The following is a 72,089-nucleotide window of genomic DNA, read 5'->3' on the forward strand; positions in this document are numbered from 1 at the left end:
TATCAACAGGAATTTAGGATTTACATAGAGGCATATGTATGAACCCCATTCAGAGCAGGATTTGGAGAGCAATAGTTGGCTCAGGTAAAGGCATGGTACACAGCTGAAAGTCATGGTGAAAAAGTGAATCAGCTTCCTCGAACTCCATATCATGGAACACTAAGACATCCTCATCAAGGTTACTCATAGCATCATTTGAGACATGGACTACCAGCTCATTCTAAATCTAGATGACAGTGGTAAACTGATTGAACAAAAGTACTCTACTCATGTAAGCACGGAAGGCCATCTGACCCAAAATGCACCCAATATTTCCTTGCATTTTAGGTCATTTTCATAGGATATCTTCTGAAAGGGGGATTACTGAATGAACAGTGTCATCATTTTAAAAATAAGCATTTTGTAAATAAAGATTAAAATTTTTAAAAACCTGCTTATAACGAATGTGTGTGGGGATGACAGGAGATGAAATGAATGAAATGCACAGCTCAGTTTTTTTATTTGGGTCATTGTTAAACATGTTTTTAGTTATATTATACCTGGTTATATTGCTACATACAATATAAATAAGCAGCTTCCATGCTGTCCAGATTTTCTTCTCGAGAACATGTGGGTGTGTGCAACTCATGGGAGGAATACTGTGGTTTTCTAACTCTTCTTTTTCTTTTTTTTTTTTTTTTTGTTTGTTTGTTTTGAGATGGAGTTTCGCTCTTGTCACCCAGGCTGGAGTACAGTGGCAAGATCTCGGCTCACTGCAACCTCCGCCTCTTGTGTTCAAGCAATTCTCCTGCCTCAGCCTCCCGAGTAGCTGTGATTACAGGCACCTGCCACCAGGCTCAGCTTATTTTTTGTGTGTGTATTTTTGGTAGAGATGCGGTTTCACCATGTTGGCCAGGCTGGTCTTGAACTCCTGACCTCATGTGTTCCACCAGACCCAGCCTCCCAAAGTGCTGGGATTACAGGTGTGAGCCTCTAACTCTTCTTTCTTTGCAGAAAATGCCTGGTCTCTTTTCCTCACTTCCTTTGCCATTCAATTTCCTCATCTTTCCTCCATGCCCCTATCCTCCCACATCAGTGATTAGACACAAAGTGCCACCCTCAATCCATCAGCACATTGCACAGAGCTCCTTGGGGGGCAGCTCCCTTACATCTCTCTCCCCACATGCAGTTGGTCTCAGCTGAAGAAGAAAAGATATTACTTCAGGTGACCAGGTACAGATACAACTCATATTTCTTCAGGGTTCCAGAGGACCCTCCCAGAAAAAGCAGGAAACTTTACCCTAGTAAATGGATAAAGGGAATATTTGGGAAGAATGAGAGATTGACCAAAACAGGAAGGAGCTATAAACCTTGGCTCTAGGACAATCTTGAAGATGAGAATCTGTGCCATTATCAATATCATTATAGCCAGAATATTAATTAAGCTTCTTCTCTGTGTTAGGGAGTCTATAAACCTTACTTCATTTAATGTCTGCAATAACTTTTTGATGTAGATACTACTATTTAGGATATGCACACAATAAAATTGAGACCCAGAAAATTAAGCAAGTTTTGCCAAGGTCAGGCAACTGTACTTATGTTTAGATTGGTGCAAAAGTAATTGCGGTTTTTGCCATTACTTTTAACGGCATTATGGAACAATGACACAGAGTCCCCCCCTCTCCCTGGTTCCCACATCGTGACTAGTCTTCTCTCTGGATCTGCTCTATATGGCACTGGGGTCTGTGTTGCACCCTAGGTCAAAAACTCAGAAACTAGATCCTGGAAACCCTCATTCACTTTCCCACCTTCATGAGCTAGCTTGATGATATCTCTGAGAATCTTTTCTGCCAGAGGAAAGTCGTAACTTCTGATGTTTTCAATAGAATTTGTGAAGGAAGATTTTAATTCCAGGTCAAGAAAAACAGTTAGTGTAAAAAGCCCCAAGCAAAGCTAAACTGTAATGATCATCTCTGTACTGATTGCTTTAAATCTTTTCTAAAACGAGGCAAGCTATAAATAAACACATGAATTGACAGCAGCCGTGAAGATAATACAAAACACTAAGAATAGTGCATAGCAATATTTTCTAAACCAGTGTCTCATGGGATACTAGCTCAATGAAATTATCCATCAGAAAAGAGAAAGGATTATATGGTCATGTTGTTTGTAAATGGTCAGTGCTTAGAAAATTGATATTAGCATTATAAAGATTCTCAGAAGTCTGGTAAGACTAGTTAACTTGGCTTAATCCAGCATTTTCTAAAATCTCTTAGTCACAGAACCAACTTTTCTGTAGAATGAATGCTCTTAATAACATATACTGTGCTATGTCTGTCCTGTAGAAACTTGTAGATAATGCCAGTCGGGAGCCATCTCTATTTCTCTTCCCAGCCCATGGTTCAAATCCCTTTATTTAAGACCTCTAAGACCAGCCACATCTGGCCTACTGGTAGGAGATGGGAGCAGAGAAGTGCTGGGTAGAGAAGGAGGGTGGGGACGGATCCCAGGCGAGGGCTCCACCCTCAAGCCTGTGCCAACGGATTTAAGTGAGAACAGGCAGTCCTGTTTTTGCGTCCAAATGTCACATTTTCCAAGACCACTCTGGCTCACCATATCCCCATCCTGTGCCCATAAAAACCCAAGACCCTAGCAGGCACAGACACAAGTGGCTGGACTTCGAGAGGAGCAGAAGAGCACATCGACAAACACCAGGAGACACTGGCAGGCCACTGATAGCAGGACAACGAAGAATTCAGCCCAGGAGGTGGGAGGAGAGTCCAGCCGACTCCGGGGGAAGATCACCTTCCCACTCCAACCCCCGTATGGTTCCCTATCCACCTCACTGAGAACAACCTTCACAACCCAGTGAAACCATGCACCCATCCTCCAAGCCCACATGTGATCTGATTTTTCTGGTACACTAGGGCAAGAAGCCAGGATACAGAAAGCCCTCTGTCCTTGCGATAAGGCAGAGGGTCTAACTGAGCTGCAGACTGCTAAACTGAAAGGGTGCACTGTAACACACTCCCACTGGGGCTTTGGGTGCTGTAAACACTCAACCCTAGATGCTGTCGTGGGATTGGAGCCCAAAAACGCTCCCCAGGATCTGCCCATCTGCATGCTCCCCCTACGGGTTTGAGCAGCAGGGCACTGAAGGAGTGAGCCACATCCCTGTCACACACCCTGTGAGGGGGATAAGGGAACATTCCATTTCACTGCCATCACAGCTAATCAAAGACTGCGATGAGGACAGCATCAATCCAAATCTAGTCTATGCCTCTTCTCTTGGCCACTGCATTGCTTTTTCCTTCACTCTGACTACTCTGACATCTTGGGTTCTGGTTGGGCTGTTTTTATTGACCTCACCCTGTGGATTATCTGGATGGAGGCTTGTCCTTTGAGCTCTAAGCCAAGTGGCCTTGACATTTGATCTTGACACTTCTCTGACCTATGAGCTTCCCATTCTAGTATATCTTCCTTCTAACAATTCAACAAATTGTCACTGAAAATCTGCACTGAATGAACCTAAAAGTGAATAGAACAGACAGGTAAGTTCACAGGGTTTAAGTCTGTAAATTATAGCTGGACAAGCCAGAGCTCATAGGGCAGTGGAGTAAGCAACATGGGAGGGGAACCGCATGCTGATTACACAGAGCATCTCACCTAGACTTAGAGGTTAAGAGAAGACTCTGAGGAGGACATAGCCTGTCCTCTCAATTATGAGAGTGAATAGCAATGTCTAAGTGAAACAAGCAGAAGCTGAATCCAAGTGTTGCAGACAGAGGGAACCACGGGGGCTAAAGTCAGTTGCTAAGAGAGAGACGAACTTAGAGGAAGGAAAATAAATTTCTTCAACTGAAAAATGTGGTTTGAGGAGTTAAGTAGTAAGGCATAAGGTTTGATAGTAAAGGATAGAGAATGTGTGCCCTGGATACACCTACCCAGTCCTAGGACTGGATGCTTGGCCAGGCCTGTCTTCTGAGGCAATCATCACCTGAGAATATAGTAGAATTATCCAACTCCTGAGCTCCACCAGATATAGGCAATAATGGTCTTTTTCTTCTGGTCAGAATCCTGCCCCTCTGTCCAGCTCTTCAGCCAACTGAAGTAAACAACAGATGCATTTCAGAGGCCTCATCCCTACCACTCCAAAGAGAAATAGGAGGAAAAGTGTGGAGGCTGAGGCCAGGGTTCCCATATACATTGGGTCCCTACAGCGAGCATGGCTCTGAGCTGCCTCTCATCCACCATTTCATCTGATTCTGTGTTAAAGTTACATATATAAACATACATATATGAGAACATGGAGCATGAGAGAGATTCAGTAACTCACCTAAGGATATACAGATTCTAAATCATAGTTGGAATCCAAACACTGATCTATTAAAACCTATCATCTTTCTATCAAGCTCAAGCTATCTCGCTTCAATGGCATGTGGGTTTTCTTGTTGGTTTATTAATAGCAGCGATAGTAACGTAATAGCATGTAACACTGATTAAATGCCTTTTTTTGGACCAGGACCTTTATTAGGTGTTTTGTATTCATCATCTTATTTAAATTTAACAACACCCTATGAAATAAATATTATTGGCTGGATGTGGTGGCTCATGGCTGTAATCCCAGCAGGCTGAGGCAGGCAGACCACTTGAGGTCAGGAGTTCAAGACCAGCCTGGCCCACACGGTGAAACCTTGTCTCTAGTAAAAATACAAAAAAAAATTTAGCCAGGCACGGTGGCATGCACCTGTAGTCCCAGCTACTTGGGAGGCTGAGTCAGGGGAATTGCTTGAACCCGAGAGGTGGAGGTTGCAGTGAACCGAGATCATGCCACTGCACTCCAGCCTGGGTGACAGAGTGAGACCTCATCTCAAAAAATACAAAAAAAAAAAAAAAGAAATAAATAAATATTCTAATCATTAATTTACGGAGGATAAGCCTGTAGTTTAGAAAAGGTTGAAAAGGTAATTTTCCAAGGAAAGTGGTTATTACATACAGGAAACGAGGTTAGAATTCAGGTTCTTCTAGCTCCAAATCACAAGTTCTTCCCATACCCAAACTGCCTCTAGATCAAATAAACCAATGAACAAATGCATGAACAATAATAGTAGTCCTTATACTTATTTGAAATGAAATGCATTTAATGTTCTAACGGAATCAAAGTACCTTTTTATAATTTTTTTAAAATAAAAAATCTACCCAGGAAAAGATCTTTGGGGGTATTGTGTACTTGTCTACAAGTATCTGTTACAGTACTAGAGACACACATGTCAAAGACTCCTACATCCATCATGGGTTTATTTTACTTTATTTCCAGGTGGATAATAAGCATCCCATTTATTCTAGGCACTTTTGTTGATGACATACTAGTTACCATAAAATCTGAAAAGTAAGATCAATTTTATGAGCAATTAAATGGGGTCTATCCAGAAGTAATTAATTTTATGATAGAGGTTGAACAAGGTGATAGGAGAGCCTGTTTTAGATGCATTGATGATAGCAGGGAATAATGGCTCATCAGCTATGAAATAGTTCCAAATTACCTTGCTTTCAGGTCATTATTTATATTTTAAGTCTGCTGCCCTCTTTGCATCATGAGGGGAGAGCATATTGTTATTCATAGCCTTTTAGGGGAGAGACCTACCTTTGCTCTTGTGAGGGTAATGGAAACTTAGGCTGTTAGAGAACTGGACTTTCCTTTCCTGGAAGACAGGTGTTATGTGATCCACAATGGAAAGAACGATGAGTTCATTTATCAATGAGAAGACTTGGCACTATTTGAACTCTGGGGAAATTGATAGCAGACAGATAAGAATCAGGTGTTTGGATGTTATGCCACTGGTAGAATTAATTAATCCACTCAATCATTTAACAAACACTTATTGGGAATATTTTGTATGTCAGACACTATGCTAAATATTGTAGATATAAAATAAAATGAGATACAATCATTGGGGAACTAGTGGGTCTGTGATGAAAGATGTTGCTCCTGTCTTGCAATAATTCAAAAATTAAAACAAATTGCTTTTGAATGGGCTTTACTGTTTCAAAATCCAGTGGTTACAAAAAGCATGAGTGATGTGAATCGCCTCCAGGGTTTGGATAATTCTGTATTTGTCCCTAGAATGGTGTTCCTGCCACAACGAAAGACAAATTTAGTTGCGATTATCAAGGACGGGATATCACAATGAAAAATACCGAAGGACATTCTACTGAACATAGTTTATGAAATCTTTATTAATCACTCGTATCTTCTTCATGAAGACTTCTTCTCCCCTGAGTTTTCAGAGCACTTATTCTAACTCTCCTTTACCATGTCTCCTGGCAGAGAATGGGTCTCTGACTCAAAATGACTCAGTGAAACCCTAGTTGTCCTAATTCTAACTTTATTTTTAGGCAAGAAATTCTGTCTGGATGAGCCTCTCCCTTTCCACCTGCCCAAGAGAAAAATGCAACCCAAATTGCTAAGGGAAAAACAAATAAATATTTTCCTAGATTGCATAACTGAGAAGTTAAGTGAAAACAGGCCTTAAGCAGAGCTGTATTCATATTCACGTATTTCACACTTTCACTATCATGCTCTCATCATGGTTTTGTTTTTCTGTTTTCTTTGTTTATCTCCAGCAAGACTTCTCAGATGATGGTCTCTGGTATCTCTATACTTGCATTGTCCCTATTGCCTAGAAATCCACAAGGAAAAGGCCTCTTTCCTATTTGTTCCAAAAACATTTATTGGACTCGTGCTAATTAGACAAACTTGGGTTTGATGTGCCACATCAAACTAACCCCTCTGATTGACCAGATTTGGGGCAAATTCCCAACCCAGCAAGTAAAGAGTGGAGATTAACTCCATAAGGATCCTATGGACATGGGGAAGGAAGGTTTCTCAAAGGGTATTATGAGTGTTTCCCAATAAAGAAAGCATAATTTACTGATCAGACACAAAGGGCAGAGACCACTTTACCTACTTTTCATAGCATATTGAGCATTTGAACCTCACCTCATAAAGTAGTTTGGAGAATAAAAATAGATGAGTGCAAAATATTTTAGTGGGCAGCACAGAGTAGGTGTTCCGAGCTTGTTCTCTTTTTTCCCTTAAAAATAAAATACATTGCTTTCTGCTTTTGTGTCTCCAAACAGGTGGCAGAAGGTTTTCAGTTAGGTAGCAATTTATATTTCCTATCTTTGTACAGATGTACCTGTCCAGTAGCCTGTACTCAGTGATAAGTGTAATTTATAAAGGAAAAGTGTTTATGAGAGCACAGAGTGAAATTTCTGGAACTCTGAATAGATTTCTTGAATAAGATCATTCATGTTGATACAGCAGATATAAATGGTTCTCTTAGTAGCCACATCATTGTCCAAGAAGGGTTCAGCTTGTGTTCCAGTTCTCCTGGTAGGCATAATGCTATTAGAAAAAAAAGGATTCAAAACTAATGTATGACCCTAGCAAAATTCACATGACACAACAACTTTCCCGAAGACCTGACAACCAAAAGTTTGTGACGGATAATTACATAGCCTTTAATGTTCTTTCAGCTAGACAAGGAGTTTTACTAGAAGCACATCTTTCCATGCCTATATATATATAAAAGCAAGTTGAATAGAACAGACTGGGGCTAGGATAAAACAAAAATCCACCTGACTTTCCAGAACAGACACAGCTGGACTTTGAGATTTGTTTTTGTTTGTTTGTTTGTTTGTTTGTTTGTTTTTTGGTCTGGGGTTGAACATCTAGCCTCCTAGCCTCAGGAACTACTACAAAGATGAAGAACCATTTTGTTTCTGGTAATTGCTTGTGTTACAGTTGGTCAATGTCTACTGATCAGAGTCTTAAATGCAGTTGCACAGCCATTTTTTTTAATGCCAGATGTTTCAATAATTTATCCTGCAACCAAGAAGCAGGAGGAATTAATCATGAAGCAGGAAGATAGCAAAATTATTGCTATCCAGTCACAGTATCACCCCAATTCCTGACAACAACCCACGACAGAGCAAACTCCCACTTCCATGAACTGTCCCAAAAATCAACTAACATAAGCCCAAATTCTATAGCAAGCTCCTCTCAACATCCTCCTAGTGGGAGTCCCCATAGTTTTCCATGGTGTATTAGACCACTCTCATGCTGCTAATAAAGACATACCTGAAACTGGGTAATTATAAATGAAAGAGGTTTAATGGACTCATAGTTCCACATGACTGGGGAGGCCTCACAGTGATGGCAGAAGGCAAGGAGGAGCAAGTCACATCTTACTTGGTGGCAGGGAAGAGAGAAATGAGAGAACCAAGTGAAAGGTGTTTCCCCTTGTAAAACCATGAGATCTCGTGAGACTTATTCACTACCACGAGAACAGTATGGGGTGAATCTGCCCCCATGATTCAATTACCTCCCACTGGGTCCCTCTCAGGATATGTGGGAATTGTGGGAGCTACAATTCAAGATGAAATTTGGGTGGGGACATAGCCAAACCATATTGCATGGTGTGTGGTATCCTTTGCTTCAGCAACTCATAAATATTGTTGGACTGTGTGTACTTTGTAGTTTTCAGCTAGTGGACACTGACACCCTTATTAGAAGACAGTCAATGTTAGTTAGAAGACAGCAATGTAGGGAGTTGTTATGAATAAGTTGGATTACATTAATGGGAGCTATTCTTAGAGTTCTGGGCTCCACTCTAACAGGCATGCATATTTGCCAGTCTCCATCCTAGCAGCATCTGTGGTATCTCTAGGATAAATCTGGAATTTAAACTGTGTGTTTCTGGATACATTCATATTGATAGAACCTAATTTGGGTGAATAGTATGTGTTGTTTTCTCAAATAAGGACAGAATTGTAGGAAGCAACCCTGGTCTCACAAGGAAATCCTTCAGCAGATGGTGAAGAGAGATCCTGCCTCCCTCTTTGTAGGTGGAGACTATCAGGACTTTAAATATTTATATTCTGGGGAGAAGGTGTTAAGATGTCACCTAACACATAAGTGAGAGTCTATTAATGTGAAGAAAATTCTAGCCCCTAAGCCTTAGAAAGCAAGCCATACCTTGAAAACACATTGTGGAATTGTGTATGACTTGATGCATTGGTATTTTGGTTAACACAAAGGCTTCACTATCTCTAATTTAATGTTTCAGCCTGGTTTCCACTGTATAAATGATTATATAGAATATATTAATGACCATCCTTGGTCCAGAGAATCAAAGAAGCAACACCCCCCCACCCCATCTCCCACCACCCGCCAAAGGCAGTGCAGAGATGGAGATAGTAAGAAGATAGATCCCTCAAATCATGACGTCTTTCAGGGACAACATTGAGGATGCTGGTTTTACTTGTAAGAGAGATGGCAGTTCCTTTAGAGTGTGCCTTTGCTGGTCTTAAAAGAGCTATGCCCTGAGCCCAATAACAACACCTCCCTAGGTAACTTCATAATACTTGGAAACAAAGATTCGGATAAAACAGTGTGTGGTCTGAGGAATTCACAGAAAGCCATCCCCAAAAGGAGCCAGTAGTCACGCAAAAACCCAAGAAAAACACCTAGTTGATATGGTTATGCTTTGTATCCCCACCCAAAGTCATCCTGAGTTGTAATCCCCATAATCCTCATAATCCCTACATGTCAAAGGAGAGACCATGTGGGGGTAAATGAATTATGGGGGCAGTTACTGTCATGCTGTTCTGGTGACTGTGAGTGAGTTCCCATGAGATCTGATGGTTTTGTAAGGTACTCCTCCCCCTTCACTCGGCACTTCTCCTTCCTGCTGTCTTGTGAAGAAGGTGCCTTGCATGCCCTTCGCATTCCACCATAAGCGTAAGTTTCCTGAGGCCTTCCCAGCCATGCTGAACTGTGAGTCAATTAAACCTCTTTTCTTTATAAATTATCCAGTCTCAGGCAGTTCTTCATAGTAGGGTGAAAACAGACTAACATGCTTGTAGTTGGGAGAATATAAGGGCTTAATTTAAAGCAGCTCAATAATAGCAGATCCTGCCCACCCAATCCAGTTTTCACCTGCCTCTCTCATCTTTGGACACTGAAAATCACTGCCTGAATACCCTCTGTCTTGCTGAGAATGAATTTCTTTCTCTGAAAGCATTTTTGTCTGTTCCTTTCTGTGCTAATCTCCCTACCTGTCATGCATAGGTAACAAGTGATTGCAGAGTTATGATCTGTGAGTCCAGAAATGTATAATGCAGTTTGAGCAAAGAAAATACTGAGACCTATTTGCTACTTACTGGGCAGGATTATAGTGTGCACCAGGGGCTTGAAATATTTAGATGTCCCAGAACTATAAGTGAGGATTCATCAAGGTCAGCAAAGCTTTTCTTCTAACAGAATTAAGTAAAACAAGCCATAGAGTTTTACTTGGAGGCAGTTTCCTTGACAGGATATTAAAATCAGGACCTTCATTGTGTCTGCTGCCCCTGAAATAATTTTGCATCTTTTATTTACAGCAATTTACTGGTAAATGTGACCAGCCAAAGAGAGCTCAGGGGCTATTAGGACAGACTTTGAAAGACATTTCAAATTAGGCTTAATTTGTGCTATCCAGTAAGCATTTGTTGTACACCTACCACCTGTATGTGCCAACTCTTGCGTTTAATCCTGTACAAGACATGAGATGCGCAACCTGCCCTGAAAAGGCAGAGCCAGCTGGTGAAGTCTGTGGTTATCCTTCCTCAATCTTTCCATCCTCCTCACTCTGCACATCTATTTTATCCCAAAGCATGGCAGATTTCATTTATAGTGTCCTCTGATTTCTGCCTCACACTCACCCAAGTCTGAAATTAGTCACAAATTTGAATACTTTCCTGTATACTTCTAACACCTTAGTGTTAGCCACCATTCTCTTTCTTCTGGAGAATAGTAAAGTCTTCCCCATGGCCTGCCTGCTGCCACCCTGTGACTCCGCAATCCTTAATCCACTCTCCACACAGTGGCCTGACTCAGTTCAATTACAGAAGAGTTTAACTCAAATCACCTTAGCAGCAGTCTGATGAAACTAAGGAAATTCCCTTTTTGACGAGGTAAATATTATCTACTTTACTCTCAGCTATATCTTACACAGGATATCTGGCACTTGATTTAAAATTAAGAACATATGAAAAAGGTAGGAAACAGCAACTCATGGGCAAGAGATAAATTAGTCAATAGAAGTAGGCCCAATGTTGGCAGAGAAGTTGGAATTACCACATTGTGACTTTAAAATAAGTATAAAAAATGTATTTAAAAATCTAATGAGAAAAGTTGGCATGTGTGAGCAGAGAAATTTCCAAAGAGAGTATCAAAAGAGAGATTAAACTAATAAAAAGAGAAAACAAACTGTTAGAAATTTTTTAAAATGTCATTTCTTAGATTTCAAAGCATTTTGGACACAGCAGAGGAAAGGGTCACTGAACTTGAAGTCAGGCTAGTAGGCATTACCCAACCTAAAGTACAAAGAGAGATAAAAGATAGAATAAAAACAGCTCCAGCACCCAAGACTTTGGAACAATTCTAATAATATAAGTCATGTAATTGGAGTACCAGAAGAAGAGAAGAGAGAGAACCAAGAAGTTTCCAATACTTTTCCAAACTTTTTGGAACACATAAAATTTCAGAATCAAGAAGAGAAGCAAATCACAAGCAAAATTAATACAAACTGAATCATATATAAAGTAGTCAAACCACAACATCTTTAAAGTGTTTAAAGAAAAAAAATCAACCTAGAATGATGTATATACAAAAATCATTCCTCAAAAAGGAATGCAAAATAAAGACATTTTCAGTTACATAGAATGTGAGAAAATGTGGCTACAGTTGATCTGAAATATAATGATGATAAGAGGAAATTATTTGTTATAGAGAAAAATAATGCCATATGAAGGCCAGATCAATAGGAAGAAGTAAAAAAATACCAAAAGGGTCAATATACCTTTTTATTACACACACACACACACACACATGTGCGCACACACATGCACACACACACTTATAAAATTACTTTGGAGGTTGACTATTAAATCTTGCAAGAAAAACAATTATTGTGAGTCCATAGTATATGTAGAAATAAAATATTTGACAATAATGGCAAAACATGGCAGGAAGAGAGAGGAGAGTACAATCTAGGATGAGGTGGGCTAGGTGCCTAGAGTATATGATTTTAGGAAACTCTCATCCTCAGGATCATGTTTATAAACGAGGTCTCTCATATGCCTCGACTTTGTTCTGACTGAGTAGAAGAAGTAACATAGAAGTGTACTAGCATATTAACTTTCATTTTTCATTAGGTAGCATAATTTTACTTGAAGAAAGATTATAAGTTAAACACACATGTTGTAACATCTGGAGTAAATATTACAAAACACAAAAGAAATAACTAATAAGTCAATGAAATAAAATGGAATATTAACAAACAATTCAAAAACAGAAGAAAATAATGGAGAAGCAAAGAAACAAATGCAAATGGAAAAAATGTAAAACAAGTAGCAATCATTGTGGAATTAAGCTTAAACACATCAATATTTATGTTAAAAATTAAAGAAACTAAAATATTCCAATTAAAAAGCAGAAGTTGTAAAATTAGATACAAAGCAAGATTCAGTAACAGGTTGTTAACAAAAACTAATTGTTAAATATAAAGATAGGTTGATAATTTTTAAAATGGAAAAATATATAGCAAAAATATTAAGAGTGAAATAGATGGTATGACTATATTAATTAATAACCCTCTTTTAATAAATAATAGACCACTTAAGATAAAAATAGTAACAATGTCAGAACTTGTAGGATTTTGCTAAATGAGTATTTTTAAGAAATATTTATAACTTTGAATGCCTACAATACAAAAGAAGAAAAGTTAAAGGTAGTGAAGTGATCTAAGATAATAATCTAAGGTATATACAAAAAAAGCAAATTAAAAACAAAATAGATCATAAGAATAGAAATAAATGAAAGTTAATAAAATAAAAATTAGATCAAAACAGAAAAAAAGTCAATGGTTCTAACTTGGTTATTTGAAAGGATTAATAAAATTGATACAAACCTGCTGGGAAGATTTTACAAAATGGAGGGAACAAGGAATCAGAATGTACCTAAATGACCTATGAATGGAGAAAGGAAAAACTTGAGCTTGGTTAACAGATGTACAGCTCAGTACATGGCTATAAGCCAAAAATGGAACCTGGCTGCATTACAGCCTCACTCAGAGGTGGTCTTGTAAAACAGTGATAATGAAAAGTCTTCCCAATGGGTAGATCTTTAGGCATTACACCATGTCATTCACTTTCATTGTAATAAGAAGTGTTCCAAGATTGGAATATGTGTGGATTTATTGGCATTGGTGAATGACTTGGGAACCTGGTCAAGGACTTGGATGGAAACAATTGCAAGGTGAGAGACAAAAAGTTATGGCAAATACATATAAGAGATATATAGCGTGTTCATAAATTATGGAAATCATTGCATTGTATCTTAGTATCTACCTTCAGAAAACATCCACCATAGTTAGGGTACTAAGTTGGTAGACAAAATAATTTGGACAGTTGGCAACAGCCAGTCTCAGTCAGTAACCATGCCAGTGAATTAACCACTGGTCTTTCTAGGATGGCCCAATACAATAAATATCCACAGTGGCACAAATAGAAGCTATGCATTGCCCCAATAGCATAGGTTTTCCATTCCCAAGGCTGATGTAGCTACCTCCACTGCCAAATGTCCAACCTACAACAGAGAGCAAGGGTGAGCCCCCTATGTGGCACCATTCCTCGTAAAACCTAAACAATTACTTGATGTTAAGTTCAGTTTATTGGTCTATCCTAGAAAGACCCAGTGGTTCATTCACAAAGAAATAGAATGTATTCTGTTTATAGATTTGTCATTCCTGCCCATAGGGCTCAGATGGTATCATAATCCAAGGTTGTTTTGAGTGTTCCATCCACTAGCACAGGATTTCTTATAAAGTCAGAGCAAGAGAATCAACATTTCAACAGAGGTTTAGGAATGAAGTGATGATCAATAGATCCAGTTTGATATTACATAACACATTACCAGGAAGTTGCTGGCCTGATGCATTTCTGGAACAGCTTGCTGAAGACACAGTTGAGACATCAGCTCAGAGGTTATACCCTGTGAAGATGGAATGCAATCATCCAGGATGTATCTGAGGCCTTTATATTGTGCTGTGTACTCCGTAGGAAGGATACACGGGTTCAGGAACCAAGTGATGGAAGCAGGTGTGGCCTCACTTACCATGACCTCTAGTGACCCCTGGGGAAATCTGTGCTTCTCCTTCCTGCAATTCCAGACTATTGAGTTGGAGGTCCTGGATCTGAAAGAGAGCATACACCAGGGCCCCCTCTTGAGTCACACTGAATTAAAAGCTGTGGCTGCCACCTGGGTACTTCACTCCTTTTCCCAAGGATGTGCAGGCAAGTAGAGGAGTCCCCATTTACCAGCAATAATTGACTCTTGTTATCAGAAGGAGTTAGGGCTACCATTACCTGAGATGGGGTAAAAAAGAGTATGTGTAGAATGCAGGCAATCTACTTCGGTGCTTCTTTGTAATATCCTGATCAGTTGACTGTACAGTGACTGTAAACAGGTAGGGACAGAAACCTCACTCTACAAAGGACATGAGGACCAGGAGCTTAGACTCCTCAGTTATGACAATACGGATCATGCTACTAGCTATGTAAGTCAGCAAAGGTGGTCGCTGAGAGAGGAGGCTAGAATTGATGGGAGGGAATGACAATACCTACTGAGGCCTGAGACTTAATGGAGGAGTGTGGTTGTAGTTTATCCCATTAATCCTCCTCTTCAAAGTTTCTTCTCTGACAGGAGGATTAGGGGTTGAGACCCTAGGAGAGTGGTTTCTAAATCATTATGGAAGATGGATTCCAACAACACAGAAGGAAAATTACTGTAGCCGTAAAAACACACTCCCCAGGATAATCTCCCATCTCAAGGTTCTTAATTCAATCACATTTGCAATATCCCTTTTGCCAGACAAGGTAACACACTCACAGGTCCCAAGAACACTAGAACATAGACACTGTTGTAGAAACCACTATTCCACTGACCACAGATCCCAAACTGAGACATGTCCCAATAGTCTTAGCTTTTACATTGCTCATCTTTAGAATTGTATGGGAGATGAGTTGGCAGCTAAAATATCTTTCCAATCTAATAAATCAGACTCAGGAAGCTGTGAACCTCTCAAAATTATATAAAGGACTTTATTTGCTGGCTCATATGTACTTTTTCTAAGTGGGAGGACAATAATAAACCTTCTTTCCAGATTCTCCAACTAGCTTAACAATAGCTACTCCAAATTCTTACTTTTTACCATTGGTGAACAAGTCACGTAACATGTCCCAGTAACTAAAGGACAGTGAGTCATCTTCACGTGAGAAATGTAACTTCAAAGACACTCCATAAATGTGGATGAAAGCTGCATTAGAAGACAGACATTTATACAGCTAACATTATATTTTTATAGCCAACATTTACTGGCTGTTCACAGGGATCCAGTAGTGACTGTGCTTAGAATTTTACATAGATTGGTTAACCTTGATCTTTTGAACCCTATAAGATAGTCACTTTAATTACTCCAAATTCACGAATAAATAAAATGAGAACTAACAAGGTTAAATGATTTTCCTTAGGTTACCTGAGTAGAATTTAAACAGGCAATCTAATTCCAGAACCCACACTGAATCAATGCTACTGTTTCCAAAATTTGCTTGATCCTAGAAATGTACTAAGATTGTGATAAAATACACATGGAGACATATTTATTATCTGTTTTTACTCTTGAGATTTTTGTATTTTTAATAATTGACTTAGAAAGAGATAAGACAGTTCTCTCTGGTATGGTTACATAATTTGTTAAGCTATTAAAATAATTTAGTTATGTTAGTAAATAGCCACTTTCTCAAGCCCCATGAATGTCCCTTCTCACCCAGCCACCCAACTTCCCGGGACCTTCTGGCTCTTCTAGGGTCTAGTAGGTACAAGATCAATGTCCAGGATAGCATAGGACACCCCAGACCCAATTCCAACTTCACTATCAACTTAACCTCCTTATGCAAGATTCTTCGTGATTCTGAGATCACTTCCTCATATGTAAAAGTAGGATAACAAAATTTCAGGATCACCATGAACATCAGATAAACTTATTATGTGAAAGCACTAGATTAAAGCACTCTACAACTATGAAGAGTTGCTATTTTTACTCTTAGTAGAAGAAACTTAAAGGAATATGTATTTGATGAGATACAAATATGAACCCAACTGTATTTCAAAGGCTGCCCAAAACTACCAAATATCCTTTTTATTGCAAGTAAAAGTCTGTCACTAGAATCTCTGGGTCTTTCAGTTGAATTTACTCTTGATCTGGAGATTAACCAAAATTAACTCCATGCCCAACAGAAGAAATCTTATACTCGCCACTTAGACTTTGAGGGTCTTGAGCGTGTGAGTCCTTATCTCTAGAGCCCTGCATATTTCCAGGCAGATAACAGATGATCAGAAATGTCTGTTGAAGAAATTTCTATTGAATCTCTATAGTTTAAATGAATAAACTGATGAGGTACACACATGGACTTCTATATATAATATTCTCAAATGACTTTGTCAAGTCTCACACTAACACTGTGGAGCAGGCAGGGACACTAATACGATTAAAACTTTCAGATAAAGAAGCATTAGACTGAATGCATTCTCCTAGCAAACATCCCTCTACTAAGATTCTGAGGATGCAAATTGTAGTAGGTAGATAGATGATTGATAGATAGATAGATAGATAGATAGACAGACAATACATATATTTATATGTGTTTCTGCATATGCATGTATGTGTGTTTTTGTGCCTATCTGTATCTATGTCTACATCTATCAACCAACCAACCCATCAATCAACATGAAATACTCACTGTTCTAAAATTACAAATATATTTCATTACCAGACTCCCATTGACTGACATCTATTCTGGTTTTTCAGCTTAGTGCTCTTTTCCTCACAGCAAAATGTACTGGAAGATGCTAAGCCAATGGCAATGTCACTAATAAATAATCAAACACATGTGGTTTCTTGGGGGTTATAGCACAGTACAGGTACTAGGGCCTGAGGGAGAAAGTCAAAAATAGTGGACAGCAAATGTACTGGAAGATGCAAAGCCAATGTACTGGAAGATGCTAAGCCAATAGCAATGTCACTAATAAATAATCAAACATATGTGGTTTCTTGGGGGTTATAGCACAGTAGAGGTACTAGGGCCTGAGGGAGAAAGTCAAAAATAGCGGATATGGATGAAATGGAAGGAGGCGCCATTGGGGAAGCAAAATAGCTCTTTTCCCGAAGGGCTAAAAATGATAGCCCATTCTTCCCACATCATTGACTCAAAAGGCTGTAATGAAACTATAATGATTCATCACGTCAGATAATACTGCTGTTCGGGGAGTAGTTGATCCCTGAGTTGCTGGCGTGGTGTGCTGTGAGGAACCATTATGGTACAGTTCGCCAATGAGCACCTTATTTGGGGATCCATGGCTCCCAAAAGGCTAAGCTTTTACCTGCGAACTCTGCACGCACCAGCTCTCAAACACAAAGTGGAAGATTAAGGAGAAAAGGTTTTCAGACAAATTACTACACTATATGAGAGGGAGGAGAGGACAGGGAGAGATAGAAGAAAGGTGGGGAAATAACATAATTATATTAACATAATTTTTTAAAACCCAAAGTATTCACCCTAACCTGCTTCATCACCTCAGGTCAATCAGTCCATAGGTGGACATTAAGCCTCTGGGCGAACGAGATATGAGGATGAATAGGAGAATGGAGAAAATATGAAGTGATACATGGAAAGGATATCATCCTTAGTCTCTCTTCCTGTAAATGTATTCCTGTAAGAAAAATGTAGGTTTCCTGCGTTATTGTAGCGGAAATGAAATAGAATTTGATAATCGGGCTTCGCACCTTGTTTTACCAGTTACCCATCTTATGACCTTGGGCTGAGAATTTAACCTTAATTTTCCACATAAAGAAGAAAGAGGAAAAGGAGGAAGAGGAGGGGAGGAGAAAAAGGAGGAAGAGGAGAAAGACTCTCTAATATTAGATTAAATTGGTCTATAGAATGAAGGGACTCAAAAACTGAAGTTCCATCCTATTTCCTACTCTGAATTTATAGCAGACATTGTGAAAGAGCTGCTGAGTTGTTTTACTTTCTTACCTCCTTCTCTCACCTGACCTGCTCCGTTCAGGTTTTCGTCACCAGTATTTCACAGACAGAGGTGTTTGAACATTACTGATGACTTCCAGGTAGCTAGATCAAGTGGCTGAGTTTCACTTTTAGATTGACCCTAGAGCAGATTTTAACACAGCTTATTACTCTGCTCCTTGATACACGTTGGGCACTTGAATTTCAGAACAGCAAACTCCCTGCTTGGTTGTTAATCTCAGGATACTCTATCTCAGCCTCCTTTCCTGGATCTTTTCCCCCTTTCCAACCTCTAAATGTAGATCAGTTACAGAGATTGACTTTGAACTTTTTATTCTCTCCTTTCACATTCACACCCTAGATGATCCTACTGAATCATGTGTCTTTAAATACCATATGTGCACAGCTGATTGTCAACTTTTCTCCCTAACTTACTGATCTCCAATATTTCCACCTCTATATATGGTAACCTTTCAACCAGGCATTCAAGGCCAAGCGCACACACACACACACACACACGCACACACACCCCACTAAGAATTATCCTTGGATCCTCTATTTGTTTACACCCCTCATGCAATCTGATAAGGCTTTCATGTATGCCTTCAAAACATCCAGTAAGAAATACCTACTCATCACTTTCATTGCTGCCACCCTGGCCCAAGCCACCATCATCTCTCACCTGAATCACTGTCATAGCCTCTGAATTGGTTTCCTCTCTACAGTCTCATTCAAATATTATAATTTTCTTTAAAATTATAAATCTGTTCATGTTGTTTTATTGCTCTAAACATTTATCTTCAGAATAAAACTGAAATTTCTTAAAACTTATTCCAAGGTCTTGTATCATTTTACATCATCTTGCATCTTCCTACGCACGCCCTCCTAGCGGTTGGTTGGTCACTGCACTCTAGCCACTGCAGCTATCTTGTTTTAATTTTAAAATGTCAAGCATGCTCCCACCCCAGAGCGTTCTACTGTGTTCTCCCTTCTGCTTTGAAGATGGGTTTGCATGGCTTGCTCTCTCAAGTCCACAAATTTCCTGGGAAATTTTATATCCTCAGAGAAGCTTGTTCTGGTCAACGTTGCTCAAACAGCCTCCTGCCCTCCAACAACCTTTTCTACCTTCATCATTCTTCAAGCCACCACAGAACTGCTTTATTTTTTTTTCATCACAGTAACCTCTAGCTGAAATTATATCATGTATCGAACAAGTGATATCATAGTTTATGACATCTTTCCCCAAGTTTCATAACAATGTCAGCTCCACCAGGGCAGCGACTTTTGTTGTGTTCTGTTTTTCGTTCTGTTATTATATCCCACACGCTTAAAGCAGTTTGGATCCTAATAGAAGATATGACAGATAGCTAGATAGATAATAGATAGGTAGGCAGTATATGTAGAATTAGATTCAGATTCACCCTCATGTTGAATGAATGAATGAATGAATGAATATGAACTCCATAGCCTGGCTGTGTACAAGTGCACAAGTAGGGCTACAGCCTCAGCGTGTTGCCTCCCCTGACCCGCTCTGGGTAACTGGAACAGCTCCAGAATGTCAATCAAGAATTCTCTGGGCTGCAGCTAACAAGGCGCAGACCTCTATCTAATAACAAGACCTTTTGGAATCAGGTCTCCATGGGCCCTTCTGAAATAACACAGATACAGGGCAGTAAAAACAGCATTTATAACTCTTTTTACAACTGAAGTCTATCACAGGAAATGCCGAGCAAACATATATAAATAAAAATGAATTCTCAGATTTATCTGCTGAGACTGTAACAACCTAATAAGGTTTCCCTGGTAAAAGCAGGGCAGGCAGGGAGGGTAAAAATACCCTCAATTTCTTCTTTTCAATCCACATATAAAGGCAATTCTTCCTTGTTTCCAGCTGGGGCTTTTTCCAGTCACACCCAAGTCATTCTAGCTACCTCTGATTGGAAGTAAGAAACAAGGAATCATGTGTTTGCCTTGCTGAATTCTCCATTGCACGTAGCGGGACCCATCTGACCTATTTCCAGGCTTTGCTTCCTTCTCCCACTATGCAGGCCAGTCTGATCTATCACTGCCTGAAAGCTTAGCCACAAAAATCTCAAAAGAAAAAATGCACATATGTGGACATACTCATGCATACAAATATGCACTTTGTATATTTTCTATATACCTTTCCATTTATCATATGTGCACATATCCTGCTGTACGTAGAAAGGAGTTAAAAAACAAACAAACAAAAAAACTTTAGTTAACTCAGTTGTCAACTCATTTTCTGCTACATGAACCTTAACTGTATACCATGGTTCTAACAACTAGACTTTAGTCTCCTTCTCTGTGTTTGAGTCCCCATATCCTCAGTACTTTTACTTTTAGAGTTTCTGTCCTAAGCATGGTTCATGGACTACTAACTGCTGTCTGGACTCACCTTTTGCCATTCATCCTTAATATCCAATGCAACATAGAAGTTCTTGTTCTGCTTCAGAATCTAGTTTGCCTCAGTTCATCAAGAGAGTACTAGGTCCTGACTAGCAATGCCCCAAAATACAGCACCACAAATACTAGATCTTTCAAACCATGGGTGATTGTAGAAACAAACAAAAATTGTAGGTCAGGAAGAGTTAAGGGGAGTACAGGGATGGCACAACAGGAGATGATATTTTGAAACTTAGTTTGGAGAAGCAGAACATTAGAATAAAAACACACGAGGCTTCGGGACATATTCCTGAGTCTGTTAGGGTTGGGGAAATGGCGGGGGGGTTGCAATAGAGGTAGGAAATAGGGACCAAGAAATCATGAAGAATGAATGAAAATGAATGGGTAAATGCTCACTTTCCAAATTTCACATGTTTCCGTGTCCTGTGATATGCTGGTACTGGGCTCCACGGACATGACAGCCCCAACCATCAAGAGACCAGAGTTGGGTTGCGGTGGCAACTTATAAGAAAACTGTTAATTTTAATACTGTGATCTCAAGCAAGGTTCCTATTATGCAAAGTGCAGCTTAGGAGTTCATTCAACATAATGAACTGAGCTGACACGGGAATTCTCTCTCTAAGCTAAAACCTATATAATGGTAGAGAAGGCCTAACCAAAATTTATTTTTTATATACACAGTAAAACTAATCCAATAAAGGAATAAAGAGTAAGCACTTTGGTAAGGAGATGACAAAATTAAAGAACTTATAGGGAAATCAAAACCAAATATAAAGTTTTAAGCCTGAGGGATGGATCTTTAACATCAGGAAAGATCAAGGAGTATAGGCCATGGCTTCTGAGCACACCAGGACCATTAGCAGAGCTGTCTACTTGTGATCAAAAGCACAAGTGTCCAGGCTTTATGCAAAATGAGAAAACAAAACTTCTACTCACTGGCCCAAGAAAGTAGCAAGAAAGCTGACAGTCATGCTTGATGTGACTAAACCCAGGGCTGTCCTGTGAGAGTCTGTGGGATACCAATTCATGCTGCACATTAAGGAAACTGTAATATCAAAAGATAGTATTTAAAAACTGCTCCCAGATCAATGAAGTATGTGCTTTCTCAGCCCTCCAAATCAGAGATAAACACAGATCTATCTGAAGGGATGCCACACAACTGGGGGCTCAGACAGTTTTCCAGCTCACCTAGCACTCCCTGAAGATGAGCTCATGGTCACATCTTACAAACCACAGGAGGACAACAACCAGCATGAAGGGAAGTTAGCAGAAGCTGCAAATGGGAAAAGATGTGCCCCAAAACTAGAGATAATGCACTCATTAAGTTCACAAATATTGATTGAGCCCCTACTACATGCAAATAACTACTTTACGCATAGAGATATATCAGCAAACAAAACAGACATCCCTGACTTCATGCAATGTGTCCTGCAATAATCTAAAAGATACTTGAAAATAAGCATCCAACTGAGAACTTAGAGTTAATGAATTATCTATAAATTATACATCTCCTCCATAACCCCCAGGGAGTTTCCTTGGACTCAAAATTTAAGAGACGTATCAGGTTTTTAGTATCTAGCATAACATTTCTTAAGATGAAAAAAATTGCATTATAATAATATGCATCATTCACATGAAGCTCAAGTCTGATAATAGAGCCCAGCCACTTGGATTTGAATTTGTCTGTTTCCTCTGCTTCCATCAGCAACCATCTCCTATATTTGGGACAGAGTATACCAGCAACCATCTCCTATATTTGGGACAGAGATTAAAGTATAAGATATAGCATTAGAAAGCCAAGTTTGAATCTCAACTCTCCTTTCCATTTACCAGCTAAAAGACTTTGGGAAGGTTGTTTAAACTACTGTACTGGTTTCAGCAGTTTAACAAGGCAGATGACACTACACTATAACTCATGAGGCTGTCATGATTTATGTTATGTAATATAATGATTTCATCTATCTAAAGCACTTAGTAGTACTTGGCACATAGTAAATAATCAATAATTATTAACTATTATAATTAAACCATGTTGAAGCCAGTTAAAATTTATCCATGATAAGCATTGATGACTCCCGATTCCTCCTTCAAAGGGGGAGACCCTTCAAATTCTGGGAGGTGCCACCATTGAAATTCTTAAATCTTCACAGCTCTGGTGAAATGCAGTTCCTCCCCTTTCACAGACAGAGAGCCTTAGAAAGAGAGGGATGCATTTGCTAAATTGATGAGGGCTAACAAGGATTATTTTAGAACCAGAGTAAGTAAAAGGTGTTCAATAAATTTTGACCAATAATTTAACTGTAGTAGAGAAGAAAATTGCTCAGACATGGGATTTGGAACGATTCAGGGATAAAGCTCCTTTGAAATGTACATCCATTCTGTCCTCTAATACCTCCCGAAGGTTGATTAACTTACTACGCTGGGTTTTATGAGAAAGCCCCTGTGATATCTGTGGGTGCAGTCATGCTGAAAATGACAGAGTGCAGCATTAAGGGCAGTGAATCTTACCCTGTGGTTGTTTGATGTCAGTAGAATCTGATATTACAGGATGTGTTACCAGTGCCCAGTAAAGTCATCAAAAGCAAGCACATGTGCCTGTTCTATAGGGATGAAGATGCTGTTGATGATGGTGATGGTGATGATAACAATGATGACAATACTGCTGACAACAGAAATAGCTATTTCCAATTGAGGGTTTGATGCTATGTTAGTCACTATACATGATACTTTAATTTTATTCATAAACCATCTTGAATATACTTTACATTATGTTCATTTTACAATTCAAGGATGTAAGACTGACAAAGTTTATGTCACACTACTAACAATGGCAAAATCAACATTTCCATCTTGATGAGTCTGAGTTCAAAATTTCTGCGTGGAATCTACTGTAAAATAATTAAATCAGGGAAGTCTTCAAATAGATTTTCTCCATGATATTATTCTTTGTTTCAAAAGGAAGATGACATTAAGTATAAAAACATATTCAACCATATTTATAAATATTATAAACACTAGATTTTAATAAGGTGCTCCCAGTTGAAAAATTGTTCTTCCGAATCTGATATTCCTTTGCTGTATTATTTATCTATCCCGCATGCTTGGTTTCACAAACACTTCCCACAATGTTCACTTGTCTCTAATAAAACAATGTGGCACTTGCATTACGGGCTCTCCACAATTAGTTTGACAGTCAGTAAAAATCATTTTAAGAGAAAGAAAAATCTCAACTTACAAATTATGATGGGCATTTATTTGGACATTTGACAATAGTATTTGAGCATCTGGATTACACATCCTAATTACACTTTATAATTATTTAGCCAGCTGTCTCATTTTATTGATACTGGGTGTTATCTAGACACATATCTTAGACATTCCCAAGTTTTGTGGAAAGATTCCAAGGGGAATAAACAGTGGGTCAACATCTTGCCTGGATGTTGTCAGTCAAGATGTAAAGTCCCTGAATGTCACAGAGATAAAAGAAACATAAGTGATAAGTTAGTCCAACTACCTTCTTTAACAAATTAATAAACTGTAGCTAGCTTACAGAGACAGTGTAATTTATTTAAAGTCACTGTATTAATCAGGATAGGCAAGGTTATGCCGTAGCAATAGGGAACAACACATTTCAGTTTTTAACATTTTTTTTTTTAAGTTTCTTTTTTTCTTATACTGTGACCCAAACAGTAGTCTGTGAACCCCGAAGTATCTGAGACAGTCTAAATCAATTTAGAAACTTCATTTTCTCAAGGTTAAGGACACACCTGTGACACAGCCTCAGGAGAACCTGACGACATGTGCCCAAGGTGGTGGGAGTACAGCTTGCTTTTATATATTATAAGGAGACATAATATATCAATCAGTACATGTAAGATTTACATTGGTTTGACCTGGAAGGACAGCTCAACTTGAAATATGGGGCTTCAAAGTGATAAGTATATTTAAAATATTTCTGATTGGCAATTGGTTGAAAGAGTTATTATCAATAAAAAGTAATGTCTGGGTTACAATAAGGTTTCACCATGAAGATGAAGCCTTCGGGTAACAGGCGTCAAAGAGAATAGACAAAATGTTTCTTATTAGACTTCAGGTCTGTGTTGATGTTAATGCCAGTTAGGTTTTCCGGAATTCCAAAATGGAAGAGAGTATAATGAGGCATATCTGACCCTTACTTCCCACCAGAGCCTCAACTAGTTTTTCAGGTTAACTTTGGAATGCCCTTGGCTGAGAGGATGAGCCCATTCGTATGGTTGGGGCATTAAGAATTTTATTTTTGGTTTACATGTCAACCAGGTATCCAAGCCAACAGTACCCTTCTCTTTATAAGGTTTTACACTGTAATTATAGTAGGAATATGAGCATGATGCAAATTGAGTTTCTTCTATGAAGTAATGATCATCATTTCCACTTCATTTTGTTGGATAAAGTAAATCACATGCTCAACTTTAAAGAAACAGAAAAAGTGTGCTCCTGTCATGTACACTGAAGAAAGAAGCCTGAAATATTTGAGTTGCCATAAACACCATAATCCACAATCACTGTGGCCATAATCATAAGCGTGGTATTAGCATAACATTCAATGGAAGCCCTGATTTCAGCAGAGGTGAAAACCAGGAAAAACATTCATTGTCAGTCAGGTCAGTGACAAAAGGCCAGGTGACAAATAATATCTGAAGTTAGAAAGAGAGCTGACAAGCTGCTCTGATAATCTTTCCGTTTGAGTCAAATGAGTAGTTCAGTGCATCTTGATAGTTCAGGAAGCAGATGTTCAATTCTGACACGTGACTAGAGAAAGTCATTCTGGAAAGAGAATAGCACTAAGGTGAGTGGATATTGGGTACTTACCGAACTCCAGAAGAGGTCCAGAAAGCACCAGCAAAGAGACAACCCAAATCAGGGTGAAAAAATAGTTCTCATGATCCAAACTAAAGTGTACTGAGCAGTAGAATATTTTTTAAAAAGAGGATGAGAGGTAGAAAGTTAGAACTAGTATAAAGAATGGGCCAACAGTTATATATCCAAAGTAAAAGAGTAAATAAGGAGAAGAGCATAAATTCCCTTTTATAAGGTCCTTGCATAAGGATTAGTGGAATGCTGATAGTAGAATTTGGAAAGTGCTAAGCATGCCCATGGGCTTCATACTACCATTCAGGGAAAAAGCCCAGTCTTGGTGAGGAACCAGAGGGAAACTGAGGCAGCGATGTAATCCTAAAGAGGAAGCAACAGAGGGAGTATGAGACAGAGAATAAATGCCACAGCAGAGAAAAACCTGTGTCCTGAGGGCAACCCCTGAAATCATAAAGATCCTCATCTCACTAAGAGACTCATTTCCTGGCTGGCTACAATTTTTCATACATTGCTTACCTAATCCTGTCTAGTTGATCTGGTTTGCATTGGCTGAAGATGATGAAATTGATATATTCTGATAAAAACTTGGAAAAGGTTAGGACCTGTAAGCAAAACAAAACAAATCAAATAAGCAAGCAAGCTAAGCCCAGGAATTAATTCTAAAGCATTTCTTTCTTTTTTTTCTTCGAAGAAACCACCAGCAAAACATTATTTATTGCCCTTAAAATATGTGTAGCAGAGAGGCATAATCAGGAACAAAAGATAATTACTTAATTGACACACTATTTCAGTTTGTTGGTGAAGGGAGCATGATTGCAGGGCAGTTGTTGGCACTGTTGCTTTCATTTTCACCAGTACATGAGAAACTGAAGCTGGAAAGGCAATGACTGAAACCCACTTCTATCACATGAAGAATAAGTGGGATGTATTCTGCACTTTATTAGTCTGTATGTGTTGTGTGTGTTGGGATTTTAAGTTAGCTGTAGTTTAGACACATTCTCCTAAAAAGACAATTATTCTTTTATTTACAAAAATTTACAAGCATGTCTCTTAATAAAACAAATTTAGAGATAGAAATTAGGAGGTAGTTTTTTGCACAAGATGTTACCAAAATACCAGGGGTTCTATCTAGGTCCTGCTGCATACGAAACATAAAGTCAATCACTGAGATGATAAATGTTGCCAAGGAAGAAAGCTTTAATTGGGTGCTGCAGACTAGGAAATGGGAACTCAGTCTCAAATCCATCTCCCTGACTGACTAAACCTAGGGACTTATATAGCAGGAAAGAAATGTAACAATGTATACGAAAACAGGAACTAGGGAGGGGCAAGGAGGCATCTGGTGCAATGATCTGGTGAGTTTCAGTTCCTCAATACTTCTTGAAAGTCCTTTCCTGAGGAAGGAACTCAGATAAAACAAATAGAAGTTTCAAGCTTTAACAGCAGAAGGGTAAATGTCTATGTTTATCCAAAACCAACTGTCTGTAGAACTATTAGGCCAGTTGCAAAAACAATAATAGTGTCTCTATCAGTTCTCTGGACAGAAGATCTTGAAAATTCCCCAGAGCAGTGGGAGAAGATGGTTTAAGGATGAATAAAGAGGGCTGGGCCAACAGCATGATCAGTCAGATAATATGGGCAAAGGCAGCCAGTGGAAGCCAGCTCCTGGAAACACAGCTCACCCTTTAGTCATTTCTTACCTGCTCTATTCTGGGCTTAAGCATCCTTCATTATCCTTGGGGCTTAGCCAAAACATTTGCATAGAATAGCCTTATGTTGGTGACTTGGGAAAGTCTAAATCATGTGACCATTCTCCATTTTGAGAAGAAGCAAGGCAGAAAAGAGGTAGCAATTTCTAAAGGTAAAATGGAAAGTAGGATGAAGGAATAACCAAGAAACACAAAAACTTTTGGAAAAAGAGCAGAAGGCAGGATGTGATCCCTCTTCCCACCCTGAACAGCCTCAGGAATGTTGGAAAAGATGAGGGCTTTGCCAGTACTCAGGATGGGGGCTCTAGAGCAGAACACTAAACTTCCAAAGTGAAAGTGACTGAAGTCTGGATGAAAAGCTGCACTTTACACTCATAAACTTTGTGCTGAATTTTTGTGTATAAAGGCACATTTAAGAATTGTAAGAAATATACAGTTGCCACAAACTGGGAGGAATATATAGTTGCAGATAGATTCTGCCCAACTTTCTGAATTGGGCTTGGCTGAACACAATAATCCCGGGAATGCTGAAAAATGACCACTCTGCTCTCTGAGTCAGTGAACTTGTTCTCCTAGGACTTTTCTATTCATCTATCCTGGACCCAACCATAAGCCCAATTGAATTTTGTAAGGTAGTTACTGCCTCTTGAGAGCTCCTCATTATAGGAGTAGATCACACTAAATTAAGTGCTCTCTTCACTTTACCTAGTCTGGGTGTCTACTTTGACAGCTGCCTACCTACTATCCATCGACACTTATTGCTTCTTAATTGAACAGAGGTTTTGTTAAGGCATTTACTCCTTCACCTTGTGGTTCAGGGGACAATGATGGCATCACCAGTTTCACTGTGTAGATAATAACTCACAAATACTGGAGAATGTTGGGGATGACTCATGTACTGTAAAGGAAGCTGGGCCTCCTGAAGATTAGAAATGGGAATAAAAAGTCAAATCAGTCACCAGGGCATCACACACACACTCACACTTTTTATCTCTTCTCCTCACTCTTCCCAACATCCCCATCTGCTCTGAAGACAAGCACATAACCCAATTGTGTCCCCCTTACATTACCGTGGCTTCACATATTCTCCCAGATAAAGGACACACCAAAGACCAATGAGACTCTGAGTCCCAACTCCAGATCCCCGTACCTAGAGGCTGATTGGCAGAGTTTGGCCTGCTGAATCATTTCCGACCCAATCAGCTGTGGCTTGAAGAGTCAGACTCAGAATCTAAGGGCTCCCAATGGTGTGTTCTCAGGGGCAGAGTAGATGATGCTAAGAAGAAGCATGTGAACAGGAAGAAGCAATGAGTGTTTTTTAGTGTTAGTTGTAGTCAATCCATAATGCCCAGGCACATTCAATAAACCGTTTTATTTAATTTTCACATAAACCAGGTAGCATAGGTATTACTAACCCATATTACAAATGAGAAATGACAAACACACCAGCCAGGGTCCCAGAAAGGAATAGATGACAACTCCAGCATGACAACTCCAGCAGGATTTATAGAAGCATCAAGAGATGGCTATGACCCATGGACCAACCATAGTGGGCCTCCTTAGCCACTCCTAAACTTAAGGGACAGGGAGAGAGAGCAATGTTCCAGAATCTGATGGGAGCTGCGGAGAATGAAGTCCTGATGGGAGCTGAGACCTTAGATAGAAGCACACGGATGCTGCCAAAGCTCTGGCCTGGTAGGGAGAGGGCAAGAAGAACTAATACTGTGGCCTGTCTCCTACCTTCCTCCAATCTTCTGCTGGAGCCTGCCAGCAGCAACTAGAAATCAGAAAGGGAGCCCTGGTAATGTATTCCCCAAAAGAAAGCCTTCCAGGGCACCAAGCAGAGTGAGTTGAGAAAGGGATCTGGTGGGCAATTGGAAAATGACCCCAGACAAGGTACTTGAGATACTTAAATAATGTGGCCAAGGCTGGAGAGTCAATAAGAGGCAGAGCCAGCTTATTAACACAACTATAACAGGATCCCCAAACTGCGCTCTTCTCCAAATATGACACTTCTTTGGTGGGAGCTTTCTAACACCAGCCACTCACTTTTCAGTCATGGAAGCCAAGAGATAGAAAACTGATGTGAGCAAGCCTAAGTAAGGATCACAGAGCCAAGTTGAGGTCCAGTGCTTCTCGGGCCTTACCATGCAACACTCCTCATTGTTCCCTCCTCACCCACCCTTATGTGCTAATATCCAGCTACAGTAAATGACTTGAGGTACCATTAATGTCTTTCTACTCAAAATGTAGTCTGTGGAGCAACTGCATTAGCATCACGATGGATCTCAGAAACGCACAGTCTCAGGTTCCATCCCAGGTTCCAACCTCTGTTTAATCAAGTTCCCTAGATGATTTGTGTGTTCACAAATGTTTAAGAAGTGCTGCCCTAATGCACCATGGAGTCCTTTCTTTATCTTTGAGTGGTGTAACACATATAATATAATGTTTTAATTTGTCCAGACATAATTTTTTTAAGAAACTCCCCTCTTCAATATAGGGGGAATGCTAATTATATGGCCTGTTTCTTCTACTTCATGGGAGTCAGATGATTCAGGCTGGCCTGGGTGCACAAATCCCAGAGTCCAGAGATTAACTCAAGAATAGTGCTTAAAACAATAACTTCACTGGCTGAGTGAATAAATGACGGAGCAAGTGAGTAACCGTGTGGCCTTAGCGGGGCCAATTAAGTCCTTTTTTGGGAACTGATGTGGATCCTGGCAGATGAATCACTTGTATGAGGATCATTCAAGCCTGGAGCTGTGTAGGGACTGTCATTTGCCTAAATTGGAAGGAAGTTCAAAGATAATAAACAATAAAATTTTGAAAAGATGTGTAAGAGCAAGCTAATTGAAGACAATTGTCTAAACTCTGGACTGAGCAATACCTTCACAGTTCCCTGAACTCCCCAGTTATAGCAGAAAATACACTTTTGTTTGTGCTTAATCTTGTCCTTTCTGGCATCTCTACCTAGCAACTGAGTGATCCCAAGCTAACTCCACTGAGTGTTTTGTATTTATATTTATCCTCTGGACATAGCTTAAGTGTCACCTCCTCTGGGAAATCTTTCATGACACCCCCTCCCCAAGTAGAAAATAAGAGCCCTGTCTCTTTACCAATATGGTCTTCTGAGTATATCTCTGCAATGGTACTTAAACCATGTTATCACAGCCCCTTGTGTTTCTCCCACACAACTGTAAGCGAAGACCCAAGGCAAGGAACAGAGCCTTCTCTTTTGTCGTTAAAACGCCAGCATGTTGAAGAGTGCCTAGCACATGATGGACACTCAATAAATTCTTTTTAAAAAACTGCACTGAAAATAATTCTCTCACATTCTCGACATACACAGAATGTGTTCTTAATCCCTGTGAAAATTGCAAGTTAGTAGTATTTCAGCAGAATTGGACCAATTCCCCTGATCCTGCCCAATAAAAACAAAGGAACAATATAATCACCCACTTTTTTCAGCTTCATTAAGTAGGGAATTGGAGGTAAAACTAGAAGCCAGACAGCACTTGGGAATGTGATACATGCCTTTTAAAGGACTTAAAAAGAACAATTACGAAGACAAGGTTGTGCAGTTAAAATGAATCTTAATTGAATCAGTCTGGAAAGAGAAGCCTGAATTAGATTTCAAGGAAAGTTTAAGGGATTCTTCATAATTGAGTAAGTTAATTCAAAACATTCACACTCCAATAGTTTCATCCACTCCTAAGGCCTGATTGAGAAGACTGAGGAAAAATTAGTAAGAGACACCTGTATAAAATTCACACACATAGTTCACTCTTCTTTCCTGGATGAACTAGGATCTGCAGTGGTAAAGAAATCTGGTGGTGAAGTAAAATGGTGTCTCAAATTAATGACTGGGGAATCAAAAAATTAACAGAGGCCCCATTTCCAAAGGTAAAATCAATTAAAATTCCAAAAGCCACATTAATACACTCAAAGCCTGAAATGAAAAAAACAAGTTCAATTACGTGCCTGAAGCACCATAAGCATAGAATATCTTTATGCACATCTAAAGCTTACTGGCAGGTACATGCTATAATAGGATCAGTTAAAGGGGATATGGGAATGAGGCAAAGTGATGATATTAAGTATTACTGAAGAAGGGAGGACTGGGAGGACTCTCCAGAATAAAAGCCAGCTTATGTAGTTCAACAACAACAACAAAAATGGTTGAGTACCTACAGTGGGCACGTCTGTGTTAGACACTAAATAATTCAGGGACAAAAATGATTACTTCAACCTACACTATTGCGTGATTTTTTATTATCTGCCCCTAAAGCTTGTTGAAATGAAGTAGGGTGCAACTAACTTAGTAAGGGACTGTGAATATACCTAGAAGAGCTGAAAATAGCCCATGCACTGTAGAAGTACGTAGTCCTGGAGACGATATAATACATGACTGCTAACATTTATCAGGATTTGAAGCCTACCAGGCAAAAGCAGCATGTGACTTCTCAACAAAGTACATTTGGTAAACAGATTAGTTCTAATTCAGGGAGATAGAAAGTGACTGAGTGGATCACTTGATAGGTCGATTAATCACCCTGTAAAGTTAAACAGCATTTCAGTAGGAAGCAAAATAAAGAGATCTCCAGATAGAGAAACCAGCAAGAACTCCCAGGTAGAGCGGTGTCTACATACCGCTGGAACATTTTTCCCAGACCAAAAAATACACTTGATTCCATTTATAAACGCTACAGGACAACTATTTCTACTATGACAAATTCTTTAAAAATACTTTCACATAATTTATTTTATCTTCTTTATAATCACATAAGGTTGGTAGAACAAGGGATTTTAATCTCATTTTACCTATGAAAAAATTAAAATTTACACCAATGAATTAAAAAATGGCACAGCCTAATCGAAAAGTTTTCCGTCTTCAAATCTAATGCATTCTGCTGTTTTACAAACCAGCAACATAGGAAAATAAAACAAAAAAGCAGGCCATAAGCGTAACTAGAACCACATTATGTAATATCTTTTGGGTTCTTCTAAAGAGATTAGAATTTAGTGTATGGATATTCAATTATCATTATTTTATTATTATTTTAATATTTTGAACAGAGACTATCAACTTCAGATCTTTGCAAATCTGCTTTTGGAAAGATAATGTGGGTCAGTCATTGTTTTTATATATTGTTTTGTTGGTTCACACGTTAATCTCTAGAGGACTCTCAAGACACTCTCTACTCTTATCCCTGCTTCACCTGCCTCACAGAAGAAAGCCCTGACATACGTTGTGGTGGGCAACTAGAAAAACTCCAATGACCCTGTGTTCGTTGATCGGGGTACCCTAGCCCCCTTGACTGTGGGGTGGAGTTGTTGACTCACTGTTAGCAATTAGAATGCCAATGAAGGGATAGAATGCCACTTATGATTATGTTCAATAAGGCTGGCTTCTGGCCGGGCACGATGGCTCACACTTGTAATCCCAGTGCTTTGGGAGGCTGAGGCGGGAGGATCACCTGAGGTCTGGAGTTCGAGACCAGCCTGACCAACATGGAGAAACCCCATCTCTACTACAAAAACAAAATTAGCCAGGCATGGTGGTGCATGCCTATAATCCCAGCTGCTCAGGAGGCTGAGGCAGGAGAATCACTTGAACTCGGGAGGTGGAGGTTGCAGTGAGCCAAGATCACGCCATTGCACTCCAGCCTGGACAACAAGAGCGAAACTCCATCCCCCATCTCACCAAAAAAAAGACTAGCTTCCATCCTAGGCAGTTCTTCTCAGTGTCTCAGATATCCTTCTCTGGAAAAGGCCAGTTGCCATGTCGTGTGGGAGTCCTGTGGAGAGGCCCATATGGTTAGGGATCAAAGCCCGCACACAAGCCTTGTATGTAAGCTTGGAAGTGGATGCTCTCCTCTAGGTCAGAACTTTAAATTAGACCACAGTCTTGCTTGACACCTTGATTGAAACCTCACGAGAGATTGAACCAGAGGCACTCAATTAATTTATGAACAGAGTACTGACCCACATTAAATGTCAGATAATAAATGCTTGTTGTTTGAAGCTGATATGTTGGAGAGCAATTTAACACCGTCCCTCTAGTGCTGAACTCATGATAGAGTTCTCATGAGATACGGTTGTTTAAAAGTGTGTTGCATCTCTCCCATCCTCTCTTCCTCCTGCTCCAGCCATGTGAAGTGCTGGCTCCCCCTTTGCCTTCTGCCATGATTGTAAGTTTCCTGAGACCTCCTCAGAAGCCAAGCAGATGCCAGAATCAGGCTTCCTATATAGTCTGTGGAACAAGTCAAATAAACCTCTTTTCTTTATAAATTACCCAGTCTCAGGTGTTTCTTTATAGCGGTGAGAGAACAGACCAATATATGTATGTATTTGTGTGCTTATATGTATGTATATGTACACACACGTATGCACACATATATGTATATGTACACACACGTATGCACACATATATGTATATGTATACACATACACACACCCTTGAACTCTAACTAGAGAGTGAATGTATTGTATCACTTAAGAATGTACGGGTTTTCTTAAAAAATACACAGAAGCTACCCTCCCAGTGAGCTCTCTATATGCATTTATCACCCAAGAAGCAGGGTGCCAACAATTTCTAACAATGTGGAACTAGAGTCAGACAATGATATATGTCACCCAATAGGTCACACATTACATTGCACAACACATCCAAAGTGGAAGTTCTTTGTGCTGGAAGCTCACAGTTGGCAGCTTCTTCCATGCTCTGCTCTCAGGGCCTCTTCCCACCAGCACACTGCCCTGCTTGTTCATTCCTGTTCCTGCTGTTTCTTCCTCCGTGCTGCAGCTAATTCCACTCAAGTGCCATGTGACCTTTGGTTTTTCTACACTTGGGAGCATGCAAGTAGCAGCAGTGACTGCTGAAGAACAAAGATGCTAGCCTGGTTGGAAAGGGCAGAAGCTTGGCCAAATCCCAAGTCTGGTTTTTACCAGCTAAAAGACTTGTCTAGGCTCTTAACTTGTTCTCTACTTTTTACCACATGAGTAATCTTGAACACATCTCTTGACCTCTAAGAGGTTCTAAATTCATGATGTTATCAAAAGATTAATGAAGAACATCAAGCCAAGAGTGGTGGCACATGTTGTGGTCCCATATACTCAGGAAGCTGAGGCACGATGATCATTCGAACCCAGGAGTTCACATCAATCCTGGGCAACATAGCAAGACCCATCTCTAAATAAATAAATAAGTAAAAAATCTATGGAAAGCACTGATCTCTGTGAATGTTCATTTGTATTGTTGTTGCAGTTTTATTATTTGTATATGTCAATACATATATACTAACATATGCCTCTAGGGTTATTGAGGGAATTAAATGAGATAGCCTATGCAATGCAACTACTATAAGGCAGACATCCTGTGGAAGCTCAATAAACATTATTTTAGCTTCCTTCCCTTCCTTTTCCTTTTCTTCAGAAGTCTTCCAAAAGGTAGAAAGTTATGTCAATAACAGAAAGAATAAAAGATAAAATATATCCAAAAGATCATGACCAGCCCCTGAAGTCATTCCAGAAAGCTATTGGCTACTATAGCTGCCCTAAGACAGTCTTCAGATTCTTCAGAGGGGTTGTAACTGTGCCCTGTGCTTCCTGCCAGTTTGTGAAAGTTCCTGATTTTCTCCACATTCAAGGACAGAATATCTGACTTTTCTTTACAATAAGAAGAACAACAACAAAAAAAGAATACTAGTAGGAAACAGAATTTCTTCCAAAGACCTTCAAAGCCCAGTCTTACTTGGAACAAAGTACGCTGTGATTATACATTTATTCAATAAATCTCATTGTGGCAAAGACTGGTAGCTGTTCACCAAAAATTAAATTTTTATTTAATGGGATAGAAGTGTTGCTGGGACATGTCTGCTCAGTCAAGAACTGCAATCCTCAGCCCCTGCTGCATGATCAAACAAACTTGTAATTGAGTTCTGGTCACTAGTAGGAGCAATTTATATTATTTCCTGGCTTGGCCCCACTCAACATCCTCCTGGAGGAACCTCAATTCTTCCACTTTCCCATCTGCCTGCCAGCTGGATGTTAACAACTACCTCAATCTTAAAAACCAGACTTTTAAGATGAGAGCTCCACCACTGGTTTGGTTCTCTGAATAAATGCATTGAACAAGCTACCATCACCACCATCACCAATCAACATGTGTGTGAGGAAGAGACAAATTTCTATTTTTTAGAACATTGAGATTCTTTGTTGTTCTGTCTGTTATAGTCCCTAGGATCAAAAAACTACCTATCAGATACTGTGCTTATTACTTGGGTGACAAAATAATATGTACACAAAACCCCAATGACACACTGTTTACCTACATAACAGACCTGCACATACGCCCCTGAAACTAAAAAAAAAAAAGTTAAAGATAAAAAAAACCAACAAAAAAGTAAATACATCTATTGACTATAATGTGTCAAGAACTTCTGAGCACTGATTATAAAATGATGGACAAAATAAGAATGGCTCATGCCTTCCTGGAGTCTCAACATAGAAGGATAAATCAATAATTTGAAAAGTAATACAACACTACTGCATTTAGTACTGTATTTACAGGGATTTGAGAATCTTGGATGATACAGAGTCTGGTTCAAGCAGTGCTTCTAATCAGGAAAGCAGCAGTGTCAGAGTTCTAGGGGAACAGCAGATTCAGAGCAAGCCTCAGGCCATCAGGGTTTATGACCTATGCACAGAATATTTACCGCCTGGCCTCAAATGAGCCTGAACCCGAGCAATAACCCCTGGCCACTCCTGATCCTGTCTGACTGCAGGATTCATTACCTAACACAGGTGTGAATGAGCAACATATTTCTTTGGTATAATTCAGTAACAGGACCACGACTTGTCTGTACTGTAAGTATTAATAACATCCCTTAATCTTTGCTGAAAATGCTGAGAAAGACACGTTTTCTTTCCTGTGAGGCTTTTCAACCACGGGATGTGGACTGAGGTCAGTTTATGGCCATCCTTCTACTGCAACAAGCCAGCTTGCCCAAGAACAAAGCCAATGCATATAGAAAATCAGGGCTGAAAGGTAGAGAGCTATGCCAAAATGCATTTTTCAGGTATACGAGCTATGTTTCCCCCAACTTTTAAAACAACTTGAGCCATTTCTGTCACATGAAACCTAAAGAATACCGGGGAATACTTTCTTACCTATCAATTGTGTTCATTCACTAATTCTTACAATACAATTCATTTTCCTGAAATAGAGTTTCAACATAACAAAGTGACAAAGGATATGAACAGACATTTCTCAAAAGAAGACATTCATACAGCCAACAGACACATGAAAAAATGCTCATCATCACTGGCCATCAGAGAAATGCAAATCAAAACCACAATGAGATACCATCTCACACCAGTTAGAATAGCGGTCATTAAAAAGTCAGGAAACAACAGGTGCTGGAGAGGATGTGGAGAAATAGGAACACTTTTACACTGTTGGTGGGATTGTAAACTAGTTCAACCATTATGGAAAACAGTATGGCGATTCCTCAAGGATCTAGAACTAGATGTACCATATGACCCAGCCATCCCATTACTGGGTATATACCCAAAGGATTATAAATCATGCTGCTATAAAGACACATGCACATGTATGTTTATTGCGGCACTATTCACAACAGCAAAGACTTGGAATCAACCCAAATGTCCATCAGTGACAGACTGGATTAAGAAAATGTGGCACATATACACCATGGAATACTATGCAGCCATAAAAAAGGATGAGTTTGTGTCCTTTGTAGGGACATGGATGCAGCTGGAAACCATCATTCTTAGCAAACTATCACAAGAACAGAAAACCAAACACCGCATGTTCTCACTCATAGGTGGGAACTGAACAATGAGATCACTTGGACTCGGGAAGGGGAACATCACACACCGGGGCCTATCATGGGGAGGGGGGAGGGGGGAGGGATTGCATTGGGAGTTATACCTGATGTAAATGACGAGTTGATGGGTGCTGACGAGTTGATGGGTGCAGCACAGCAACATGGCACAAGTATACATATGTAACAAACCTGCACGTTATGCACATGTACCCTAGAACTTAAAGTATAATAATAATAAATAAATAAATAAATAAATAAATAAATAAATAAAAATAAAAGCCCAAAAAAAAAATAACCAAGTAGAAAGAATGAGAGTATTTTAACTTTGTCATTTAATTGGCATGTAATCATGTACAAGTTACCTAATGTGGTAGAAGCCAAGAATCCATTATTGAGTGAGTGAATATAAATATAACAGTATCTAGGGTTGCTGAGATCAAAGAAATGAGATTGCTGGATTCAAGTTTAGACACATGGTGGAACGAGTTTACACTATAACATAAATGTCCCTCTTACATATTGCTTAGAAATAACAAATAAATGCCCCTCTTACATATTGCTTAGAAATAATAAATAAAACAAATTCTTTAAAAAAAAACATACATAAGTGAGCACAAAATCCAAAAGGGAAAGAATGAAGACCCAGGTGCTAGAAACTGGCGTTCTATGGCGATTGTTAAAAAGTCAAGAAACAAGAGATGCTAGCGAGGCTGCAGAGAAATAGAAATGCTTTTACACTGTTGTGGGAATGTAAATTAGTTCAACCATTGTGGAAGACAGTGTGGCCATACCTCAAGGATCTAGCACCAGGTCTAATACGATTTGACCCAGCAATCCCATTACTGGGTATAGACCCAAAGGAATATAAATTATTCTACTATAAAGACACATGCACAAATATGTTTGTTGCAGCACTATTTATAATAGCAAAGATATGGAACAAACCCAAATGCCCATCAATGACAGGCTGGATAAAGAAAATGTGGTACATATACACTATGGAATACTATGCAGCCATAAAAAGGAATGAGATCATGTCCTTTGCAGGGACATGGATGAAGCTGGAAGCCATCATCCTCAGCAAACTAACACAGGAACAGAAAACCAACACCGCATGTTCTCACTCATAAGTGGGAGTTGAACAATGAGAACACATGGACACAGAGAGCGAAACAGCACACACCAGGGCCTGTTGCAGGGTTGGGGATGAGAGATGGGAGAGCATCAGGACAAATACCTAATGCATACAGGGCTTAAAACCCAGATGACGGGTTGGTAGGTACAGCAAACCACCATAACACACGTATACCTATGTACCAAACCTGCACATCCTGCACATGTATCCCAGAACTTAAAGTAAAATTTTAAACAAAGAAAAGAAAAGAAAAACTGGCATTTTAAGTTGATCTTGAAATGTTGGGCTAAGAAATACACATGAAACGGGAGTCCCAGGGCTGGATGCAGGGATGCTAACTCCAAAGAAGAACGGAGGACTTGCTATTTGACTATGGTATTGGGAGACTTTTAAATGAGTTCCCTCCATAAAGGTAAGGCCTAAGAAAACAGATGCCTAACTGAAGGACGGAACAGAGCAAGTGACGGCCAAGGAAAGAGGGAGCGAAGTATCTCTCTAGCCAGGCCTCTAGGTGGGGAGAAATATAAGTTCATTCATCAGAAGTTATTAAAAACCCAAACCTGCACGAAGCGCTGGTATAGAATTCAAATTAGTTGATCTGAATTGCTCTGTATTCTCTAAACACATATATTAACAAATTAACTTCCCTCAGATTTGGAATGCCCCTAGAACACCCAGGTAAAGGAAACTCCAAATTTTTCTGAGGCAACATTTTCGAGATCCAAACTTATCTCTTCAGCACCCACAATAAAAATATCCCCTATGAGAACATTTACTCTGATATTAATATTTGGACACCAGCTTTATTTTAATATAGGAAGTACAAATACTAATTAAATGAATTCGGAAAGCATTAATATGGTGAAAGATGACCTTTATAAATTATAAAATGAATAATTCACCAGAAAGATACAATAATCCTGGACCTATACATATTTAAAAATACAGACTTTAAAAGTAAAAGCAAAAATGGCAGAGAACTGATTAAGTAAAGACTACTCAATGAAAGGTTTTAATACATCACTGTAAGAAAATTATAAATCAATCACAAAAATATACTAAAGGTATAGAACAAAGATTGACAAATGTTTCTTGTAAAAGACCAAAAAGTAAAAATTTTAAGATTTATAGGCCACATACAGTCTCTACAATATTCTCTCTTTCTCTGTTTTAGTTCCTTATTAGCTGGGCGTGGCAGCACACGCCTGTAATCCCAGCTTCTCAGGAGGCTGAGACAAAAGACTCGCTTGAACCCAGGAGGCGGAGGTTGCAGGGAGCCGAGATTGTGCCACCGAACTCTAGCCTGGAAGACAGAGCGAGACAAAAGAGGGAGGGAGGGAGGGAAGGGAAAGGAAAGGAAAGGAAAAGAGAGAGATCAAGAAACAGAGAGAAAGAAATGGTAGTCAAAGACAGCCCTGAAGGGCAGCAGAGGAGACTTAGAACATACTAGAGAGAAGGAAAACACACAACGGGGTGACAAGTAAGAAAACAGTGCCTAAGGTGAAAGGAAGGAAGGGACCATGAAGGAGAATGAAGGAAGTTTACAATGTAAGACACTACTCTGGTGGACAATTCTTTTTTTTTTTTTTTTTTTTTCAGTGGTGGATTTTTTTTTTGTTTTTTATTATTATTATACTTTAAGTTCTAGGGTACATGTGCATAACGTGCAGGTTTGTTACATATGTATACTTGTGCCATGTTGCTGTGCTGCACCCATCAACTCGTCAGCACCCATCAACTTGTCATTTACATCAGGTATAACTCCCAATGCAATCCCTCCCCCCTCCCCCCTCCCCATGATAGGCCCCGGTGTGTGATGTTCCCCTTCCCGAGTCCAAGTGATCTCATTGTTCAGTTCCCACCTATAAGTGAGAACATGCGGTGTTTGGTTTTCTGTTCTTGTGATAGTTTGCTAAGAATGATGGTTTCCAGCTCAACCCAAATGTCCATCAGTGACAGACTGGATTAAGAAAATGTGGCACATATACACCATGGAATACTATGCAGCCATAAAAAAAGATGAGTTTGTGTCCTTTGTAGGGACATGGATGCAGCTGGAGACAATTCTTGCTTTGAAGATTTTAGCCAGGTTTACCAAAGATTTGTTGGATCTGCATTGTACAATTTGATTTTTACTAATGCTAAATTCTGCTTTCTCTTTCTTCCCGTCGTAGGGGTTGATTCTTAATTCACATCCTGCACCCTAAACTTTGTCTTTTCCAGGGAATTATAAATGGCTGGTATTGGTAGTAGACCAAGTAAAGCAGAAGCTTACTGAGTTAGATTATGCACCCTATGTATGGCAATGAGGACCTTATGCTGGTGATACATGGAACACAGAAAGCCCCTGGCACAAGGGAGCTGTCCAACTGCTAAAACATGCACAGGTGGTGCATTCATAAGGCATACTGCTGAAAGGGAATTCATTAGAAGGTGCGGTAAATGTACCAAGCATTTGAAGTACACAGAGAAAAGAGTAGCTTTAAAGATAATGCTGTCAAATAGTATTGCTAAGCATCACTGAGAGATTACAAAAGTATAATGAAGAGCTTAGTGCAAGTGTCATGGTATTCAAAGTTAGAGGGCTCCATTGGTTGCATACAAGAAATCTCTCACATTCTCTGAGAGAATATGGAGGACAATGAGGACAAACACCAAGACCCAACAGCCAAACTGAAGCAATGACCTTGAAAGATAATTACCCAAAAGGAATATTGCATTCTGGGAAGCGGGAAGGTCAGAGAGTAGGGTCAGCTTCAAGGATATAAAGAATGTAGAAGTCATGGCCCCTTCAGTTCTCACATTAACAACAGTCTGGTCCCTGAGGAAATCAGATGGATTCTGAATGAAGTCTGTAGACGAGGGCATGAACAACCAAGTAACAAGCCTGGTTGTAACCAGCATGCTAAATGTGCTTTTGTTGTTGCTAGACTAGATTAATACAATCTCAGGTACATGCTATAGAGACATTATTTTGGCAAATGTGTTCTTTTGTATTTCAGTCAAAAGAGAGGATAAGACATAGTTTGTATACATACGGAATGGGTAAAAATACACTTTAACAATATTACCCCAGATCTATGTTCACCATCTTGTCTTCTGTTACAAAATAGTTTAAAGAGAGATGGACCACCTGTAGGGCACACAATATTATTTTAATCTATTATATGAAGGCATCATGCTCATTGGACAAAGTGAGCAAAAGGTGGCTTACATGCTGGCAGTCTTGATGAAACTCATGTGAACCAGAGGATGAGGTATGAACCCGGGCAGTTTTAGGGGTTTGCCACATCCATTAAACTGTTAGGGTCCCAGTGGGGCAGAATTATGTGAAACACTTACAGCATTAAGTGGGCCCAAAGCAGAAAAGAGTTTGCAGCAATGTCCAGGCATTAATGTAAGCAGCAATGACAATTAGGCTGTATAATTTAGCTGACCCTTGTATTGGAGATGGGAAAAGATGCTATGTGAAGCACATGGCTTGCTCAAAAAGGAGAACTACAATTCAGTGCCCTGAACTGGGAACAAGATCAAGTCAACTGTGGGAAAGAATGTGATGACTTAGGAAACAAATCCTGGTGAGCTAATGGGCTATGGTAGAGACAGAATGTCTAAGCATGAGACAAGTGACCATGTGTCTGAAACTGCATCATGAACTGTTTCCTTTCAGACCCACCAAGTCATAAGGCCAAGAGCACAGTGACAATGCATCATGCTTTCAAAGCAGTACCTACAGAATTTAGCCTGAGCCAGACCAGAATGCACAAGCAAGATGCACGAGCAGATATTTCATATGTCCATGGCTCCTACCTGTATTGGACAAACACTCTTGTTTTGTCAGATATCTTCTATGATCATAGGTATGGGAGATCTTGGATAAATATCTTACCTAGAAGTAAAAGCCTAAGCTAAGCTTACAGGTGGCTTGGTTCAGTGTGTTGTGTGTGTGCATGTGTGTGCACACGTGCAAGGTGAAAATGGAGAGCAGCCTCATTTAGAGATGGTCTTAAGGATAATGACAAAAGTCCTCTCGGTGAACAGAGCTTCAGGCAGTGCACATGGTCATCCAATTTGTGTTGAAAGAGAAGTTCCCCAATATTAAAATAAATAAGGAGTCATGAGCAGTAGTGGATAGTCTGGCCAACTTTCCAGGGGCTTCAAGAGAAGATCGTAATATTAATAACAAAGAAATTTGGATGGATATATAGAAATGGTAATAAGTTGTAAAGTTCTCAGCATTCACTAGAGAGTATTTACCGTAGTAGAGACACTAGATAACCAAATAAACAAAAAGGCCCAGCAAGCCAGCTAATATCAGCTAGTTGACCTCTGTCCTTGGTCAGCCCAGTGCTGACTCAGGAATGAAATGTCTACAGTGCCACAGGTGGACCTTATGCATGGGCCCAATAGCACACACTCACCAGGTTTGATCCACTCCTGTTACCAGATATAAAATCTTGCAGCAACAGAAACAAATGCGAAGCTTCAATGGGAGACAATTTCTGTAAGGGACCCTGAAGCTACTTGGTGATCATCAGACTGTATTGAGCCTCTGTTTCCTAAAAGGGCCAGTAGTTTTTTGTCACAGAAATAGACATGTTTGCTTTTACTACCACAGGACCTTAGGCAGCATCATTACTCAATGGATTTTGGAGCATTTGACCATGTAAATCCAAGGGATCCACTTTACAGAAAAAGAGTTGAGGGAGTCGGTCTATGACCATGGGATCCTCTGGTTGTACCAAACTTCACCACATAGAAGCTTTTAGCCTGATCGAATGTTGAACTGGCCTGGTGAAGCAGAGCTGAAAACAATAAGTCAGAGTCAATACTTTGAGATCACTGCATGCCATCCTCCAAGACCCGCTATATGCTTTGAATCAATCTGTATGGCATTGTTCTGCCAATTGGAAGAATATATGTCCTGGTAATTTAGGGGTAGACACAGCACTTACAGCAACCCACAGAGAAAACTGGTGCTTCCTATCCCTACAACTATAACCTCTGCAGGGTTAGAGTCCCTGGTTCCCAGATGTATATGTGGAAGTACATCTGAGCAGACAAGAGATAGACCACGGTAGATACAGAGATGTGCTGCCTTCATCCTTTCGAAAGAGGAGCCTGCTGCCCATCTGCAGGGAGTGCTGCTCAGAGACGGCCACTAATAGCTTCCCAGCATTTAACATAACGTCTGCCCTTTTGTCACACACACACACGTGTTTATTTTTCCACTGTAACCTATGCAATCTGTACTTGATTGAATATTGATTTATAATATTTTTACTTCAAAATACAGTTATACATTTATCGATATGACTAAATATTCTACAATATCATATTTGCAGCTATATTAAATTCTAAAATCCAAATACCATAGTATATTTATCTGATTTTGATGTTTATTTTTTTATTTTTATTTATTGATTTATTTATTTTGAGAGGAAGTCTCACTCTGTCACCAGGCTGGAGTGCAGTGGTGGGATCTCGGCTCACTGCAACCTCCACCTCCCAGGTTCAAGCAATTCCCCTGCCTCAGCCTCCCGAGTAGCTGGGACTACAGGCGCGCACCACCACACCCAGCTAATTTTTTGTATTTTAGTAGAGATGGGGTTTCACCATGTTACCAGGATGGTCTCTATCTCCTGACCTTGTAATCCGCCTGCCTCGGCCTCCAAAGTGCTGGGATTACAGGCATGACCCACCGCGCCCAGCCAATGTTTATTTTAATTGTACTTTTCCTCTCTATGTAGAGCAGGTTATGAAGTTCTCCTACAGACAGCGGCACGCAGGGATTCTCAGGATACACTTGGAGAGGACTCATATTGACTAAAAACTTTACCATAATTAAAGTTGTAGGGTATTGTTAAAAATGTAGGGATAATACATTGAAGACAGAGTAAACTCATTATATCTGTTTATTAATCTTACTCAAAACATTCTTGACTTATGAATTTAAATACCACCTGCTATTCTTGAATCTGTCTTCTTTAGCCCTGAGAGAGTCTAGCCCCAGGTAAGATGGGCCAGAGCAGATGGGGCCTTTCTAAAACCAATCTCTGATGGCCCATTTCCCCATCTTAATTATTGGTTATAGGAGCAACTGCACAGCATGAAAAAATAAAATAAAACTTACATAATTCTGTTTCTAATTTATGCTTGCAATAAATTATGATTGGGCTTAATTGCTTATGCCAATCACCAAGTTATGATAGGAGGAGAATGACAATGTATTTCTAAAATAAGACATTATTGAGATTGTCAGTGTACTAAGCAGATCAACTATGAGAAAGTGCAGAATGACAGTTTGCATATTATCAAGCACTAGCTGGCAGGACTTTGTTAAAACACAGAAACTGCGGCCGGGCGCGGTGGCTCAAGCCTGTAATCCCAGCACTTTGGGAGGCCGAGACGGGCGGATCACGAGGCCAGGAGATCGAGAGACGATCCCGGCTAACACGGTGAAACCCCGTCTCTACTAAAAAATACAAAAAAACTAACCGGGCGAGGTGGCGGGCGCCTGTAGTCCCAGCTACTCGGGAGGCTGAGGCAGGAGAACGGCGTAAACCCGGGAGGCGGAGCTTGCAGTGAGCTGAGATCCGGCCACTGCACTCCAGCCTGGGTGACAGAGGAAGACTCCGTCTCAAAAAAAAAAAAAAAAAAAAAAAAAAAAAAAAACACAGAAACTGGCCAGGCACGGTGGCTCATGCCTGTAATCCCAGGACTTTGGGAGGCAGATCCCGAGGTCAGGAGATCGAGACCATCCTGGCTAACACGGTGAAACCCTGTCTCTATTAAAAATACAAAAAAAATCAGCCGGGCATGGTGGCGGGCACCTGTAGTCCCAGTTACTCAGGAGGCTGAGGCAGGAGAATGGCTTGAACTCAGGAGGTGGAGCTTGCAGTGAGCCTAGATCATGCCACTGCACTCCAGCCTGAGCAACAGAGTGAGATTCTGTCTCAAAACAAAACAAAAACAAACAAAAAAAAAACCCACACACAATCTATGGTTTTTCGTATTGGGGTTTCTATTTGTGTTCCCTATTGTTTCTCTGACCCAAAACACAAAAACATGTCATTTTAAAAGCCTTGATCGTGACATTGCTGAAAGCAGAAGAGAAGATTCTCTGAGAGGCCTCAAGGAACACAAACATTCTTCTCTCACTAGGTCAAGCCTTCTCTGATAAGTCAATACAGAGTAGTGGGGAAAACATGCTTCTGTTCAAAACTGATCCACTCTCAACTTGCTTATCAGCAATTTAGACACCAGATATTTGTCCTTTAGGGACAACCTCTGAAGGCAATGTGATGATTACATGTACTACCAAGGAAGATGGAGAAGGTGGATATTATGGACAAATTTTACAGTAAAGTGCTAACCTTAGTCTGGTTAGGCTACTATAACAAAATACCATAGACTGGGTGGCTTAGGAATAACAGATTTATTTCTCCTAGCTCTGGGGGCTGGGAAGTCCAAGATCAAGGTGGTGGCAGATTCTTTGTCTGATGAGGACCTGCTTTTTAGTTGACAGAGGGCATCTGTGTCCTCACATGGTAGTGGGGGCAAGGCAGATCTCTCAGCCCTCTTTTATTTATTTATTTATTTATTTATTTTTTTTTTTTTTTTTTTGAGACAGAGTCTCGCTCTGCTGCCCAGGCTGGAGTGCAGTGGCGTGATCTTGGCTCACTGCAAGCTCCGCCTCCCGGGTTCACGCCATTCTCCTGCCTCAGCCTCCCGAGTAGCTGGGACTACAGGCGCCCGCCACCTCGCCCGGCTAGTTTTTTTGTATTTTTTAGTAGAGACGGGGTTTCACCGTGTCAGCCAGGATGGTCTCGATCTCCTGACCTCGTGATCCGCCCGTCTCGGCCTCCCAAAGTGCTGGGATTACAGGCTTGAGCCACCGCGCCCGGCCAGCCCTCTTTTATTAAGGCACCAATCACACCATGTATGATCCCTGTCATGATTTAATCACCCCCAAATGCCCCACCTTCTAATAGCTTCTCCTTAGGGGATAAGATTTTAATATATTAATTTAGGCAAATACAAACATTTAGACCATAGCACTGCTAAATATACTGTGGTCCAAAATGAAATTAATGCAAATTTTATATAAGCTCATTAATAGCCATATAGCTTTGGATAAATTACTTAATCTTTTAAATCTTTAGCTTCCTCACATATATGGGAAAATGAATGCCTATCTCTCAGACTATCTATAAAGATGACATAATAATTTATATAAAGTACTTACCAATGTATATAACATTTTTGATTTTAGATTTATATAAAGTTTTAAATTTATAAGTTCTTTCATGTATCTGGAACTAGTGGAAGTACTTTCAAAAATAATTCCTAATTTAATCCTCACAGCAACTTTGTAAGGACATGATTGTACTAATTATACAGATAAGAAAATGAAGAGTAAAGAAATCTTGAGACTTGGCCAACATTGCATAATTGGTAAGGGAGTAAAAACTAGGGCTTAGTGTTCTGAATCACATTCAGAAATTGCCCCTATACTCAGACTGGAGTAGCCAACAGCACACCCAGGAGAATGGCTTCCTCAACTCTTCTGTAAAATCTAAAGAACAGCATTATAAATGTCAGCAGCACTGGCTCACTTCCATTCTGTTGCTTTTAAGTGAAACATTTAAAAGAAATGTTTAAAATAAAAATTGAACCCAGTCCACAGGATGAACTATATTCTGCTTAACATATATCAGCAAACTTTTGGTTTACTGATACATCGAACAAATGTGTATTAAGCAACTTCCACGTAACATAGAAGCATATACAAGAATAACCTAAAAGTAGACCTGACACTATTTAGCAATTTCTCCTCACTGTAACAGTGGCTGTATCCTTAGTGTGCTGAAGGCAGAATCTGTATAATTCCAATACTAATATATTTATTTACATTGCACAGTAGTCAAACTTAGCATTAAATAAAGTGCTAGTTTTTGAGATGCATTTTCCCAATCTTTAACTTTTGAAAAATGAAGGTATTGTGCCTTAACTACCCAGAATTTAGAAACAGTCTACCAAGGTCTTTAATTATTTTGTCCCTAATAGCTATTTTGTAAATCTATAAAAATGACAGAAATTCAACAAGTGTGGCTCACTTTGAATGCAAAAGCATTGCAACGACCTCTGTGAAATGCTATGTAGCTGTAGTGGGAGGAGTTTAATTTCCCTCCCTGAGTTTTCAATGGAAAAAATCACTTTCCTGGCTGACTACTGCCTGGAATGCTCAGCCCATAACTAATACACCTTTTCATTTTGTTGATTTCCTATCTGCTGCCTTCAAATATTTTTCCTCCTCCCACCTCATCTTCTACCTTCCAGCCTTCCCATCTTGTCCAGCCCAACTGTGGCAGATGGAATATAAAGTAATAGAGAATCACAAATTGAATTTTTTCTTGGATCTGCTTTTCAATCAGCCCATGTCTACTCCATGGGAATTAAATTGAAAACTTATGAGAATGAAATTGCGTGTCCTTGGTTTTTTCTTTTATTTATTTCTTTTTGCAGCTAATGCACATTTTCTTACAAAAAATCAAAGATATGTAAATGAGTAAATAAGGATAATTTCTAAATTATATACTGAGTATGTGTTTATATGGAAAGATATCGATCAAATTATTTATTGTAGAGGTGCATTTTCATGGATAATATGGAAGAAAATGTGCACTGAAAATATGAGAAAAGGGACAAAATATATGTGTGTATGTATACAGGTACATATATCTTTTTCAGTCATTCGAAATATGAGAGTTCTTATATGGTAGCCAGGAGCTGAGTGTTGGGATGAATAGCCAGTGCCTGCCCTCAAGGAACTCACTCATAGAAAGAGAGATAAACCTGCAAATGAACGATTACAATGTGAATGATGTTTTAAGAGGCATTTCAGAGTACCTGAAAATACATCTGGGCACTGCATGAGATTCCTCTTCTTTGCCCAAGTCTCCCGTTTTCTAGCATCAGTTTGTGTTAGACCAGTTTCCGTGACTAGTCTGAACTCAAACAGCTCATCAGTGGAAAATCTCACTTTCTGCAATTCTAAAATGAAAGGGTCAGAATAACAATCCTCTTTCAAGAGAGATAATTTGCAAGATGCTTCAGGGGAAGTTGTTAAAATAAAATTTTAAGAAGAATCAGATAATTACTTAAAACAGATGAGGAACATGACAACTTAGCATAGGATGGGAACAATATTTTATCAGCCTTCTGTTTATAACAGCCTCAACAAGTAATAATAAAACAGCGACATTTATTGTTTATCTTAGAATTTTTGTTTTGGGATTTTTGTCTTCACTGAACAAGCCAAGTAACCAATAAATAAACAAAACTACATGCACAGAGACACACACACACACACTTTTTATCACACAAGTTGTCCTTAGGCATGAGAAACCTTTAACATAACACAATTTCCTTAATGTCATGTTGAATAAAGGTTTTGGTGTGTTGAGAAAGGGTAGTGTAGGGGAAAGTTTGAAACAGCCACTTTGGAAAAAAGAAAAATCATTAAGGCATGCATTGGGGTGTGTGTCGTGGGTGCATGCCGGCAGCTTACACAGACTGATATTTAGAGGGTTGTTCCATAAGAGAAACTCTTTACTGGATTGAAACTAATCCCTTAATCTCTTCCATTTGTACATCAATTTACAGTTCTGGAAGCACTTTTCCAACCATTATCACATTTAATCTTCAGAAATGCCAGGAAAGAACACAGGACAGGGATTAATCTGCCCCTTTTAATATACAAAGGAGAGGACGTGATTTAGACAAGGTCACAAAGACAGAAGGAGCAAAGCTGGCTGGGGCCTTTGGTTTTTCTTTTTCTTTTTAGTCATGGCCCCTCTTATTACTTTTTTTAAGCCTGGAGATAATATTAATCTGGGCCATGGGAAGAAAGAAGTGAACAAATGATAGTCTTACGTTTTGTGCCAGTCTGTTACTCCAGATAAAAATGGACTCCTCCTAAGACCCTGCCTGCTGTCCTATGCTCAGTCAGAGGACTCTCAAACTGTGTGTTTCCTCTCTGCAGCAAGGTAAGGGGCTTATGCCTCCATGCAATCAGCTGTCAAAACGCACACCGTTCATTTCAGGTGACATGTTTTTTTATAGCAAGGCTTTGCATTGCCTTACACACTAGCCAAAACATGTTTTCTCATCACAACCCTGTAACAAGGAATTTGAGGACAAGCACTTTGTATCATGGCTCTCAACTAATGAAACAAATTAAAATGTAATTAACAAAACAAACGTAATTCCTCAGTGTGAGATTTCAAAGTGGCTTCTCTCCACGGTAACTACTTGAGTTCCAATGGAAAACTTCAATACCAGGGAGGAGTTCCTCACTCAGGTCTTGCCCATGCCGTCCCTATCCCCCCAACCCTCTCAACTGGAATAAGCACTCATTATTCAAATACAATTATTTGAATCCCTGCTACTTGCCAGCTAGGGACTAGGGGACTGAGTGGTCTACAGACAAGGAAGAGATCATCTATGGAAGACAGTGACAAGGACTATGATAGAGGTATGCACAGGAGGTTCTGAGAAAACCAGGCAGGAACCCCTAAACCAGGGTGGGTTAAGGGAGCTCTTCAGGAAGGGTGCCAGAGAGAAAGTGGCAACCGTACATCTGATATCAACAAGTGGTTGAAATTCACCAGATAGACAAGGAGGAAAATGAATATCCCACAGATGAAATAGCACTTGGAAAATCGCGATAGAAGGAATGCGTTCACCCAACTGCAAGCATTTTATTACGGAATTGGGGAAGGGATGCAGCACAAGTGAGAGGAGCCGGGCATGGAAGGTAGACACCACAACACAGAGGACCTTTTATACAGAAGTGAGAGGCTTAGTTTGTATCCTGTGGTCACTGGCAACCCATTGAGGGCATTTATACAGGCAGGCACATAAAGGATAAAGTCTAAATTTCAAAAAAAAAAAAAAATCACTGACAATTATAAAAGTTTGTTGGAAGAGACTGTCACTGAAGGCAAAGAAATTAGAAGATTTTTGAAGCAATCCAGGAGAAAAGAACTGACCAAGACAGCGAAAGTAAAGATTTGGGGAAAAAAATAGAATTTTTCGAGGTTGAATTTGATACCTAATTACAATATTAGGTGAAGGGTTTTGAGACAGAGGCATCCAGGGCAACAGAGTGGTAGATTTTCACCTTGGACAGAACCCAAGTGTACTGATTCCCAGCTCAGCACTCATTCCCCTCCAAAACAGAGAGGGTTGCACGGAAATGTCAGGACCCACCTGTCCCGGTCCTTTGACCTCTGCCCTGCACTGTTGAGTTCTCATAGTGACCACATTAGGCCACAAATGTAGCCTTTCGCACTGGATACTCCGCACTTGCTAACAACCTTCCCACACATATCTCTGGGCCCCAGGCAGCATCCTGATCCTTCACTCCATCTCATATTTCTCATCTCATCCTGCCCTTTCGGACCTGGTTGGTTGTTCCTGTTCTCTCTCCCTTCTGACTCCACCTCTCCCAATGACCTTGAGTGGAATAACTCATCCCTGATAACCTGCTGTGAGTCACCTTAGATGAGATTCCCAGCCTGGCTGGCACTTAAGATTCTAGTGTGCCTAGTCCAAGCCTGCCACCCAGTTTCCAAGTCTTGATTAAGTGACTGATTGGAGCTCTGCTCAGGTTTAATGTTCCAAATGGCCTTGTGTTTGTCATGTCATCCCTACACACTAAGGTGTAGCCATTTCTCTTTGATGCCACATAAATCAGAGGAAATACTTTAGGACCTGATCTCAGCTGCCCCTGGCATACCCTGCAATCCACTGCTGCACTGGCCATGTTCATGGCCCCAGTGTTCACAAGATGTGAAGCTGTACCTAGTAGATGAGATACCAGAAAGGTGGGGTAACTATGTCTGAATTGATGTTTGTCTCATTAAATCCTGAAGTGCAATGTAGTTCATTCAACATGCAACAGATATTTACTTTGTTCCTCCTATGTACCAAAAACTGTTTAAGGAATTGGAGGTTTGGAATGGAGCAAAGGTACTTTCTTTTGTCATGAAGATAATATTTTAGTAGAGTGTAGATGAATATGAAATAATTTAAAAGTTTCGTTAGTGTTAAGTTATATGAGAAAAACAAAACATGATGAAGAGATTTTATTAGTCAGTTCTCACACTGCTCTAAAGAAATACCTGAGACCAGGTAATTGATAAACAAAAGAGGTTTAATTGACTCATAGTTCTACAGGCCATAGAGGAAGTATAGTGTCTTCTGCTTAAGGGGAGGCCTCAGGGAATTTAAAATCACGGTGAAAGGTGAAGGGGGAACAGGCACCTTACATGGTGGGAAAAGGAGTAAGAGAGAGAGCAGGGAGGTGCTACACACTTTTTTTTTTAAGAAGGAGTCTCACTCTGTTATCGGGCTGCAGTGCAGTGGCCTCAACTCACTGCAACCTCCAACTCCCTGGTTCAAGGGATTCTCTTGCCTCAGCCTCCCGAGTAGCTGGGATTACAGGCACGTGCCACTACACCTAGATAATTTTTGTATTTTTAGTAGAGAAGGGATTTCACCATCTTGGCCAGGAGGGTCTTGATCTCCTGACCTCATGATCAGCCCACCTCAGCCTCCCAAAGTGCTGGGATTACAGGCATGAGCCATCGCGCCCGGCTAGTGCTACAAACTTTCAAGCAACCAGATCTCATGAGAACTCACTCATCATCACAGTGACAGTATCAAGGGGGATGGTGTTAAACCATTCATGAGAAACCACCCCCATGATTCAATCACCTCCCCCAGGCTCCACCTCCAACATGGAGAATTACAACTGACCACGACATTTGGGTGGGGACACAGATCCGAACCATACCAGAAACAGAGGGTGATGGGGGATAATTTTAAGAACGTGCTTAGGGAAGGCCTCTCTGAGCAGGGAGCATTTGAGCTAAGAATGTAAGCAGGAGTCAGTCCTGCTTTCTGACAAGGTCTGTAGGAAAAGAATTTTAGTCTGAGAAAACAGCTGGTTCAGATACTCCAAGGAGGGAAGAAGCTCAGCTAAATGCAAGCATCCCACAATAAATTTGTCTTGGACATTCACATAGATGCTGGCTTTTGTTTCCAAAATTCTGTTTCCAAAAAACTGAAATTAAGAAGCAAAGCTGAATTTAGGAAGCAAAACATTATCGTTTCTTAATTTCCCAGTAAATGTTTTCTTTTTGATTATTTAGATGAAGAGTCTGGCACACTAGAAAGAAAAAAGGGTTTGATGGTAGACGGAATTAACTTTAAGTATCAACTCCATCTCTCTTTATTTCTGTTAACTTAGGTGAAGTATTTAAAATTTTTCAACCTCAGTTCCCTCACCTGTGTAATAATAATGAAAAGCTCTACTTTAGATATTGGGCATTAGATTCAAATGAAATCAAACATTTATAAACATTTAGTAAATTTCCTGAGACATAACATGCACTTAATAAATATAATTTCTTTCCTTATTCAAGAGATTTAAAAGTATTACAGATAGAAGCATTACAAATTAAAGCTATTACTAATTTCGTAACCTTCCTGTTTTCATTCGATAAAAATGATTTTCATTAGTGTAATGACATATAAGTAGAAATTTGAATAGCACACTATTTACAGGTTCTATCAAATTTATTTAAATGTAAAAATTAAAAATAATCTCAATATATGAGTAATCAGAATTAATATTGTTAACAAACAGAGAAGAAAAAACATCAAGGGTAGTCTAAGGTAAATTGGCCAAGGTACCTTTGTATTTATTTAAAGAAATAATAAAAGGAGTTACTATTTTTTGAATGATTCCTATCTGCTTTGAGTTCTTATGGTATACCTCTAATTCTTAAAACAACCCTGAATGTCAGATGTTTTTATAAAGACTCCAGGCACTGCAGATGACAGAATCCCAACTCTAACTCACAAAAGAGACAGTTTTGTTCCCCTATCTGAGAAGTTCAAAGTTGGGACCAGAACCAGGCATGGCTGCATTCAGAAGTTCAAATGAGGTTTTGACTCTAGCTTTTGCTTTTGCTTTTCCTTTCAATCTGCCTGCTCTACAGCCTTTTGGGTTGATGTTTTCATTAGGCAAGCTATTTCCAGAAAACAAAACATCATGCCTGGAGTCCCAAGATTTTTGTAATTCATGATCCAAATTAAAGACATTTCTCTTTCCCAGTGACCACAGAACAATCCCAGGAAGGGTACTCATTAGCCCTGCTTAAAAGCAAGTGACTTTCCCTTAACACTTTCTCATGATCAAGGTGATGAAGTAAAATGCCCAACCTGTAGTAGTGGGAAGGATGGTGTTTAAAGATGGTAGGGAAACAGTGCCATGTTTGACAGACCAATAAGGACCAAATGGAGATGGCAAGAGGATTGTAAAAGGGAGGATGTTAAATGGATATATTATATACTCTGTACTAAATTGCATTCTTAATTCGCATATGAGAAAACTGAGCCTTGGTCATGTAAAACAACAAACAAATGTAACCTTGTGCAAATCGCATAGCTAATTGGTGTCAGAGCAAAGATTCAAACTAACAACTTATTCTAAAGCCTGAGATCTTTCTAGGATGCCACCTGCATTTCTAACCCTCCATTAATGAATGCAATGGCACCTTCAGTGAATACCTCAACATGCAGATCTAGATGATTGTGTTACATTTGCAAATTCCAATTGTGAGGAATTTTTAATGCATTGTGTTTCTTCTCTGGCCAATTTTTGGTGTATGTACACAAGGTTTTTTTTAACATGTAGCTTACTTGTTCTATTTTATATTTTTTCAAATGCAATCAACTAAACAATAAAATTATCAGAAAAAAAGCAGTTTGTTGGAAATAATCCAGGCCAGGCACAACTGAATTTAAATAAATTTTGGATTTTGAACGGTGTTCATTTTCCAGTTAAATCCACAAGGCCACATGGAATGTCAGAGGAAAAGGAGCCGGTGTGATGGTTTCCAAACTGTGCTTCCAGGCCCATGGGCCTCCAGGGTTCCTCAGGGGTCCAAGCAGCAGCCAAAAGGAGGTGCAGGGCTAGCATGGCTCAGGAATCCCTCCTCAATTCCACTCAGATTTATTTGCATCATTTTATGTGAGATGTACATTACTTTAATTTAAAAAAAAAAATGCAGCCTCACTCAAGGGTGTAATAGCAGGATGTGGTTATTGGTTGCCATCCTTAGCACACGTGGTAGGGTTGCTGTTTTGGCAAGTTACCTGATATAGCCAGACTCAGTCCTCCCCTTTATTTCAGAATACTACACTCAAGTGAGCACAAGTATTTCTGATATTTACTACTCACACAGGTATAGGCAAAGCAAGGGGAGTCCTGGAAAGGCAGCCCACCAACAAGAGGGCTCTCTGATGTCTGAGCAGGGAGAGAGCCTGGTCTTGGGGACTGATATATGAGACAGTACTCAACTAATGAGAGTTTTCAATAATGCTAGGGCACATGTATTTTGAGAGTTTTGAGGTGTATTTTGAAAGGAGCTGGGAGAGTAACTTTACATACCACTCATGGGGCATCTGATGGATTCTGCCCTGGAAGATGTTTACAGTGTGGCCAGCTGTCTTCTAGCTGAGATGGACATACTGCTTCTAGCTCCTCTTCATCACATTACCCAATCCTTCAACTCAATTTTTCCATTCATGAAATGATTGAAAAATGTTTATGTTGTGGCTATGTGATTATTAGAAATATGCCCTCCTTCTGGTACTTATAGTACAAGCAAAATGTTAGCTACTGATAATTTTATTGTTAATAATACTAATAAGCATTTCTTAATATAATACTACGTGAAATCTAAGCGCTTTACATCTATTGTCTAAAGATCTCTCCTAATATCTCAGGGGTAGGTATTATTATTATCCTTCATCTTGAAGTGAGAAAACTGAAGACTGTAAAGTTCAAGTTAAACTGTAAAGACTGAAAATATTTGAACAAAAGTTATGTTTGAATCTGGGACGCAAAGCCTTTCCCTAATGTATAGACAACACTGCCTCTGTTAATAATAATGGTAATTTTATGTATGTTTGTGTGTGTGTATATATATAATATATATATTTAAATAAATAAAATATATAAAATACTATATATATATATATAAAACAACTATTAATATTCATGCAGACAGCTGGCCAGAATTCAGTAAGCATCTCACTCCTCTCTCCCGGCAAAAACAAGCAAGAGAAGGACAAGGAGGACAAGGATCTGTATTCGACACCTCCAGCTAAACAGGGGATTATGGGTCCCCACAACTTTTGTGACTTTTATTTTCCTGTTGCCCTCATGTTTTTCCAATAGGTGCCAGAAATTCAACTGGTGTCTGTGGTTGTCCTGGTTAATATGAGTTACTATTACAGCAATCTTCACATTCCTGGAGACTCTTTCCTGCCCAGACTGGAAGGTTAGATGTACACTGTACGCTGCTTCCATTTAATGTTTACTACCCTCACTATCCCTAAAAAGAAATTCACAGGCTTACTTGTTTGACTGTAGATCCCTTAAATAAAAAAAAAAGAATAAAGTGTCTGTTCTGAGACCCTTGTCAGGCATCCTCTCCTCTGTGCAGCCAACCTTCCCTCGCCTCAACCACATCTCTCAGCCACTCTTCTTTGAACTGATCAAAGGAATATTTGTTGAGCCTTGAGCACACACATCCAGACTTGTCCCTCTACCTCCCCACCTGGAGGGTGTAAGATCACAAGTGATCAGGACTCTGGAAGAAGGAACCTGAGATTTTCAGAAAACAGCACAGAATGAGTAGACAGACAGATGATGAACTTGTTACCTGAGGTCCCTGGGCTCAACGAATGGACTTTGGGCTCAGCCACCAGCAGCACCAGCTCCACTGTCACTAATCAACCCAGAACAGAGGACTGATGACTTTTTAAGCCAATTGATTATTTTTCTCTAAGAAATTTCGTGCCTTCTGCTTTTGATCAGAGAGAGGTCTTCGCATGACATGCTCTCTCTCATATGTATCTACATTGAGGAAACCCCCCACAGCTTTGAAATTATGATTTCTGACTTATTCTTTGAAGTTTAGTGCTCATCATGCTTTTCTTGTTATTTTTCTCACATTTGTATTCTGTGCACTTGGACACTTGCCACACTAAAGGGTGTTACTCATCACTTTCTTCTCTCCTCGGTGTCACGTGAGTGCATCTATTCACTCGGCACTCATTTGTTTGGCAGTGACTGTAAGCCAGCTCCGAAGTCACACACCAGCTTGTAAATTGAATAAATATCTCTAATAGTATGCGCTCACAATAGGGTAAGGGTGAGGAGATGGGGAGAGAATCACAACCGCATAATGATAACGTACGATTGCAAATGCACTGAGAGAGAGAGAGATGTGCGGGAAATCAGGGAATCATAGGAGCCCAGGGGAGGTGCTCTCTACCCAGCCCAAAGCCACAGGGAGTGTCAGGTGTCTCCTCCAGAAAAGGAGACTCCTGTTCTTCTTTTTATCAGTTCTTCCTTTTATCATACATTAAAGTGATTAGAGCTGGGTGCGAATGTTTTAAAAAGAATACCAGCTGCCAACTGAGAAAAAACAACTGAGTTTAGAAATTTTATAAAAACAAAGATTTGACATCCATGATCTCTGAGCAATCTCAATTGACCCGATGCTTGCTTCTCTTACCTTTTTGAGTATTGCTCAAGGCATCTGAAGGCCTAGACACCTTTTCCTCTTGGATGTGCAGTTCACCTCCCCATGAAGGCAGCTCATTACGACATTGGCAACAGAAATTTCAATGGAATGAAAAAGAGATGTGAAGCAGCACGCCTTCAGGATCTTCCAGGTTTCAAGGCATTCATCTCCTCTGTGATCTCCAGACTAGGTGGTTCCCAGAGAAGGGAATCCCCTACCCCTTGCAAGGATGTCTCTTTGGGTATTTTGCTTACATCTCCAAGACAATAAGAAATGGTTTTGTAGGAACAAGAGACACAAAGCACAGAGCTCTGGTACATCCAGGCTGCAGTTTAAGAGCAAAGGCTTTGGGATCAAAAAAGGAGAAGTTCACTGTCTGGCCCTGTCAATTACTGTGTAAACTTGGCCGGGTTATTTTAACCTCTCTTGTCTTTCGTTTCCTCACTTATAAAATGGATATTGTCTGAAACAAGTCAGACAAAAAAGACAAACACCACGTGCCCTCACCCATAAGGTGTACATATTGACATATACAGGGCCATGATGGAGAACGGAGAGTCAGAAAGGTGAGAGGGTGTGAGGAAGGTGGATGATGAAAAATTACTTAATAGTGCAATGTGCATTTTTCAGGCGATGGATACCCTAAAAACCCTAATTTAACCACCATGCATGTGACAAAATTGCACTTATATTCCATAAATTTATAAACATCAAAAATTCAAGGCCAAGTGCAGTGGCTCATGTCTGTAATCCCAGCACTTTGGGAGACCAAGGTGAGTAGAACACGAGGTCAGGAGTTTGAGAGCAGCCTGGCCAACATGGTGAAACCTCATCTCTACTAAAAATATAAAAATGAGCTGGGTGTGGTGGTGTGTGCATGTAATCCCAGATACTCAGGAGGCTGAGGCAGGAGAATCGTTTGAATCGGGGAGGTGGAGGTTGCAGTGAGCCAAGATTGTACCACTGCACTCTAGCCTGGGTGACAGAGCGAGACTTCATCTTAAATAATAAGTAAATAAATAAATAAATAAATAAATAATAAAAGAATGGATACTGTCTTGGTATCTATGTCACAGTTTCAGAATTCAACCTGAGAATGCATCGTAAGGAGAGCTTTGTCAATATTTCTTCTTATATAAATGTTCAGTTCAGTTCTGACAATTTGTCTCTAGAGTGTGTGTTTAGTGTTTGGAAAACTAGAGGGAACTTCCATGACCGAAATGGAGGAAGTGAAGGCAGCCTCAAAAAAACCCAGGAAAAAGTGAGGTTATTAATTGTCATCAGAATATATTTGACAAAATGCAGGAGATCATGGATTTTTACTTAATGCCACTTTGGGGGACACATTCTGCAAATGCTTTTGCTTTAAAAAACAGTTACTGAGCTGCTATCATTAGCAAATTACTACCTGCAACACTGTGGGGAACACAAGAGTGAACTGATTCCTTGAGGGCAGGGATTGTGTTTGTCCAGTTTTGTATCTACAATACCTGTTAGAGAGCAGATGATCAATGAATGCGCTATGAATGAATGTACTAGAAAAGGTCCCAATCTGACTCTTGTAACTTACATAAAACAGGTGTGCAAATAATAATGCAGTGTAGAAGGTGGTAACTGCTCTTAATTCAGTACAACTGGAGAGAGATGAAATGACACCAAAAGTGTGCTAGATCAAGATGGAGATAGTAAAGCATCTCTGCCATTTACAAATCTCTTTACCTGCATAACCTTGAGTAGTCACTCAGTTCAGATCAGCATTTGTTGAACACCCACAATGCACCAGGCACCGGGGATTTCAAGGTAGTGCACCATGCTTCTAAGAAGGAGCATCAGTGACCCTGTCTGTGAAATGAAGACAATGGTTGTACTAATAGCCGTGGGCTCTTGGTGAAGTTTTAGTGAATTAGCATATGCAAAAGTGCTTTTTAAAGCAAAAACTGGTTTTCAAGTGTGCATTGTTGTTGAGCCTTTTGCTCTGGGAGTTCATTAAATAGAGAAAGATGACTTCCAGGTGGAGCAATGCACATAAACAGCCACTACATAGAGACAAAAACTCCTATTGGATTTTATGTATTGAAGCAAGGCATCCTATGGCATTTATGAATGCTTCCAGAGAGAAGTGTGGAAAATGTACTAATTGAATGAAAGATGGATGTTTACTATTACTGAAATGTTATTCAGAGGACTTTAGAAAACATGTTCAGATAATTAGCTATTATGATCAGGTATCTATGGAAACAGTTATAAATCAGAACTCAAAATAGACAATAATTGAACCACTTAATTAGGGAATAAGAACCCAAAAGCAAACATAGTTCAGTGATTTATTGCAACATATATAAAACAAACATAAAATTGTACAAATTTCAAGGGTAAATATGGCATTAAAAAAGAAAAAAGATCCAGGTAGGGCTAAGGGAGTAGAATAGAATAGATGAAAGAAATGATTCTGCATATTTGAAAACCATGCCTGCTTTATGTGCATTAGCAGCAATACTCATTGTGCCCTTGGTAAGATAATAATTTGTTGTAATATTTAATATATGTTATCAATAATACAGAAAGCTTTGAGTTTTCTTTCTGCTGCCTGGCACTGTTGCAGAGATACAAAGATGAAAAGAACCCGATCTCTGCCCTTGAGGAACTCACAGTATGAAAATCAGGAGAAAGATTTAATAGATGAGCAACACATGAAAAGTATTCTGGGAACATAAATTTTGTGTCGGGGTGAGGAATACGCAAGAATCACAGGGAGAGGCAACATTCGAGTGTGGCCTTGAAGCCAGAGAGATAATCATACAGGTGGAGGAGATGGGTGAGAAATAGGACCGGGAAGGTGCCATGACTCTGAGTGATGTGTACAATGCACTGGGAAAGGATGAAAGCAATGGCTCCTTAGAGATTGGTCTGTGATTTTGAACACATTACAAATACATCCTCATTCAAGCCTCACAACAGCCCTATATTCGGTATTACTCATCATCCAAGTTTTATACATAAGAAAACAGAGGTTCAGCGTTATTAAGTAACTTTGCCCATGGTTGTCCTGCTAGGAGCCAGGATTCAAATTGATGACTGATTTCTGAGTCTGCGGTCTGCACCAGGTTTCCCGTTCTGATTGTGTCTTTTTCTCTGATTTTCTATTGCTCTTGTTTTGGTTTTTCCTTTGTTTGTTTTTTCTGCCAACTGTTTGGTATCTCATATTCAAATCTTTCCAGGATAAAGTCTGATTGGGGCATCTCTGCTAAACAGAGTTCTTACAGGAGGCCACTGCATGGAATGTTAGTATCCTTTTTATGTAAAGCTTGTATGTGCATTCAGATTCATAGTCTAGTAAGAGGTGGCCAGGACAAGAGTCACAGAACACCAGGCTATCATCAAGTAATTCCCAAGGAGATCTGGGCTAGGAAGGTGTCTGTAAGTATGGCAGATGCTCAAGAGTCTCATTAACTGATCCCCAGTACAAATTGTCCCCTATGAACAAGAGTTGAGCCCCTTGATAGTTGCTTGAAAACTGATGTTCTGGCCTGTGAACAAGGTGCTCCTTTCTACACTCCTGGCTTAGGTTGCATTACCATATTGAGAATACAACTTTGATAGGGGTACTAGGCAAAATGGTTGACATCCTGAATCCAAGGCAAATTCCTTGTAGGCCACTCTCAAAAAGTGATGAGACTTCTGAGGCCCTGTTTTGACCTAGAAACTTCACTTGTTCATGACTTCTCTAACAATGCACATGACTTTCCTGAAGACAATGTTGCCACCTGGTAATGAAATAATCCTGAGTAGTGGTATTGGTAATGGCTTGGCAATGGGCAGAACAAAGGCAATGCCAGAGGCTGATGCAAGAACCACAATAGCAGCTGATCATGTCTGGTTGAGAGGTTGCCTCTGATATGAAATAAATGCCTAATCATTTTTAGTCTCCTTTTAGTTTATATAGATATAACAACAATAATAATATAAAGGGGAAGATAAAAATATCAACTTGAAATAGTAATTCTAAACAGACTACACAATGAGAGGTATGCATGTTGTAATCCCTAAAATAACCACTAAAAAGAGGAGTAAGGGTGAGAAATATGGTGCAAGATGCAATGGATTAATTAAGATTAAATGCTAAAACACATTCAGCTAATCTAAAAGAAGGAAATAAACGAAAAAAATTGAAGAACCAAAACCAAAGTGGACAGATAGAAAATTTAAAACTTAAGTTATATGCTTAAATTCAGCCATATCAATAACTGCATTAAATGTATATCAAGTAGCCAAAACATCAATTAAAAGACAGAGATTGCTAAATTACATTAGTGAGAAAAAAGACAACTATTTTCTGTCTACACAATGCCCCCCTTTAAATATAATAGTACAGATAAATTACAAGTAAAAGGATGACATCTAAATGTCAACTTTAAAGTAAAAATAAAAAACTGGAGTAGACATGTCGATATCAGATAAAGTAGACTTCAGAGCAAGGAACCTACCATGGATCAAGAAAGATATTAATAACAAAATGGTCAATTCACCAACTGTGTTAGTTTGCTAAAGGTACTATAACAAAGTACCTCACTGAGTGGTTTAAACAACAGAAATTTATTGTCTCACAGTTCTGGAGGCTAGAAATTTAAAATCAAGTTGTCAGTAGAGTTGCTTCCCTCTGAGCACCGTGAGAGAATCTAGTCCTTCCTTTTGCCTAACTTCTGATGCTTTGCTGGCAGTCTTGCACAATCCTCAGCTTGTAGAAGGATCTGGATCCAGATCCAGATCTGTTGCAGATCCAGTCGGAATCATAGGACCTGAATCACAGGATGTCCTATATAAGGGCAGGCCTTCCTTGAAAGTGAATCTTAAATGGCTGCCTCATTTTACTTGATATCTCACCTCCTCACAAGTCTGGATAGGATCCTATCTCATGGCCAAGTCCATAAGACTCTGGCTTGTAAGAAGCATCACCCTAACCTCTGTCATCATCTTCACATAGTATTCTACTTGCATGCATGCCTATGTACAAATTTCCCCTTTTTGTAAGGACTTTCATCATATTGGAATAGAAGTTCACCCTACTGTTGTATGGCCTCATCTTAACTGACTATACCTACAATAATCCTATCTTCAAATAGTCCTTATGAATGTGAATATGAACTTGGAGGGACACAGTTCAACCCATAACACCAAGAAGACATAACAATACTAAATGTGCATGAACCTAACCTCAGAGTTTCAAACTGCATGGAGCAAAGACCAATAGTACTGAATGGAGAAATGGACAAATACACAATTATAGTTTGAGACTTGTCAGAGACAAATTAGGACCGACTGATGCCCTAACATAGAACAACGATGATGGACCTTGGACCTTCAATTGAATACCATAAAGGACTTCAGTGTCTGTTACACAAATCGGCTGATAATTTACTTATAGGCTGGCCCAGGTAACTATGTTTACATTCAATGGAAGTGAAACTCTCCTGAGATAAACCAGAAACAAATGTGACGTAATATGTCACTTTCAAACAAAAGTTGTAAACTTTAAGCTCTCACCATGTCCAAAAAAAAAAAAAAAAAAAAAAAAAAAAAAAAAACAATGTGTTTAACCATGCAGTTTAAAGTTGATTAAGGCAGACAAAGACCATTAACAACAACAACAAAAAGACTATGGTTGACTGTGGCAATGAAAGAGTTAAGAGCATTACAGCCAGGGGAAATAAAAGTCTATGATTTGCCTCCCTTAATGTCTTAAACAAATGCTTATTTTGCTGAATGGTGAATACAGGGCTGAAATAAATATCTAGTCATACATACATATACATGTATGTATATTTGATAGAAAAAATAAATGGAAAATTGATAAAACTATAGAAACCTGAAGTTACATTACCAGTTGACCTCATCAATATTTGTAGAACACTCTATCCAACAACAGCAGAATATGCATTTTTTGACGTTCACATGGAGTATCACAAACATAGGCCATATATTATGAGCCACAAAATGTACATTAATTTTGTTAAATGAAATGAAATAATGTAATTTATAAAGCTTATTCCCTGACCATAATGGAAGAAACTAGAGATCAATAAAATAAAGATAGCTGGAAAGTCCCTAGATATTTGGAAATTAAACATCATACTTAAAATATATTATGATTCGATAAATAAGTTTCAAATAAAGTATACATTATTTGGAACTGAATGAAATGAAACATATCAAAATGTGTGATGATTGTTACAAACTAGCCTTTAAAAATGAAGCATAAAGCTTCTTTTAAAAGTCTTTCAAAAACCAATGCCAAAAATAACAACATTAAGTAATTAATTAATTAAATTTGTGGAAGGCAGCTAAATCAACATTTAGAGAAACTTATAGAAAGAAACAAACATCTTAAATAAAAAAATCCACACTTTTACCTTAAGAAGCTTGATATAGAGAGGAAACTAAATTAAAAACTTGCAAAACAGAAAATAATAAAGACTTTAAAATAAAAACGGAAAACAGCCTATTAAGAGAAAAAATAAAGAGATTGTTCTGTGATAAGATTGATAAACTTGATAAATTTTAATATGAGAATGCTGTAAACAATGCTATGCCCATCATCAAATATTAATATGAACTATATTAACTACCAAACTCAAGAAGAAACAGACAATCCCAATAGTCATATATTCTTATAGAATTTAAATTAATAGTGTAAAACTTTCTAATAACAACAACAACAAAAAAAACTTCAGGTCCAGATTATTTTACTGGTAAATTCAACCAAACATTAGAAAGGAAACAGAATCTATTATAGATAATTTGTTCCAGAATACACAATAGGAGGGAATACATTCCAACTTATTCTATGAGAACAGCTATATACTGATTCTGAACCTGCATGAAAATATTACAAGAAAAGAAAAATATGGACCAAAAAATCTCATGAGCATTGATGCAAAATTATCAACAAAATATTAATAAGTTGAATTCAACAATATATAAAGTGAATAATGCAGCACAACCAAATGAGCTTTACAACTAATTTCATACCTAATGGTGAAATAATGAATAATTTTCTTCTCCTATACATGAGAATAAGGGATGTGCTATTTAATATCACACTATGTAATCTACCTAGTACAGTCAGATTACAAAAAAAAAAAGCATACAAATTGTGGGGAAGGGTGCAGAAATCAAATTGTCTTTGTTTATGGAAGTAGTAATTGTCTATGTAGAAAAAATCCCAAGGAATCTACCAAATGCTTCTTGAATTAATGAGTAAGTGCATCAAGGTCACAGTTTAAAAGGTTAATATAAAATATCAATTTATTTCCATATACTAGCAATAAATACCTGGAAATTAAAAATCGTCTGAATCACCATTTATGATAGCATCCAAAAAGAAAATATCTAGATGTATATCTGACAAAAAAATATGTAGAATCTTATCCTAAAAACTACAAATCACTAAAGAAATAAACTAAAGATGATCTCAAAAAAATGAGGAGAGATACTGTTTCGTGGATTGTAAGGTTAAATGTCATTCTGTTAATTTTCTTCAAATTCATCTATAGAATTAATGTGATCCCAATTATAATCTCCTAATTAAACTGATTCTAAAATTTATATGAATAGCACGGAAACAAATAGAACCTAAATAATTTTGAAAGAGAACATATTTGAAGGACTCACATTACCCAATTTCAACACCTACTATTAATACAAACCTATAGTAGCTACCACAGTGTGTTATTGAGAAAGGGTAGAACATTTATGTACCTTTAAAGACTATATAAGAAATTGATGCTACCTTTGCCCCAGCCAAGCTCAACATAATTTTCCTTCCATGGACCTTCTGCCCACACTTCCTCTACAAAAATATCAGCAGTAAGTGTTGCAGATCCAGCCAGAATCATTGTGTCTGAATCACAGGATGTCCCTATGAGGACCCGCCTTCCTTGAAAGTGAATCTTATTTTTTTTCTCTCTTGTTTCACTTGATATCTCACTGCCTCACAAGCCTGGATAGGGTCTTAGGTGTCTCATGGCCAAGTCCATAAGAATCCAGGGACACTAATCTGCCCCCAGCATCTATCTATTAATGCAAGTCACACCTCTAATATGGCACTTTCAATCACAAACCAGAAATTACAATGAGAATTTTCTGTTTTATAGAAATCTGAATTATTCAACTCCTTTTCTAGTCAGCATAACATTGTGTGAAATGCTTGGATGATTATGACACCAGAATGTTTCTCTCTCTCTCTCTCTCTCTCACACACACACACAAACACACACACGCTTATTATGTTACAGACCACTAAATAGAATTATTTGGATCTGCCCTCACTTCAACACTTCAAGGTTTCTCACCAGTTTCCCATTGCTGGAGTCCCTCCAAAATTGTATTATGTGTACTTTCAGGCATGAACCTCAGTGACCACATACCATGTGCTTCCCATTTAGGATGCCCCCCATACTGTATGTCCCCCATTTTCCTCTCCTGCCTGCTGTAGCTTCCTGCCTTGATCTGCTGCCAGACTGTGATGTCTCCAAGTCCAACATCAAAGAGCTACTGCTTCAGGTGGCTCTGGCAAGGTCCCGTGAAACCAATCCCCATCGGTCCTAGGTTCCATCTCCTATAAGTGCAAGCCCGCATTGGCTGTAGAGGGTGAGTATGGTGGTTAATATTATATGTAAGCTTAAAATGGAAATTCTTGGAGAAGCCTTTCCTGACTCTTCCCCTACTTTAGGATCTCAGATTATGGTCCCATAACACCTTATATGTTCCCCATCATGGTACTCATTGTTTTTAATTTTAAGTATTAATGCCTTAAGGAAGAAGTGTCTGCCTCGTTCACGATCACACTCCTCCTGCCTAATACCTATTCTGGTGCTTGGAACCAAGTGTGTATATAATAAACACACACACACACACACACACACACACACACACACACACACACACGTAAAACAAAAGCAATTGAATTTGGATGTACATAATAATTACTTTGGGAGTTTATTAAAAATGTGTGTGCGTGTGTGTGTGTGATATCACATTCAGTGAATTTATGGTGCAAACCAGGAATTTGCAGTGGCTCAAACATTTTTCAAGTTTTTTTATATAGAAGGGCATTTAGCAGATATTTATTTAGTGAATTAATATTTGAATAGCTGGATGGATATATAAACAAACACATCAATTAGCCATTTAATTAATGAATGGACAAATGAATTTTCAAGCTAAGACTAGATCTGAGATTATGGTGACTCCACTGTGATTCTTTCTTCCACAAGGTCTAGCCTGGACAGGCGGCAAGTCTCGCCTTTGACATGTTTTTAAAAGCAAATGCAAATAGAGACCATCCTGGCTAAAACAGTGAAACTTCATCTCTACTAAAAATACAAAAAATTAGCCAGTCGTGGTGGCAGGCGCCTGTAGTCCCAGCTACTCAGGAGGCTGAGGCAGGAGAATGGCACGAACCCGAGAGGCGAAGCTTGCAGTGAGCCGAGACCGCGCCACTGCACTCCAGCCTGGGCGACAGAGCGAGACTCCGTCTCAAAAAAAAACCCAAAAAACAAAAGCAAATACTCTGAGATGAAATAGTTCTCTGATAATCATCATTATATTTTACACACCCCACCAACACTTCAAACGAAGCCTTTGCACTAAGTCTTTAAAGAAACAATTAGGAACAAGACAATATCATAATTGTCTTGGAAGTAAACACTAGGTTGCTATTTAAAAAGCTATCATCACCCCAAACATAAACTCCATAAGACTAACACTGAATAAATGCAGAAAACACATCTATTAGTTGAAAATGAATAAAACAATACTTATAAAATAAACAATTTGGATTTGATTAATGTTTATAAATGTGTTTACATATGAATTGAATATTAACCTATAGCTTGAAAAGGTTTAATCAGCCTTGGAATATTGTTTTGGAGAGCAATGAAAAGAAACCAATTCACAAAGGGGAAGGCAAAGGATATCTGCAAGCACAAATGAGGTCAATTAATTAAGCAATTTGCATACATTTGAATGGTTATTTTCACAGCTTTTTAAAAATATTTGGCTCTTCCTATTCCCATATTTTGTTTCCAACATTCTATTTATAAAACATATCAATCATCCAGCCATTCAGTGCATCATAATCAGTTCAGGAGCAACCCCGGAGCCCATTCTTCCTGAGAACAAGTCATCTCCACACAGAGAGACACAGTAACTTGTTCATAAGAGCCCCAGAATGACAAGGGTGGGAAATCAGGTTTACTCTAAGCCAATAAATGTAATATAGAACATTAATTATTGGGGTATGCGGCAATGAGAACACAATAGAAGTTCAATAATTATTTGTTTAATGAGTGAATAAATGAAAGCTATCATGGAGTTTCAAGATTATTGAATGTGGTGTTTTATAAAGATCATTACATGTAGTATATTTCAACTCTTTTAATCCCCATCCTCAATATGATTTAGCTCTTTATATTTTATACTTACCCATCTCTCAGGAAGATTTTGTGAAGTCTTACATTATTCCAGTTGCTTTATAAAAATAATACGTATATTCAATATGCTTTTACAAATGAGTTACCTTGTCTCTCAAGTTTTGATCAGCTCCCATGAAGGATTGCCACCTTTCTCAATATTGAGTCAGTATTATTGAGATTCCTAATGCAAAGTCAAATAGCTGGTTAATCAAGCAATGATAAAACTAACTAGATATACAATTATACCTAACCTCTATCTACCCCCCCCATACACATATAAGGAGGTCATTGTTAATCAGATGCCCAAGAACTATAAGTGGTGTAGAAGGAAGATTAATAGCACCACTGAGAAACAGCACATTCTGTATGGGTACATTGTAATACATCCAGTTGTATAGAATGCTATTACATTCATTATTCAATATCAATTTATAAAAGAAGTATGGGAGGTGTCATTTTCCTCATTTGAAATAGAAACCATGTTCTTTTCATTGGAATGGGATATCTCAAGCATTATTATTGCTATACTCAATTATCATCCTAAGTATTTCTCAGCCTCAGGCCAGGAACTGGTACAGAGAGCTGTACAGAAAGGAAATCCATTTGCTCAGAGTGGGGCTGGCATTTTGTATTGTCACGCGAACAACCCCTGCATGTCGTAATTATAAGGACTCTTGAAAGTATTGTGCCCATATTCTACAAGTTCCCCTAGTTTATTTGATGATATTTAAAAATATTTAACAGTGGACAGTCTTTAATTCCACAGAGATAAATGGGATAAAAAGGCGGGTAATTACAGAAATAATTGTGTATGCTAACAATAAAAATTAAGGCATGTAGAACTTAAATCTGTAAATGTAAATCCTGTCTTTCCAGTAGTTTCCATTGGGTGTAAGTTTAGATAGAGCCTGATAGAAGTAAGTTCCTCAATGATTTTGTTAATGAGTTGATTAGAGAAGATGGTTTTTAAAGAAAAATCAATTCATGGACTGGGCACAATGCCTCATGCATGTGATCCCAGCACTTTGGGAGATTGAGGTGGGAGGATCCCTTGAGTCCAGGAGGTGGAGGCTTTAGTGAGCCATGGTCAGCCCACTTCATTCCAGTCTGGAGAACATAGTGAGCCCCCGTTTCTACAAAAAATAAAAAATAGCCAGGTGCAGTGACACATGTCTGTAGTTTTAGCTACTTGAGGATCTGAGGTGGGAGTATCCCTTGAGCCAAGGAGATCAAAGCTACAGTGAGCCATAACCATGCCATGGCATGACAGCCTGGGTGATAGAGTGAGATCCTGTCTCAAAAAAAAAAAAAAAAAAAAAAAAAATCACGGAAGGCATTCTGTTATACTGAAATCAATCTTGGCTCACTTTCCAACTTTGTCAAGATCTGGATCTAGATAATCTCTCTTATTTTCCTATCAATCAAATATTTGACTTATGAGTTCTACCTTAGAAACTTTGAAAGGGCTGAGAGTGTAGCATGAAGTGCACTGAGGTGGAATCACATCATTTTGTTTAAAACAAACAAAAAAAAAGAGTAGGGAAATTAATATATTGAGAGCTTACAATGCACCAGACATTATACTAGGTCAACTAACATGCATTATCTAGTTGAATCATTACAGTAAGTCTTTGACAAAGAAATTATTCTTATTTTATTTATTTTCCAACTGACTCTCAGCGGATGTTTAAATGTGTTTTGTTTCCTTTCAGTAATAAGGATTAGAGCCAAGACTTGAGCTCAAATCTGTTTGACCCCAAATTACAGATCCTCACTTTTGTATCTACTGTTTGCTAACTATGGGGTGGACTCCCACAACCCTTTTGAGTACTTTGAGTTATCTAACTTAAGTTCAGTCCAGGAATAGTAGAGTATCTGTTCCAGACAATGACACTACTTTCCATTTTCCCTTCTACATTCTAATTACAGAATTTGCAGACTTGTGGCCAAACTACCATCTCCCAGAAACTGGAATGGAAAGCTCTGCTGAGCCCCTACTCACCTGCAACACACACATTTAATTTTCCTTAACTTGAATCTTATTTTTAGTTGATACATAATATTTTATGTATTTATAGGGATCATGAGTTCTTTTACATGCATAGAACGTGCAATGATCAAGTCAGGGTTTCAGAGTTTATCATTTTTATGTGTTGAGAACAGTTTAAGTCTTCTACCTTGTTTTTACTAAAGTCATGCTACTCTGCTATCGGACAACATAATTTTCTTAATCTTTTCCTGACTTCCTTTCCCTTTCATTTCCATTCATTTTATGTAGTCTTAGATTCATGCTTCTTTCCTTCCTAATCTATGAAGGAGACAGGGCACAGGGAAGCAGGCACAGGTTTTAGAGTAAGAAAGAAGCGGGTTCTGACCATGGCTAAGAGACTGGTTCACTGTGAGACTTTAAGCAAAGGGAACTTGGTCTCATTTTCCTCATTCTTTCAATAGGAAAAATAATTATCAAACCAAAATGCTATAAGTGTAATATGTCTAGTTTGCAAATTGAGCTGTCATTTTTCTCAGCACCTCTTGAGGTTCAATTCAATTCAGCAAATATTTACTAAGGACACATTATGGCAAACGATGACCAGGGATAGCACTTGGCTTTTTTATAAGGCTAAGTAGCTCCCTATTCAAGCCACTATCTCCAGTAAAAAGGACCTCCCTTGCTGACTCCATAAGTCCTTCCTTCTTACACTCTAATCTTTATGATTTGTCTTTGTCTCCTGTTTCCCACCTTCCACAGACTTGCGGAAACCTAAGACGTTCCTTTCCCCTTTGCCCTGCCTTGAACTATTTCCTTGCTTCCATGCTAGTTTCCAGCTACAAAGGAAAACAGCTGTGCCTTTCTCCACCCCATTCCAGGACATTGTGCCTTGGTGCTAGCTCATTGGAAGGAGATTCACCCTATTTGCATAAAAGCAAACCATCCAAGGAGCACAGAGTTAAGCTCTGAGGACTTAATACACGAGTTTTTCAATTTAAAGAAAAGAAAGTGGTATCAAAAGTACATGCTTTCACTGACCTTTTACAGATTTTTAGCCCTGAATGTTCCTTAGAAATAGATGCCCATCCAAACGCCCTAATCCCATGGCTAGCTGGGATTCCATTATTGCTCAGTTCCACACACACAAGACCACAGGGGCTTTAATAACAAACACTGTAAAGTTCCTACCTTGTTTGAGTAGTTCTTCTTTATGTCTGCACGTCTGTCTGTCTATATATTTTTAAATTTATTTTAAAGGGAGAGCAGGAGGTAGACAGAAAACCAGTATCTGTGAATCCATTCATCATTCATTACTTCTGAGACAGGTGCCTTGTTCCCAAGGAGTTCCTCTCCTAAAGGCTTCAGAATCAGCCAATTTCTTTCACTCATCTCTGTTGACTCATTAATGCTAATGAATACCAACCAATATGCTCTTATATTCTGAAAAATAAATCCCAAGTAAAGTTGCACTACCTCCTCTCTAACCAAAACTGCCTGGAAATTGGACTAAGTCAATTTAACTGAAATTTGATCATGTGAAACAAACGTATTTGCCAAAGTCAAAATCTGAGCAACTATAAACTGTAGGGGAAGGATATTAAGAAGTTCACATTTAGTTTAAGCCTCAACACAAATTCTAAGTTTGTGTTTATTTTGATCAACCTTCATTCCTATCACAGGTGTTTTCATGAGAAACTAATTCTTATGGACTAAGTATTGCTTCTGACTGTCAATATCATATATTAGAGAAACCAGAGACATCAGCATTAGCAAACTGAGTGGTAGATACTAACGAAGTTCATTAAATTACTTTCAAGTTTGTTCATAATTAAACTAAAATGGTTAATTAAAACAAAACATGACGACGTTTGACGAGAAAACTATAAATTAGATATGGATAAATAATTAAAGGCTTAACTAAGTAAAACTAGCTTAGCATGTGGTTTTTAGGTTTACCTACTCTACTCACTCATTTATTAACATGCCAATGAAATACCCACTTTGTTCTAAATTCTATGTTAAGCACAGTGCAGAATACAAAGATAGAAACTCAAAGTCCTTGTACTCAAAGAATTCCCGTAGAGTGAGAAAAGGATTCCTGTGTCATACAGTGACACTAGAGATGTAACCCTGTAGTTCCAGATGAGCCTTTGTTGGCTTATCCATGTAGCAGGGTAAACTCCTGCAGGGATGGAGCAGTTACACTGGGCATGATGACAACGTGTTCATGAGGAGACCACAGTAAACCGGCTGTAGAAATGGGGAGCACCTGAAAAAGCAAGAATCTATTCAACTTGCAGAGGTGGATGCTGCTCAAGTTTCCTTCCACAGAGCTGAGACTCTTTGAACATGGCCAATTTGTGGTGACATTGTATCAGACTTTATGCAAATGAGCAACACAAAGATGAGGATAGTGAAGATCATCTCAGAAATCTAAATATAGTACAAGAATGTTTGCATGTATGCTTGATTCTGAAAGTATATGTTTCTCTTCTGAGATTAAATATAATCTTTATATCTATGCATTAACAGTGAAATTAGATTACAGTTTATTTCATTTTGTTTTATTTTGAACATCTTTCTTTGGCAAAATAATACAATGACAATTCTATACTGGTATGTGTCAAGTATACAAAGGAATACATACAGATATTTGAACATAAATTTTATACATACATACATTAATGTGTGTATGTGTTCACATTTATACATATATGTGTGTATTTACTCATATATGCACATGTGTATCTGTGTATTTAAATACACAAAGCTAAATACATAAATGTGTATTTGTTTAGAAACATAGATGTAT

The 72,089-nt window shown here is 39.0% G+C and overlaps 1 long non-coding RNA gene across 2 annotated transcripts; it reads right to left on the bottom strand.

The window, feature by feature from the left end:
* Positions 1-5,606: 5,606 nt before the first annotated feature.
* LOC126961340 (uncharacterized) lies at positions 5,607-57,069 on the bottom strand. 2 transcript variants are annotated; one of them, XR_007728271.1, is made up of 3 exons: positions 56,807-57,069; positions 14,201-14,279; positions 5,607-5,764 (listed from the first exon to the last, which is right to left on the bottom strand). It is a non-coding gene; the product is annotated as an uncharacterized LOC126961340 (long non-coding RNA). The 2 variants fall into 2 exon arrangements; XR_007728272.1 differs by lacking the exon at positions 56,807-57,069 and adding an exon at positions 25,963-26,050.
* Between the last annotated feature and the right edge of the window lie 15,020 nt (positions 57,070-72,089).

The sequence above is a fragment of the Macaca thibetana genome, chromosome 8 (assembly GCF_024542745.1).
Source record: "Macaca thibetana thibetana isolate TM-01 chromosome 8, ASM2454274v1, whole genome shotgun sequence".
In the NCBI taxonomy this organism is placed as follows: domain Eukaryota; kingdom Metazoa; phylum Chordata; class Mammalia; order Primates; family Cercopithecidae; genus Macaca; species Macaca thibetana.